Source organism: Papaver somniferum, chromosome 3 (genome assembly GCF_003573695.1).
Source record: "Papaver somniferum cultivar HN1 chromosome 3, ASM357369v1, whole genome shotgun sequence".
Lineage (NCBI taxonomy): Eukaryota > Viridiplantae > Streptophyta > Magnoliopsida > Ranunculales > Papaveraceae > Papaver > Papaver somniferum.
Window position 1 is genome coordinate 63,082,701 of NC_039360.1, and position 72,089 is coordinate 63,154,789.

Consider the following 72,089-nt stretch of genomic DNA (forward strand, 5'->3'; position numbering starts at 1 on the left):
AGAAAAAGTCATAAAGGAGAAAAACTATTTGCAAACATAAACAGTTACAGAAAAATAACAGAAATATTTCATCATAACCCTCCTGAAGATTATGATTTTTGTTTAAGAGGTATAGACAAAAATCATCAAAACAGAATTATAGAATGTAATTGTTCCAATCCAATACTGGACTGGGTGACTTCTTATGAGGGGATGAAGTATTTCTTATTTCTTGTTTTTGTCTTGTTTTTAAGAAAGAAGAGTTGTGTAATCATTCTTTCTTCCTTTAAACACAGTTTTGAATACCTTGATTGTTGATTTTCGCAAACTATGCAATCTTTTAGAAATCTCCTTCACAAGGAACGAAGGTTTGGTATGAGATTCCATTTTCTTCTTCTGCAAACAACGTTTGTCAGAGGAGAGCTTCTCCTTTTTCTTAGTGCTAACTGTTTTAAGATGATACTGATATTCATATGAGGAAATCACAAGATTAGGTACGTTCTTGTGGATTTCCGTACAATCCTTATCGTCAGAATGACTTAAGAACGATATAGAATCAGGAGAATTTGCTGACACTTTTTAAGAGGAAAAGTCGAAGGAGTTCGACATGTCTTATGAGAATCACGATTGCAACTGACCACTTCCAATTTTAACTTAAACAATTGGTATTCCAGATCTTCAATCTTTTTAATTAAAACTCCCTTTTCTGGAGAATTAGGATTGTTTATCATAGTATGATCAGGACTATTAGGAGGACAAACGTGATTATCAGCAAAAAAAAATTAAGATAACCATTACAGATATTATCCTCAGGACATTAGTCAAGAGTACTCATCCATGCTTTGGTTATCTCATTCATCTCCGTATCAGGACTCTTACAAGTATCATGAACACTTCTATAGCACTTGAAGCTAGTTCCACCAACATAGTTTCTCTGAACCTTTTTATTGATTGACTGAGCCTTCTTTTGAGACTTTCTTTTACTCTATCTAAGAGTCTTCTTAAGCTGTTATATAAACAGTGACAGAGTCGAAGTAAAGCAATTCTCATCCATTTTATCACTCAATTTAAAACGTTGAGTCTTACTATCAGATGAAGCAACATGGTTGCTATACATGTGATGTTTCTCTCTTTGTTCAAGTTTGAGATCGAAAATTTTTAGCTTTCCAACAAGGGAATTCTGGAAAGTGAATCAAGGTTGTTCACCTCAACGATGGCATGTTTCTTAGAATCGTATCTAGATGACAACGATCGGAGAATTTTCATCACAATGTCCTTTTCAGGAATGGTCTTACCCAATGCAAAAGATGCATTAACAATTTCAGACACTTTGTGATTAAACTCATCAAATGTTTCTTCATCTACCATACGAAGGTTTTCCCAGTCAGAATTTAGGTTTTGAAGCCTAACTTCTTTCTCACTGGTATTTCCTTCAAATACGGTTTCTAAAATATCCCAGGCTTCTGTAGACATAGTGCACGTAGTCACATGCTGCTGAAGATCTGGGGTAATGGCATGTATGATAGCATTTAAGCCGTCAGAATTTTTCTTTGCAGCAAAGATTTCTTCTGGACTATTTCTATCAATATCCTTAGGTATAGATACACCGCCTTCTGTATTAACAGAGGATAATAACCATTAACAACATGTACCCATGTTTGAAAATCACGAGATTGAAGAAAAGCACGCATAGGAATTTTCCACCATAGGTAGTTTGAGCCATCGAAGACTGGTGGTACGTTTATGGAGATAGAATTCCTTTCTATAGAGTCAGACTACTACAAACACAGACTTATAAGGTCTTTAAACGTGTTTTCCTGCTCTGATACCAATTGAAAAAGCGGGGGTCTAACAAGCACACCCAATATTTCGATTAGTAACCAATATGGACTAACTCCAATATAATTTTAAGAGAATCAACTAGATAGTCAGACTCAATCTTAATGAAAGTATATCAAAGAGTTATATCTCTCTTTCTTGATTCAATGCTTACGCAAGCAAATAGAAATCTGCGAGTCTAATTGAATACAAGAGAAATCACTTGAACGGTACCAAAGACCAATGTTCAAGTATCAATCAATTCCAATCAACAACCAAAGGCTGGATTTCCCAATTGATTGATTCAAACGCACAACCTGTGATATTTAAATTATATAACAAAATATAATGCAGAAAAGAAACAACACAGACACCAGAAGTTTTGTTAACGAGGAAACTGCAAATGCAGAAAAACCCCGGGACCTAGTCCAGATTGAACACACAATGTATTAAGCCGCTACAGACACTAGCCGACTACAAATTAACTTCGGTATGGACTGTAGTTGAACCCAAATCAATCTCACACTGATCCAAGGTACAGTTATGCTCCTACGTCTCTGATCCCAGCAGGATGCTACACACTTGATTCCCTTAGCTGATGTCACCCACAACTAAGAGTTGCTACGACCCAAAGTCGAAGACTTTAATAAACAAATATGTATCAAACATAAAAGTCTACGGTAATAGATAAATTTGTCTCCCGCAGAAATACCTACGAGTTTTTGTTCCGCGATTTGATAAATCAAGGTGAACAGGAACCAATTGATTAACCAGACTTATATTCCCAAAGAACAGCTTAGTATTATTAATCACCTCACAATAATCAAATCGTATGATGGCGAAACTAGAAAATGTGGAATCACAAACGATGAGACGAAGATGTTTGTGACTACTTTTATATCTTAACTATCGGAGAAATCAATCTCAAATCAGTCCTTACGATTGTACTTAATACGATAGAAACATTAAGATCAAATCACACAACTACGAGAAAATGGTATCGGTCTGGATTCACAATCCCAATGAAGTCTTCAAGTCGTTAACCTACAGGGTCTCGATAGAAACCTAAGGTTAAAGGAGAATCGACTCTAGCTAATACAACTAGTATCACACAGGAGGTGTGGGGATTAGGTTTCCCAGTTGCTAGAGTTCTCCCTTATATAGTCTTTCAAATCAGGGTTTGCAATCAATGTTAGATTATAACAAAGCATTCAATATTCACCGTTAGACGAAAACCTGATTACATTCAAGCTAATATCTTTCAACCATTAGATCGAAACTTAGCTTGTTACACACAAATGAAATGCACGTTTGTGTAACCGTACCCAAACTTGTACATCTAGTTGGTTCAACAGTAGTTAACCAAATGGTTAGCCATATGAGCACTTTCATATCAACCGTATTCTTCTTTCACACAACTAGTTCAAATGACTCAAATGAACTAGTTAGAGGTTGTTCAATTGCTTAGATCTTTATAATAGACACAATTGAAACAAAAATGATTTGATTCACTCGAATCGATTCATGAACTTTATATCCACGGTTTGCAAACTTGTATTCCTTAGTTTATATAAGTTTAAGTTCACGAATAATTGTTTTTAGAAAATAACCAACTTAAGTACGTGGACTGGTACGAGGACTTAAGTACCCGGAATAAGTTTGTATATAGTTCACAAACTCCAGCAGATTTTCTCAGGAAGAGAACCTCCGACAGTACGCGGACTGGGTTCGCGGACTCTGTTCCGGTTTTCCTGATCAACAAAGTATGCATACATTGGTTCAAGGAATAAGGACTTATACATGTATGAGTTATCACACAATGCTTATATCCAACAATGGTTATATAATCTAAACTCTCATTTCAATCATTGAAACATTCTTAGAGGACGTTATATAGTTGTTGTTCACAAACCATTTTTCGTTAAAGCCATTTTCAAGTGATTGAAACTTAACATGACTTTCGTCACTAGTAAAGATGAACTTGGCCAAAGAGAAAGCTTGCCAACACATATTTCGATAAATAATAAGCGAGATAAACTCGGCTCGAAATAGCAAATGTGTATAATCAAAGTCTATATAGCAAAACGACTTTTGTCTCAAGATAGAAGATAGAGTAGATAGACTTTTGAGTGATAGATAAGTTCAAGTCTCCACATACCTTTTAGTCGATGAAGTTCCACCAGTTCCTTGAGTAGTTCTTCGTATTTGTATGATGATCGCCATGGAGTCTTGAGCTCAACTATACTCTCTATCCTAGTCCGAGACTTAGCTAATAGTAGACTAAAAATAAAGACTTATAGTTTTGATCACTAATTTTGACAAACATGCTTGAGATAGCAACACATGCGAGTTCGACCGAGCAGTGCTCTAACAATAACCTTACATGAAAGAGAACAAACCTCAACAATAACAACAATTATAACTAAAACAGAAATTACAGAACATTATTTTGTAAGTTATTAGTTTAATGCAGTCATTTACAATCACTAACAACAATTACCATAAGTTGTTCATATATAGCCTTACTTCTAAGTAATAAAATCACTTACAATAACATTTATTTGCTGTTAACTTTGGTTGTTTTACACAATTTTATGGGATCAACTCTAAACATTATTCATCAAATATTTTTGTACAATCACACAACTATTTTAGATTACAACTCACACAACACAGAATTATATGGGATCAACTCCTCTTGTTGACCCTATCTATGGTGTAACATTTAGCATCTACATGTACCGAAGAACACACATTCAGAGAATATCATTAACTTCTTGTTTTGCAGAATCATCAGCTTTAAATAAGGACTGTATAATTATCATGCAAATGCTGATGAACACACACACAGAGAGTACAATAATTGGAAACTACTTTTCTTACCTCTATCAACTGCAACTGCAAGTGCAACTTTGAAATCAAATTAACCTAAAATCAAAATCAAACAAAAACAGTTAATACAAAACTAATTATATCCTAAACCAAACATAGTATCTAGTAGCAGTAATCGGCATTAAATCATACATGCAATTTTTTTTTCCAGAAACTGAAAATCAAACTCGAAATCAAAACCTTAAAAAATCACCATCAAAACCAAAATCTTCACCAATAACAGTAAGTAGAAGATGAAAATCGTGTTTACCTCTTTTAATCTTGTGTTTAAATCTTCAAACTTAGTAAACCCTAGTTTTCTATCATTTCTTCTCAGATTTTTTGATTGCTGAAACTAAAAATGATTCTAATGAGATCGGTTACTGAGATCTATATAGATTGACGTTTTTTTTTCAGTTTTGATCGACAGTTTCATTTTGGATTTTTGATTCAAATTTTTTTTCTTCTACAGTTACAGAACGAGAGAGAAGAGAAGAAGGAGAGAGAGATCGTGTGAATGTCTCGTAACGGCTACTGCACTAAATGAGTTGTAAAGTTATAATGTTGGAGTATATACAGGGGCATTATAGTAATCTAACAATCCGAGATTTTTAGGGGAGGGCATTTTTATTTTGGGGGAGGGTATTTTTATTTTGGGGGAGGGTATTTTCGTTGGGCCTCTATTATAGGGGTATTTAATTAATGTACACTCTAATCTAACTTATTATCAAAAAAAATTAAAATAATGTCAATTATAGTATACTGATATTGATAATCAAAATGAAATTATAATTGTTGGACCATATCATAAATATCTAGACTAAAATCCATGAAAATGTAAAAATTTGAGCCCCTAGATCGCTAACTCACACAAGGCACTTTGTGAGTTCGCGGCGAAAAATTCTATCAAATAGTAGGCATGCATGGGTTTAGACTTTAGTGTCTAGAATTTAGATGTTGATGATCCCATAAAAAGGCTTACTTCAAGCCCTCAAAGTCTTGCATACTTTTTTTTGACGCGAAAGAAACAGTTTATTAATGGTTGTGAATCAAAACATTGTTCTTCTCTTCTCAATCCCCTGGATACCCAAAGTTTAGAAATTTTTTGCAATTCCTAGCATGCCTAGCCAACTTACCATCTAGTTTATTTCATAATTTACTACTAAACATGTAACTCCATAAAAGGTTAACTGCGCAAATTTTCTTTAACATCTAATAAGATCGACTGATTCTCCCAACTAGATTTCTTATACCCACTCACTGCCTCAGTTACTAATTGAGCATCCAGTAGAAAACAAACGTATTGCATACCAAGCTCTTCCGCCCAATGCATAGACTGCAGCAGTCCTTCGCACTCTGATAATTGTTAATGTCTCATGATAATCAAGATCAAGAATGAGATGAGACACAGAGATGAAGTAGAAGAATATGATATTGTATTAATGTGTAGGAAAAACGTTAATACCCAATGTATGTGTTCATACAGATTTATTACATATCATTACACCTGTCTAACTCAAATAGGACATAGACAACTGAATGGAGAGCCAATGAAAACAAAGATAAAAGTCAACTGAGACTGACTTGACCTGACTTTAATCAATAATCCTATTTGCCCCCCTCAAACTGATAGAGGCTAACTCTAAGCAGTTTGAAAAACAAAGCACAGCTCAAACATTTTACACAAGAGCAACAACAGACATTGAACATAATAAACTAAAAAGAACTCTGTCTTGCATGATAAGGTAAACTCTCAATAGAAAAGGCAAGATCCAGTGAAGTAGAAAGAGCTGAAAAATCCCCTGAAACAGCATATGAAGAAACTGCAGAACTTGTAGAAGAACTTGCATGTGCAGATAAAGTTGTTGATGTAGTAGTTACCAGCAATTGATGAAGTAAGGAAGTAAAGACTGGAGCATAAAGACCTTTTGTAAACAGATCAGCCAACTGATTTTCAGAAGCAATATGCTGCACTCTTAGAAATCCACTAGTGATCAATTCTCTGACAACATGATAGTGTATTTTTATGTGTTTTGCCCTGGAGTGAGAAACAAGATTAGCAGACAGATATATTACACTTGTAATATCACAATACAGAGTAATTGGTTAAAGTAAAGAAACATGTAGCTCAGAAAATAAAGAGGACAACCATTCCAATTTTGCAGTAGCTACTGACAAGCATTTATATTCTGCTTCAACTGTTGATCTAGACATAGTAGGTTGCTTTTTACTATACTAGGAAATTAAAGAAGTCCCCATAAAAATTGCATAACCACGAGTTGATCTTGCTGTCACAGGATAATTACCCCAGTCTGAATCAGTGTAAGTTGTTATGTCCCCTTTCTCAGAGTGATACCAACACCAATAGTACCCTTCAAGTATCTAAGAATTCTTTTAACTAACAGCAGATGGACATCAGTTGGAGCATGCATAAACTGACCCACATAACTTACCCCAAAATATATATCAGGTCTTGTTAAACACAAGTATTAAGCATTCCAACAATGGTTTTGTATTCAGAAGCATTAGATAATAAAACTCCATCATTTGTAGAAGCCTTTGGACCTTTAGCAACAGGTGTGCTACATGGATTACATTTCAGCATTTTAGCTTTAGTCAATAACTCCAAAGTATACTTCTTTTGAGTTAACATAATACTATCAGTAGACCTACTAGCCTCAAGGCCTAAGAAAAAGTGCAAATCTCCCGAAATTTTCATTGCAAAGGAATTACTTAAAAACTGAATTAAGTGGGTAAGCAAACTATCTTAAGACCCAGTAAGTATGATGTCATCCACATACAATAACAGAACCATCATATCATTACCAGAAGAATAAACAAACATTGAACAGAAACTGCCCTGACAAAACCATATGAAAGTAATGTTGAACTAAACTTTTCAAACTGAGCCCTTGGTGTTTGTTTTAAACCATATAAACTTTTCTTTAAATGGCAAACTTTATTAGGAAATTCAGTACTCACAAAACTTGGTGGCTGCTTCATATATACATCCTCTGTCAAATCCCCATGCAAAAAAGCATTTGAAACATCTAATTGCTTAACTGGCCAACCTCTAGTAACAGCTAAAGTCAAAACAACTCTTACTGTTGTTGCTTTCACTACTGGACTAAAGGTCTCTCCATAATCTACACCATCCTACTGATTGTAACCCAAAGCTACTAGTCTTGACTTTAATCTGTCCATAATACCATCAGACTTCAATTTAACTCTATAAACCCATTTGAACCCAGAATATTCATATGAGGTTCAGGGTCTACATATTCCCATGTTCCATTCCTGATTAATGCATCATTTTCATCCTTCGTAGATACTTGACATCTTGGATCTTGTATGGCAACTTTAAAACTTTTTGGATCAGTAGGAACATTTTTTAAAGAAACAAAAGCAGAAGGAATTTAATGCTTTACAGAGTGGTTTAAAACATGATCAGGAAAATATTTGGGCTTAGTAATACCCCTATGAGATCTAATAACAATAGTGGAAGTCACAGGAGGAACTGAAGAAATTTGTGGAGTAGTATCAATGACAGAGGAAGATAAATTTGAAGTATGGGAATAGTAAAATTCATGTTCAGAGAAAATAACATGCCTAGAGATGTAAGTTCTTTTGGAACAGGATTGTAACACTTATATCCTTTATGTAAAGCACTGTAGCCAGTAAAAATGCATTTAACAGATTTGGGAGATAACTTATCATCTCTAGAATGACCCAAAAAAGGAAAGCAAATACAACCAAGAACTTTGAGAAAATAATACTCTGGCAAATCATTGTATAAAACTTGAAAATGAGATTTATTTTGAAGAATGGGAGTAGGAGATCTGTTTATAAGATATATAGCTGCCAAAAAACCATCATACCAATATTCCTTTGGACAATGAGCATTGAAAAGCAAAGTATTTCCCATTTCAGTTATATGTCTATGTTTTCTTTCAGCCAAACCATTTTGTTCTGGTCTTTTAGGACAAGAAATCCTAATTTGACTACCAGATGACTCTAAAAAACCTTGAAAAGGACCTTTAACCAATTCACTTGCACCATCAGTTTGAAAATCTAAAAATTTTGCTTGAAATAGATTCTCAGTTAAACTTTTAAAATGCTTAAAACATTGCAAAGCCTCAGACTTAAGTTGCATTGGATAAATCCAATGAAATCTACTGAAATCATCAATAAAGAGAATATAATATCTATGATCAGCTAGAAATGAAACAGGAGCAGGACACCACTCATCACAATGAATGAGTGCAAGTGGAGAGGAAGCATGAGAAGAGGATAGTTGAAAAGGAAGTATTTTACTTTTTGAAAATGCGGGGGTACAACAACCACACCCAACAATTCGTTTGCCAATCTGTGAGGACTTACTCCAACACATTTTTTAAAGAGTGAGCTAGACAGTCAGACTCAATCAAGATTAAAGTATATCAAAGAGTTTAATATCTCTAACTCTTATATCAATATGCAATTAGAAAATAGAAATCTGCGAGCCTTATTGAATATAAGAGGAATTACTTGAACGGTACCAAAGACCAATGTTCAAGTGTCAATAATTGTAAATCAACAACCAAAAATTAGATATTATGATTGATTGATTTTAACGCACAACCTGTGATGTTTCAATTATATACCAAAATATAATGCGGAAAAGAGATAACACAGACAGAATTATGTTAACGAGGAAACCGCAAATGCAGAAAAATCTCGGGACCTAGTCCAGATTGAACACCACATTGTATTAAGCCGCTACAGACACTAGCCTACTACCAATTAACTTCGGCTGGACTGTAATTGAACCCTAATCAATCTCACACTGATTCAAGGTACAGTTGCGCTCCTTACGTCTCTGATCCCAGTAGAATACTACACGCTTGATTCCCTTAGCCGATCTCACCCACAACTAAGAGTTGCTACGACCTAAAGTCGAGGACTTGATAGACAAATCTATCTCACACAGAAAAGTCTATAGGATTGAATAAATCTGTCTCCCACAGAAATACCCAAGAGTTTTTGTTCCGTCTTTTGATAAATCAAGGTGGACATCAACCAATTGATAAACCAGACTTATATTCCCGAAGAACAGCCTAGTATTATCAATCACCTCACAATAAACTTAATCGACTAGCGAAACAAGTTTTTGTGGAATCACAAACGATGAGACGAAGTTTGTTTGTAATTACTTTGCTATCTTGCCTATCGGAGATATAAAATCTCGAGCCAATTATTTCAATTGCACTCAACACAATGGAAACAACAAGATCAGATCATGCAACTACAAAGATAATAGTTGGGCCAGGCTTCACAATCTCAATGAAGTCTTCAAGTCGTTAACCTACAGGGTCTCGAGAAGAAACCTAAGGTTAAAGGAGATTCGACTCTAGTTATACAACTAGTAACACACAGGAGGTGTGGGGATTACCTTTCGCAGTTGCTAGAGTTCTCCTTTATATAGTTTTCAAATCAGGGTTTGCAATCCAAGTTACCTTGGTAACAAAGCGTTCAATATTCATCGTTAGATGAACAACCTAGTTCAACTAAGATAATATCTTTCAACCGTTAGATCGAACTTAGCTTGTTACACACAAATCAAATGTACCCTCATTTAGGTTTATGTAGCCGTACCTAAACGTGTACACCGTTGGTTCACAAATAGTTAACCGAGGTTAGTCATATGATTACTCTCATATCAACCTTATTCATCTTAACCATAACAAGTTCAAATGACTCAAATGAAACTAGTTAAGATTTTTTCAATTGTTTAGAAAACAGAATTGAAATCAAATCGGTTTGATTCACTTGAATCAATCATGAACATTGTACCCACGATTTGCAAAGATTGCATTCCTTATGATTTAAATGTTTAAGTTCATGGACTTGACCGATTTGAAAAAGTAACCAGCTTAAGTATGCGTACTTAAGCAACCGGTTTTTGAGTTTGTGAAGTTTCCAAACTCAACAGAAATTTTCGGTTCAAAAACTTCCGCCAGTATGCGTACGGGTACGCATACTTAAGGTGACTGGTTTGTGAGTTTTGCCAAAACTAAACTCAACAGAAATTCTCGTTTTGAGAACTTCCGTTAGTATGCGTACGGGTACGCATATTTAACCTGTCTCCTTCACCAAATCCGTATACACACATATGCATACTCGTGGCTTCCGGTTTATGGACTTATACACTAATGTGCGAACACACTATATATGCTCATATCCAAAGATGGTTACATCATCAACTCTTTATTTCAATCACTGAAATATTCTTCTATAATGTTAATAGTCGTTTTCACACACTATCAACATCAAAGAAATTTTCAAGATATTGAAATAATCATTATTGAAACCTTCGAAGTCTTACACCAAATGATTGTATCACACAAACCATGTAAGATGTAACTCGGCAATTTTCTCATGATATAAGATGAACTTGGTCGAAGCGAAAGCTTACCAACACATACTTCGAGAAATATGTAAGCGAAATATACTCAGCTCGAAATCTCAAATGTGTATAGAGAAAACTATATCGTAACACGACTTATGTCTCAATATAAGAGATAGTAGAAATAGACTTTCCAAGTGATAGATAAGTTCAAGTCTCCACATACCTTTTGTCGAAGAAGTTCCACAAGCACCCCTTACTAGTTCTCCGTCTTCAAGAGATGAACGTCGAGAGATTTAAGCGCAACTACACTATCTATGTCCTAGTCCGAGACATCTACAAATAGGCTAGAAATCAAGACTTATAGTTTTGATCACTTACATTGACAAACATGCTTGAGATAGCAACGCATGCGAGTTTTACCGAGCAATGCTCTAACAATCTCCCCCTTTGTCAATTTTAGTGACAAAACTATCAATACATATGGATTACAAAAAAAGAGAGATAAAAGAATAAGTTTCTTATCCACATGCTTGATCTCCTTCGCATCTTCAACGCGACTCGAAATCTTCGTCACTTCCAAGTACTCAATGATCCTAAAGGTTGTAAGTTTAGCATCACAGTTGTTGAAGATCCGTAGCTATAACAATGAGAAAACAAAATATTCTCGGTCATTGTTATACAGTGTCATAATATTATCACACAACATCAAAGTTCAATTGTATCACAACTTTGACAATAACACTATGGTGATATGCATCACTCCCCCTTAGTCAATACATATCTCAACATGAAAACCACTTCCCCTTACATAATGATCCGTAAAGCATATGTATTTGTAGTGTGAATTACACATTAATTCTCCCCCTTTTTGTCAACAAAATTGGCAAAGGTACGAAAATTAGTGGGATACTAATGAAATTTCCACGGAGATACATCATGACCAAAGGTGTATTAACATACCAACAAATTTAGATGCAATCATAAAGACGAAACTAAATGCATTCATCAAGGAGTTAATGAAGATACAAGATAACCCCTAAAAATTCCACAGCCGCACTCCCCACAAAGATTTGGCAATTAAGCACAAGTTCATAATGAACTCTCCCCCATAAAATGTCATTCGCAAAGGAATAACAAAGGCGACCTTACTTTCACAAGAAAATAAGGATTTCTTTTTGGACAAACAAATCACATGAAAACATGAATTTGTATCCACAAAAATTAATTGAAATAACCACAAGGGAACCCATAGTTAGTTCAATCAAAAAAATAACAACCCAATTAACCACAAGAGAACCCATGATTAATTCAATTGGAATACACAATCAAATTAATCACAAAAAAATGATCAATTTAATTGGTCATGCTCGATATAAGCGAACTTACGGAGAAACAACTAAAAAACCAAAAGAGAATGATTAATTTAGTTGATCATGTTCGACATAGGGAACCACACGGAGCAACAACTAAGTTAATCATAAGAAAATAATCGGATCATTCGATTGTGCTCAACATAAGAAACCTTATGGAACAACACAGTATATGCACAAAGATTGTGGATCGGAGATCGACCAAATACTGCGGAATAGATAAGGATTCATTCTATTTTGCATCACTATTTGCACAATGACATATAATATACTTAATCCTTATAAACAAAAGTTGTATCCTTTCTTTTTATCAAAAACATGACATAAAAGGCTTTAACTTTTGTAATGTCAAAAGTTCATTCTATCTTTCATCAATACATTCACATCGACATAATAGAGATAGCTTTTGAACAAGTAAGGAACAGTCACAGGTTCACGGACGTAAACAACATATCCCATAACAATTTGCAATATACAAAATCATAAAGATTAAAATTGCAAAAATCATCTTCCAAAAAATACTTTAGAATTTAAATAAATAAATCTAAAAACAATGAAGATGAAAATCGTTGGACATAGCTATGTGTACTCACAATAATGGCTATTTCGAACCCTAGTTATTCTTCCAAAATCATAAAAAGAAGATTTATTAGACATTGAGACCTCTGAAGAATTCTTTATCGTCCCCGAACTCCTTGTCGTCAACAGCCATAGGTACATAGGGTTCATGGAGAATGGAGTCAATTCCAACAAACCTTCTAGGCTGATGATGTCGAACCAGTGCCTTCTGAATTTCCAGAGTTCTCATAACAAAAGCCCTTATTTGCTTAATCTCCTTTCTTGCTTCTTTCAACTCTTCAAGAACATCAGAAAACTTCTGAGAATCTGAAGGAACAACTCTTGGCTTCCTCACATTCCTTCTTTTTCTTTTCAAAGTCGAAGGCAACAGAGATTTTTCTTTTTCCTTTATGATTGATGGCTTAACAATCATATTAACATATTTTTCATCAGAACTCATGATTCTTGGAGTCTCCATATGTGTATGGGTTTGTGAGAAGAAATCACTCTATAAACTCAACAAGCGGTCTTAAGATGAAAAGAGTTTCAGAGAAGAAAAAAGGAATATAGGGTTATGGAACCTTTTAACACCGGTTCACGCACGCACGATTCACGACCCTAAAGAGAGTGGAATAGCAGAGAATAACCCTCTTTTGATAAACAGGGAGGTTCCTTCCAATATCAATTAGATATGAAAGACTTCCAAACCATACAACAAATCTAAGAAAAACAAAACAAAAAGATTTTTTTTCTTTTCTTTTTAAGCCTAAGGTGTGCAAGTTCTTGTCTCTTTTAATCAGGCACATGAGACAAGATGCATAAAAACAACACAATCAAGTTGCGCTGTGGTGAACAACAATTTGTCCACCATGACCCTTTTGAAAGGAATTCATAGATACCTGTCTATCAAAGTGTTTAGACCATACTCTTTTCTCTACTGGTCTTGACCTATCTTTGGAAACCAACTTCTTTGAAGAGGATAAAATCTTACATACCTCAGCGGTTTTTTAAACAAGTTTGAGCTTGTTTGCTAGGAAATTTGCTCTTCTTTAAAGTCTCTTGACATGTATCATCTTGTGTTTATCCTTGAAACTCTTTGAAAGTTCATGACCTTAAGTGAAAAATAAGAACATGTCAATGGATATGCTGATTCGAACTCCCGAAATGTGCAAGCTTCTAGGAACAGAGTGGATCCTAAAAAATCAGACATAGAGTTTCCAACAGAAAGGTTAATTTCTTCTTCCAGATTGGTTGTGTTTCTTTCTAAAAGAATATCAAGATTGATGTATGTATTGCTACAGTTATCAAAATCGATATCTTCACAAAGAAGTGCACCACTTGATTTTTCGTCTTTATTGGAATCAAGTGATCAAACATTTCATCAAGAGTTGCAGCAAGACCTTTGTTTCCAGTGTATTTTCTACGATTTGGGCACTCATTTGAAAAATGACCAAAACCTTTACACTTAAAGCACTGTGGAATATCCTCGTCATCAGCCTCGCCGACATCCCTGTTTCTTGGGGGAACGCGATTGTGAGGTTTAACTGACGACCTAGGTTTGTCTCTTGAATACCGTCTACTTCTCTTCAATAGAAGATCCCTAAACTTCCTTGTGATCATAGAGACTGATTTTTCAAGATCTTCATCTGATGAAACAATCTCAGAAAGATCATCCTCAGAGACATAAACACTTTTACTTTTGTCAAGTAATTTAGTGTTCTTTTGTGCTTTAAAGGCAACATCCTTTCTGATTTTGAATGTGTGCTCATGATCAAAAATCTTTAGCTTTCCAACCAACGTGTTTCTGGAAAGAGCATCAAGGTTATTTCCTTAAACCATGGCATGCTTCTTAAAATCGTATCTAAATGGCAGCGATCTGAGAATTTTCATCACAATGTCCTTTTCAGGAATAGTTTTACCCGATGCAAAAGATGCATTAACAATTTCAGACATTTTGTGATTAAACTCATCAAATGAATCTTCATCTGCCATACGAAGGTTTTCCCAATCGGAAATAAGGTTTTGAAGCCTAGCTTCTTTTTCACTGGTATTTCCTTCGAATACGGTTTCTAAGATATCCCAAGCATCTTTAGACCTAGTGCACGTAGTCATATGGTGCTGAAGATCTGGGGTAATGGCATGTATGATGGCATTCAAACCGTCGGAGTTTTGCTTTGCAGCAAGTATCTCGGCAGTATTGTATTCACCAATGTTCTTTGGAACGTTCACATTCCCCACTGCCACAACGGGAGCATCATAGCCATTAACTACATAAACTCATGATTGAAAATCACGCGCTTGAAGAAAGGCACGCATATCAATTTTCCACCATAAGTAATTAGAGTCATCGAAGACTGGTGGTACGTTTATAGAGATAGCACCTTTGTCCATATCAGATCGCTACAAACACAGACTTATGAGGTCTTTAATGTGTTTGCCTGCTCTGATACCAATTGAAAATTTGGGGGTACAACAACCACACCCAACAATTCTTTTGGAAATCTGAGAGGACTTATTCCAATACACTTTCTAGAGGATCAACTAGACAGTCAGACTCAATCTAGATTAGAGTATATCAAAGAGTTTAATATCTCTAACTCTTAGCTCAATCTGCAATAAGCAAATAGAAATCTGCGAGCCTGATTGAATATAAGAGGAATTACTTGAACGGTACCAAAGACCAATGTTCAAGTGTCAATCAATGTAAATCAACAACCAAAGGTTGGATATTCTAATTGATTGATCTTAACGCACAACCTGTGATATTTCAATTATATACCAAAATATAATGCGGAAAAGAAATAAGACAAACACCGGAATTTTGTTAACGATGAAACCAAAAATGCAGAAAAACCCCGGGACCTAGTCCAGATTGAACACCACACTGTATTAAGCCATTACAGACACTAGCCTACTACCAATTAACTTCAGACTGGACTGTAGTTGAACCCTAATCAATCTCACACTGATTCAAGGTACAGTTGCGCTCCTTACGTCTCTGATCCCAGTAGAATACTACACGCTTGATTCCCTTAGCCGATCTCACCCACAACTAAGAGTTGCTACGACCTAAAGTCGAAGACTTGATAGACAAAACTGTCTCACACGGAAAAGTCTATAGGATTGAATAAATTTGTCCCCGACAGAAATACCCAAGAGTTTTTGTTCCGTCTTTTGATAAATCAAGGTGAACATGAACCAATTGATAAACCAGACTTATATTCCCGAAGAACAGCCTAGTATTATGAATCACCTCACAATAAACTTAATCGACTAGCGAAACAAGTTATTGTGGAATCACAAACGATGAGACGAAGTTTGTTTGTAATTACTTTGCTATCTTTCCTATCGGAGATATAAAATCTCGAGCCAATTATTTCAATTGCACTCAACACAATGGAAACAACAAGATCAGATCATGCAACTATAAAGATAATAGTTGGGTTTGGCTTCACATCCCAATGAAGTCTTCAAGTCATTAACCTACAGGGTCTCGAGAAGAAACCTAAGGTTAAAGGATAATCGACTCTAGTTATGCAACTAGTAACACACATGAGGTGTGGGGATTACCCCAGTTGCTATAGTTCTTCTTTATATAATTTTCAAATCAGGGTTTGCAATCCAAGTTACCTTGGTAACAAAGCATGCATTATTCACCGTTAGATGAAAAACCTGATTCAACCAAGATAATATCTTTCAACCGCTAGATCGAACTTAGCTTGTTACACACCAATGAAATGTACCCTCATTTAGGTTTATGTATCCGTACCTAAACGTGTACACCATGTTGGTTCACAAATAGTTAACCGACGTTAGCCATATGATTACTCTTATATCAACCTTATTCATCTTAACCATAACTAGTTCAAATGACTCAAATGAAACTAGTTAAGAGTTGTTCAATTGTTTAGAAAACACAATTGCAATCAAATCAGTTTGATTCACTTGAATCAATCATGAACATTATAGCCATGATTTGCAAAGATTGCATTCCTTTATTATTTAAATATTTAAGTTCATGGACTTGACGGATTTGACAAAGTAACCAGCTTAAGTATGCGTACGAGTATGCTACTTAATCAACCGAATTTTGAGTTTGTGATGTTTCCAAACTCAGCAGAAATTTTCGGTTCAAAAACTTCCGCCATTATGCGTACGGGTACGCATACTTAAGGTGACTGGTTTGTGAGTTTTGGAAAAACCAAACTAAGCAGAAATTCTCGGTTTGAGAACTTCAGCCAATATTCGTGCGAGTACGCATACTTAACCTGTCTCCTTCACCAAATCCGTACACACACATATGCATACTCTTGGCTTCCGGTTTATGGACTTATACACTAATGTACAAACACATTATATATGCTTATATTCAAAGATGGTTACATCATCAACTCTTTATTTCAATCATTGAAACATTCTTCTATAATGTCAATAGCCGTTTTCACACACTATTAGCGTCAAAGCAATTTTCAAGATATTGAAATAATCATTATTGAAACCTTCCAAGTCTTACACCAAATGATTGTATCACACAAACCATGTACGATGTTACTCGGCAATTTTCTCATGATATAAGATGAACTTGGTCAAAGAGAAAGCTTACCAACACATACTTCGAGAATATGTAAGCGAGATATACTCAGCTCGAAATCTCAAATATGTATAGAGGTAACACGACTTATGTCTCAATATAGGAGATAGTAGAAATAGACTTTCCAAGTGATAGATAAGTTCAAGTCTCCACATACCTTTTGTCGAAGAAGTTCCACAAGCTCCCCTTAGTAGTTCTTCGTCTTCAAGAGATGAACGTCAAGAGATTTAAGCTCAACTACACTATCTATGTCCTAGTCCGAGACATCTACAAATAGGCTAGAAATCAAGACTTATAGTTTTGATCACTAACATTGACAAACATGCTTGAGATAGCAACGCATGCGAGTTTGACCGAGCAATGCTCTAACACGTTTTGCTAATTGACATGGGTGACAAAGAGTATGAGTATTTTTAGACTGAACTATGATGCTTTTATGATTATGAAGATGTTGAATAATTTTTGAAGAATGATGACCTAATCTATTACGACATAAGTCAGAAGAAGCAACAAGAGAAGAAAAAGCACACTTAAGCATATGTGAAGAAATATGATATATATTATCAACCATCTTTCCTTTAGCTAATAATGCATTATTGTGTAAACTTCTGATCTCATATTCAAAAGGATCCAATGTAATATAACATGCATTTTCTTTTGTGAATCTAGCCACAAATAAAAGATTATGCTTCATAGCCGGAACATGCAACACATTTGCTAACTTAAAACTAGTGGTAGAAGTATGTATATGATAAGTACCAGTAAGAGCAATGGGTAAAGTCTTACCATTTCCAATCATAACTGAGTAATTTCCTTTATAGTTGGAGGCATTTTGAAGCAATGTTCTGTCCGCAGTCATATAAGTTGAAGCACCATTATCAGTGATCCACACTATATTGGATGAAGAAGGATTATCATTTAAAGCAACATTGTTGAGATTCAGACTTGTATAAGCATTGTGAGTAGTACCAGAAGGATAAACATTATCATGTGAGCAAGGTCTTGTTCTTCATAATGTACATAATTGGCTTGAGACTTATACCCATTTGAATTTCCACCACTGGAAGTACTAGTAGTGGATGGAGGATGATATCTGAAGAAACATCTGGTAGCAATATGACCATTCTTCTTGCATATTTGACAGAACATCTTAGTAAAATCCAAATAAGGTCTTCTATCATTATTTGAAGTTGATCCATTCTGTGACTGACCATTGGAGATATTTGAGCTAGACCTATATTGATACCGGTTGTTCTTATAAGGTCCACCATTTCCATTCTTATTATATCCACCATTTTTTCTATTATTATTATAACCAGTAGAACCATTCCTCCATATAAAAGCAGTAGTAGTTTGTTCATCATACATATTTGTATTTTTATGTTGCCTCTCAGACAAAAATTGCTCATGAGATAGTAATCTAGCTTTAATTTCCCCAAAAGTATATGGAGTCTCTCTATTTTGAGAAGAAACCACAAAAACATCATATTCACTACCCAATCCATTTGGCAAGAACATTATTAGATCCTCATCACTCACCTTTTCACCAATTGCTGCTATTATTTTAATCTTCTTAAGATAATCAATAATAGATTGATTTCCCTTTTTAATTCCATTCAATTGTGTCCTCAACAAATTTTTCTTTGCACGAAATTGAGTTCTAAAACTAGTTTCAAGATAATCCCAAATATCCTTTGATGTAGTAAGACCAAGAACATCACCACTAACGGTAGAAGTAAATGTGGCTTTAAGACAGGTTGAGACAAATCTATCTAATCGTCTCCAAGAAACACAATTAGCATTATCTACCTCAACCCCATTAACTGTAATTCTTCCAGGGTTATGATTTCACCATTAACATAACCACACAAATCCGTTGAAACAAGAACTCCCTCGAAATGATCAAGCCATAAAAGATAATTTGAACCATCTAATTTCATTGAAACAAAATTTGATATATTTGTAAAAGGAAGAGTAGGTAAAGAACAGTACCAGCGGAAGTCGACATACTGTTGTTGATTTGAATTGTTGAAAAAGAATCGTGTTGTTGATGATTAGTAGTATTGTTGTTGTTGTTGTTGTTGTTGTTTGTAATATTGTTGTTGCTAGTAAAACCAGATCTGAGTTTTACCATAAATTTTCAGATGAACCCTAATTCAAGATTTGGGGAAAAATTGTTGAATACGTATTACCCAGATGAAAAGAAGCAAAAAATTATTGAGAAAATTGTTGAGTTGTGTGTATTGAAGGATCGGTTCTAGTCTGATACCACGAGAATTGTTAATGTCTCATGATAATCAAGATCAAGAATGAGATGAGACACAAAGATGGAGAAAAAGAAGATGATATTGTATTATTGTGTAGGAAAAACGTTAATACCCAATATCTGTGTTCAGACATATCAACCTTTATACTACAATAGTGTCTGGTGTGTCACCCAGCGGCCAGGATACATCCTTTGTTATCAATCCTTGTTATCGTCCCAGCGGCCAGGATACTCACCTCCCTCTCTCTCCTCTCTCTCCTCTGTCTTACTACTTCTTCTTCCACAAGAAAACCATCAAAAACAACCCTTCTCTGCTCAGATCTAGTCCATTTTTGGACTAGATCTGAGCAGATTTCTTCATTTTTACTTGCTTTCTAGGTTAGTTAGTAGATTTGTTTAGTTTTTATTATGTTTTATACTTATCTACACCGATTTGGTGGTTTTATCTACTTTTTTGAGGTTTATCTTCGCTTTAATGGCGATTTTAGGTTATTGGGTTGGGTTCTAAGATCAATAGTGATGCTCTTTAACGACGAAATCTCCATCTTTGTTGTCTCCGGCGACGAAATCTTCATCGGAATCTTCATCATCAACTTATCTGCGACGAAATCCTCATCGGTGGTCTTTTTGATGACGGAAGCCTCATCACTATTTACAAGAGATTTGAGCAAATCACTCCTATTATGGGAGCATTTCTTTCTAAAGAAGAAAAACAAACTAAATGGTTGGAATTTAATTCCGAGAAAAACCATCCTTCTTTCGATTTAATCGGATCTTATTCATACTTGTATTTGTCTTATTCCGGTAATCCTTCTCTTTCTCTTGTCGAATTTCTCGGTATTGTGCTCTTACGCTTTGCTCTTGTTACTTTGTATTCTCTTATTTTCAATCTTAAACTCATTGTAACCTTAAAATCCCATTAATGAAAAGGTTCTTGGTTTATCAAAAAAAAAAAAAAAAAATCCTTCCTTTCGTCATTAGTGAGTGTTGTCTAGCCATTATTATCGTGGCCCACCAACTCTCTATCTAAATAGCTAAATATCTAGCATTATCTAACGCCCAGTTAGCTTTATATAAACATTGGGCATCTCTTTCAACTTTATGTGGTGTGGGTTGTTCTCTGAAAATAACGCGTCCCATCTAACGCCATGAAAGAACCCCTCTTCACTATAATCAGTAGAGTTCCCATCTCAGAGTAAACCCAGTCCTTCCAACTTCTAGAAAAGATTCGACCTTCTATGTCCTTCAATCCTGTTCACTCTCTTTGGTAATGCCTCCCTATCTAACGCCTCAATATATCCCCTCTTTACTGTAATCAGTAAAGATTACATCTGAGATTCGATCCAATTCTTCCAACTTCTATAAAAGATCCAATCTTCTATGTCCATTAATTCCAGTATTTCAATCACATCTCAGAGTCGGCCGAACTTCCCTTTCAACCAATTTCACGATCTCTGAAATCAGTTACGGTTCTAGGTGTGCCCTAATAATTAGATTTCCCTTGGGATTGATTTATTATTGAAATTACACCAAAAGTAACGCACGTCATGGATTTAATTGCCTGCTGCATCTATAAATTGTCTCCGAAAATCACAGGGAAGCATCAGTCTCACCGGTTCACCATGTAAGTTTTGCCTCTCTCTTCCTCCAGTTTACGGTTTCTATTAAAATTGATTAACAAAAACAAACTTTTATCTTTTTTCATTAGAGTTTCCACTTATACTATTGTAATCTTTTTCGATATCTTGATTAGTATTGCAATTGCTTAAAAACTTGGTGATTGGTGTGATTGACGATACTTCCATGGAATCAATTAGAAACCCGTAGAATAAAACAAAATTGATTAGTCGTCGGGTCTCACTCAGTTATGGTTCTCAGGTTCACAATCATAGTCTTAACATCTCAATTTTTATAATTTTTAGTGTTCATGGGACTTTGTTTTAAATCGATACAGCTTCTCAATTGAAATGTATTATCGTACAATTCTATTTGCATGCACTTAGGTATCAATGTACAGTCAATCTGTTCTAATCACTCATACTATTTGAATTGTAGTCTGATATTTGGTTTAAATGCATGTAGCTTCCCAGACAAAGAGAGAAATAGCATCACAGGTTACCTGCAATATTCAGAAGGTTGGACCCTCAGCCACACAGGACACACTCAAGAGCTTACGATCGCTTGACGAAGGAAAAACAAACATCGTTGCCGTCCGTGTTACCCTGAAATGGGAAGAGTTGGACTTCATGTCAACCAACGACGTTTCCGGCGTTGATATGGTTATTGTTGACGAGCAGGTAACAATCCATACTAAATAAACATCGTGTAGCTGAATATGGTTATTGATATGGGAAGTGTTCACTTTACTATAAAAATACTATGCTCCTAATTGATCATCTCATAGAATTTTATATAAATTGTTTTTGTTGTAGCTTTGTGTCTGTTGTTTAGTCCCCTCCAATTTTTGTATTCATCTGGCCCCCATATTAATCCTGTAGAATATAACCTAAAAAGGACTAAGCTAAGAATTGGGATTTCCTGACACGTTAATTGGTACAGGGGGAAGAGTTACACGCCGTCATACCCAAAAATCTTATTTGGAAGTTTGATAAGCTGATTCGGGAGGGGGGGTTGTACTTGATGCAGAAACTACACTTGACACTGCTAAAACGAAGTTCCGTCCTGCGCACAATGAGAAGCGGGCCTTCTTCCGGACCACCACCTCCATCACTTCTTTGGATGCCTATTCCGTGTACATTATTCCCCAGAAATTCTCATTCACTGAGTTTGAGGACATAGAATCAAACCTCCAAAACATACATCTTACAGGTAAATCGAAACTCAATACTACAGTCGTGTGTTCTTTCTCATTTTAATGCCCATATTTGAACCTAATCACCGTATTAGAAGTTCCACACAACATGATTAGCATGGTCAACAGGACAACTTTATAAATGCCTCAGAGAATCTGCTTCCAAATCAAAGAACAACTTGACATTATTTGTACATGTCTAATGAATTTTACGTAGCCCAACATTTTTCTTTCTGTGATGATGCATTTTTTGATTTCTGACCTTTGCGACCTTTCTGATGCAGATGTGGTGGGTTTCTTAAAAACAGTCACCAACATCCAGGTGCTTCAAAGGTCTGATGGCCAATCAAGCCGAATGCGCGAGATCACAATTGAAAATCTCAGGTGAACGCACTTTGACTTTACAAATAATGAATCCTTTAGTGCCAGTGCATAATCAAATTCTTTTTCCCTGCCACGGGGGCACAACTATGAAAATTGCTCTATGGGGTTCTGCCGCCAACCAAGTAGGGAATGACCCAATTGGTTTCGACTCCATCCCCCGTCCTGTGTTGGTTGCTGTGTGCTCCACTTTTGTTAAGAACTACCAATGTATCCCAAGTAACATGTTAATTAACTAATCCTGTTTACCTACCTCATTTTTAAAAAAAATCTCTAACTCTAAAGCATGCCAATTCAGGTCGAATCACCCTATCTTCAACCAATGCCACCAAAGTCTACGCGGATGCAGACATACCCGAAGTCGTTGAAATGCGAGAAAGGTTATCAAATACCTACTTAATATCGTCTTTGTTTTGTACTGATCCTACTCCGTTATCACTGATTATGTTTGGGCTAATCAGGGACCCCTATGCTAGACCACCCCGCCATATCACAATACCGACTAAGAAAGGAAAATTACCTATACATTTCAATCCTGACAACAGGAAAAAAATATCGCAGCTGCTCACTACCACATGGGATCCTTCTTGCCAGGTAGTTTCCTCATTCCCAGAATATCTAAGTTCAGACAAGAAAATGAGTAAATCAAAAACGGTTCGAACTGTTTCATTTTCTTAATGTCTATATTGTTTTAATCATTAGTTTGTTACGTCTTCATATTAGTAACAACATTTAATCAATTTATGTGACAAGACATCCTGCTCTGTTATATTATTCTTGGATCTGCGTTTTCACACTCTACTCCAGGGCTTTTAATATTGATGTCTTACTGCATAAATGATTAGATTCTCCCAATTCATCGGGAAACTATGCATACACGTCGTATATTAAATTGGGTTATAATAGAAAGCTATATTCACATGTGTTGATACTTATATATACCAATACTTCATCTTCGATTTATGTCTATATATGCAGGACGCTAAAGTCCTCATATGTAACGCCACTGCCACCAATGTGCTGATTGAAAATGGTTGGCACTATCTTGCCTGCCATCCATGTAGCAAGAAGGTTATGGGTGATGATGGAGACCTTTGGTTCACTAAATGTGAAGCCAAAGTTGAAATGCCCATTGCAAGGTAATCACCCGGAACATAATTTTCAATCATTCTGACATGTCGGAAGCTATCTATCACTTAACCAATGCACGGGTCGATGATTCCTTTTTGCATCACAGGTTCATGGTCCGCTTTGAGGTAGAGGACCACAGTCTTTGTAGCTCTGGATAGTGAAGTCCAAAAAATGGTCCGTTCTACCGCAGCTGAGCTCATAGGAGCGTCAGAGGTAATCCTGTGTCTATATTTTTGGTTTGATGATATGTTTTGAGTATGTCATCTTTGCAGCTGAGTTTTGGTCCACCCATGTGTGCATTTATATATCATAAATCCGTTTTTTAAAGAAATTGAAAGAGTTCAGTGCAGAGTTTAGTATAGAAGTTTAATTGATATTTCTTATTTCCTTTTCATCCATCAAACTAATGCTACATTCAACACTTAACATCGCAGGATAATGCTAAAATCTGCGGTAATATCTGTATTCTCGCAGATACTCCAGCGAGCTGTTGATTTCCAAATTACTATCAATTCCTTCAACATGAAACAGAAAGCACCATCTAGCTTCACTGTCACCCGAATTAACCTCACCCACCAGCCTGGCCAAGGTGTTTTTGCGACTGTGAAAGTTGAAGGGGTTTCAAATACTGTTGATGGACCGCACGCAAAGAAACCTCGCCTAAACGAAACAACTGGAATGGAGGATAATAAGGATGAAGCTGCTGAATGAATTGGGCCTTGCTACCGGAGTATAATTGAATAAAACATTACATGAACCTTTACTCAGTATTGTTATTTGTTTTTTGTTTTCTTTGTTTAAACTCCATGTTTCGCATGTTACTTACAATCTTGATAATAGTTATGCTCTATTATCCGGTTCCCCATTTCAACGCTAGGTCTTTTGTTAAAAAAGTTTCAGAACCTTAACTGTCTGCACTGCAAGACGGTACTTTATATGATTGCTTATCCTAATCTCTTGCCCTGCGATATAATTCTGCGATATAATTTGCTTATAGTTTCTTTTCTTATAGTCAGTCACTATCTGCTCCATGTTTTCTACATTTAAAAAACCGAATAAATGACATGAATTGAAAGGAGGTTAGATTACAGGGAAAACTTTTTACAGATTGAAAGGGCTTCGGCACCTGTAATGATGGGTTGAAGTTAATACAGGTGCAACTATGTCCAAAATGTATGTGGTGTTACGCATTGTAAGAACGAATTTGTAGGTGGCCAAACACCTTCATCAAGTTTTATCTTTTCTTCCAAATTTGAACGCCCATGGGGGTGCACCAACCCAATGTTTGGAGATATTGTCTTATTGGTTCACTGGAAAACAATTTTAAACTTTTGCAGTCTTAGATTAAAGAGAGGTGGAAAAGTTGACGATGTAGAACATGCTTTGGCAGGAGAAGATGCCACTCCCAAGTGGAACTGATGCCAAGATAGCAGCCATGCAATCTTTTTATCCTACGTCAATTTACAGAGATATTTTGTCAATAATACTCTCGATATGTGATGACATTGTTCTGGATTCCGGGTATCAGGTTTATAGAAACTGGGCAATGGGATTACCAGGAGGTGTAACTTATTAACCCTCATTTGGTCTATTTTATCGTTTCAGGAACTGGATTAATACAATACATGAGATGATCATCAAGTCCAATATTAAGAAATTAATCATATACTATTACAAGTCATCATATAGCAAATGATGCTACCGTCAGAAACTATTATCGACTACTAAGACGATTGAAAGATTAAACATATTGTCAATTTCATTTGTAACGTAATGTAGTTATTAAATGTGATAAAATGCCATCTCTTCCAACTCACTTGCATGACTCCACCTCATTTTAGTAACTCCCACTATAGTTATAATAATAATTGAAATTTATAGGACCATTCACATTTTGAAACTGAAACATGCACATACATCATGGGCATTGAAAGACTATTCCATTATACACATTACTGTGGAAATTTCTATTTAAGGTTGTGGAGAGATTGAGATATAGCACATATCTTCCAACTTCAGTATGGCAGCACAAATCAACTGCAGGGTAGCAAAATACATGATGTCATATCTCAAGAGCCAATCACCAAGAAGAGCATCACTACAAGGTATAACCAGTGATCAAAAAGATTACATACCAAATCTCTTTTGGTTGCATTTTATATTCAATGAGTAACAATGCACAATGAAGATTTTCACGTGTTTTAATCTGTAGCATTCTAATTTCAATCAATAACAATCACAATTATATTTTTGTAATCTGTAGTAACTAACTCCAAGGAATTGAACAACCACAACATGATGCATAACGATCCGGAATCAAGCAACCGATCCTACATATGAACGCAAACACGGGATGACGATTTCTATGCTGACTGAGAAGAAAGTGAATTCCGACATTGAGGTATGACATGATATATATTTACCTGATGATATTTTCACTACTAAACAACTTCAAATAAATCGACACAATGTAATTACAGGCTGGGGATCCATTAACTACACTGGCTCAGATTACTCACTTCGCAGATGATTGGTTCTGCATGTACTGTACTGAATGCAAAGAGGAATTCGATCATGAAGGGCACCAGAAGCAGTGTCTACAGTGCTTAAAATACACTGGCACAATCCCGATGTAATTTTAATTTTGTGTTTCTTAGTCGACAATCAGTTTAAGCATACGCATAAAAGATACATAATTTCTACAAAAATTGACAACCTGCGCTTGACAATGACGGTTTCTGATGGGACGGAAACAACAGTGTTCCTAGCCAGAGGAATTGCGGCAGAGGAATTGCTAGGCCATTCGGCTGATTCCTTGATGCAACTAAATGAGGTAAAAAAGTTTTGATTTTGAAAATATGTATAATATGGAACTTAAAATTTACGATACCTTTAATTTGGAATAGGACAAGGGAGTTCAACATGTGTTCGAGGTTCTTTATCGGGTCCTTCATCGCCTGATTGTCTTCCAGGTGGAGTTACCAATATATGGGGGTGACAAGCGGGATAAGACTTTTGAGATGATTACAAGTGCATGATAAAACATCAAATTTTGCTGACTTGAAGATGATTATTTATAAAATCAATATGTTTAGCGAATACCTATTTCTTGATTTGAAATAATTTGAAATCCTCATGCATAAATTGAATGAATCAATTATAAAACCATTCAGACTTTTTCACAAACAAGTTATGCGCTATAAAAGAACTCAAGAGAATATACGAATTTCATTGATTAACTCACATTCAAAAATAAAATGTGAATGGGCCACCGAGTGTCGTCAGATGCTCACTTGCAGATATTTGGACAACAACAGAAAGATACCTTTGGACACCGGCGAATGGAACACCAACACCACAACGTAAATAGGCAGAGGGTAGAAATGGATCCGATCAAATTCAGGAACCTAATAAAAACTGATGGATGTGAAAACAATAAAATTAACACCTCCACCACATCACCAACAATGGCCAGGACTATGAATTCTCAATATCAAACCATGAAATTTGCATTACAAACCGCTCTCAATTGGTCCAGAATTGGCTTCTCCTTAATTGAACAGCTGAACATATAATGTTAAAGAAATCGGACAGGGAATATACGAGCAATTGAAAAGGATGGAAAGTAGACAGAGTTGAGCTCTTTCCCCATTCATTTAGCTCTTTCCCGATTAACATAGGAGATTAAATCGGGCATACTAGCTAACGACCCAGAATATAACCGTGTGATATAGCCCGTGCCGGTACGGCACGGGTGATTCCCTAGTTTATTACATATCATTAGGCTAACCCTTATGGGCTAGATTGAGCTGCTAAATTGGCCAAAAAGTGTTGCAAATCAAAAAATAAGTGTGGGAAAAAAGTTAACACATGTACCTGCTACTTCTCTCTCCTAGTATTTGCTCGCAGTTCAACTAGCAGCTAGTTTCAAAAGTTGAACCGTTCAGCTCAAAAAGTAACCAGAACGCTGAACCATTCAGCGCTGGGAGAAAATTTTCTGATCTAACGACTGAGATTTAAAGCGCTGAACCAAACAGCACTCAGCGCTGAACCGTTCAGCGCTAGATGGTGGTCCCGCTGACGTGGTCTTCTAATCTAGCTGTTAGATTAGCCATCTCATAGGACTTAGGAGGTTGCCTAGCTGACGTGGATGGCCAATCTAGCTGCTAGATTAGAAGACCATAGGGGTTAGCCTTACACATGTCTGACTCAGAAAGGACATAGACAACTGAATGGAGAGCCAATGAAAACAAAGAAAAAAGTCAACTGAGACTGACTTGACCTGACTTTAATCAATAATCCTATCACACTCCGCTAGCTCTGCAGTCAGGTATCTGTCTGCATAAACACACTTTGTTTGACCTTAAATTGCAAATGCCCAAAGCGTTTTTTCCCACTTAATTGGACAATTTTTTGGGGGTGTTTTGTGTTTCCTCCCTCTAAAGATTGCTAATTCCTGTGAAATAAAAAGCTATGGAAGAGATATAAAGAACAACTTGTGTACATCTAATTACGAAGAAAACATGTCAAAAGATAGTTTTGTGCCTTATAGGTACTGATATTTGCAATTTTACAACATATCTTTCGTTTGCTTTTGTAGCTGACATTTATTATCTAGTACATAATTCGTCTTCTATGTAAACATTATATGTGCATCTCGCATTTACCGACACAGATTTACCCAACATGGGGACACAAGAATTCTAAAATTACTTCTTGAGCCATGCTGAAGGTAACACATTTTTAAGCTTCCTTTTGAAGAGTAAAAAGATAGCTGGACCCAACATGGGCCAAGTCGTCATAACAGCAATATAAGCAAGTAACCACATTGATGTTTTACTCCGTCGAGAGAGTTGTTGAATGCATCTCTTCAGAGGAGCAGATATATCAAGGAGTTTGGCGTCATGATTGGAAGGTATTTCTTGTTTGCAGGGTTCTGAAGTTTCACATATTGGATCTGCTTTCGTTTCATCTTCTCGGTCACTTTCATGTGTATTTACAACTATCTTCCTTGTTTCTCTTTCAGCAGTCACCTGATTGTCAGACTCATTAACAATTGGACTAGTTGGTTCATTGCCCACTGCAGAAACCATCCCCTCTTCTGTAATAGTCACGTATGGTCCCTGATCAATTGAAGTTTCCGTTGGAGAATGCTGAATAGGGTTCTGTACCTGCAGCAGTAGATAATAGAGGTTAATATTATTTGATAGAGTAACCTGGTTAGACTCCTTTAGCCAGGTACAGAATAGGCTATAGGCAAGAAGGTTGTTGTAGTTGCAAGACAGGATCGAATTTACGTAGTACATATACATCCATCCCCAGTAGTCGAACTCCATAAACTAGACCAATTTACACTTATGATTCCCTATACAAGATTTTTTTTCTTATTAATCCTCTAAGACAGCATGGTAATAAAAATATCATGTACCTTCTTTCGTCTATGCATATAAGGGCTTGTATATAGGACACTTAGGAATTCATCGACAGCCTTTACCCACCTGCAGTGTAGGGCGAACAAAGTTAGATTTAGATATACAACTGAAAAGCAATTGTTAGTAATATAACTAACGACAAGGCAAACTCAAATAAGCCATGCTAACTTTTCCCACAAAAACTGTATACATATATATATATATATATATATATACGTATAGCTGTGCCTACTGTAACTTACCAACAAATAACTTCCCTGCCCATTTTACCAAAGCTTCTAATCCTCAAGAGAAATGCTAACAAGATACTCTTAAAAGGGTAGCATCCATGCTAACCCCTAAAGATTCAAAAATCGTAACTGGTAGCTGATGGTTTAAAGAAATTTTCTTTCCCTTAAGTTACAACCAAAATATATTACTAGAGCCAAAAGATGCACAGATCATGGATTCTCAAATTAAGTATGATAATCTAGGACAAGCGGAACCATGTTTATGGTTCTTCCAAAGCAATATACGACGTACTGTTTAGAAGATCCCTACTAATGGATATTTGCTACGTAGTTAGTTAGTAAAATAAGAATTTTAACTTCTTTCTTGAATAAAAACTGTATATTAGTCCATGATTCAATCGTCCAACCAATTAGCATTTGCTGTTTATGAATTTTCCTTCTACTAAAATGTTATGCTGAAACTGGAATGAACAGTGAAATAGTGAACTATTTAACGGAAGGGAATGATTAAGAACAACAAAAACGAAACTGGGAGAAGACTATAGTCACGTAATTCCCTAATTATGGGAAGTTATATAAACCTTACTTTCTGGATTAAGATTCTATTATTATTCATTTAAGTAAATAAAAGGCCTAAAACACCGGTTACTAAGTAACCTTGACTTTAAGGGGTTAGCACGCAAGTTGCTCTTCTTGGGAGTGCATGCTAGCGTTCCTCCTATCTAGTGCGGCCCCTACACGGCTACAAATTAGGTTGTGCTATAAATACACCATTTTTCAACAAAATTACATAGCTTTAAGAAATCTACGGATTAGGTTTTGTTATAACAAGATGGAATTTCCAATAGTGGGCAGGTTTTTATCAGATAAACAAACATAATTAAAAGGGTTTGGGTTTGCACGCATTTTTACAGCGTGACTGAATTACGTGGAAACAAAATGAGGTCTCAGAAATAGCAAGGAATTGAGAAGAAGACTGCTCAAAAAAAAAAGGTATTGAGAAGATATAATATCATAAAGGTCTTATACCATAGGCGATTTGCAGTTATTCCCTCAAAAAATGCGAGATGCCCTCCACATCGTGTTGCAGCAAAGACAATATTTTTGTTTGCCCTGATTAAAAAAAGCAAATGTCAGATCTGATGCTCAACAATAGATACACAGAACAAAAAGTTCAAGCAAATGTTCAGACGCAAAATGATAGAACTCTACCTGCATTCATCCCAGGGAATGGCTTCCCTTGTACAGACTGGATCATCTAAAGCACTGATGCACAGGAGTGGCACTGATACATTTCCCACAAATGTGGAACTACTACTACGTCGGTAATATGTGTCCACAGTCTAACAAAATAAAGATACCCTTATCAACTCTACTCATTGGGGAATGACGAAGAAATGTGAACTAGCAGTTAGTTGAAATGTAGATACCTCAAATGGTCCAGTTAGGCAAGTGGCGTAGTTATCAAAATCCCGAACTCTTCGTGACTGAAAAACAAGAAGAAATCAGCTTCATAACATCTAACATTTTCGTCCTCTTAGGAATGCAATCTTGACACTCTTCCAAAATACATTAGATCCAATCTGTATGTTCTATCCTTTTTAAGAATCAGAAGCTTTCTCAAATCGTACTAGCTTGTAAGGATGATAGTAGGATACAACTATGGAAACCAACTGCACAAAACTATTATGTGCACAGGTAAGCATGCACTTGTTTAGTGAACAACATGTAAATCCTAGATGATGTGAAGAGTAACAAACCTTTTGAATGCCTTCCCAATCAGCAAGCCGTGAGTACATGGTCTGGTGTCTGCACGTACAAAGACTAATATTATTGTACAAGAAGCACCACAGAAATCATGACGAGGTAAGATGAAGATTTTCAGTTACATCTTACAGTTACAATCATTGTCACATAAAGAACAAAATAAAATAACACAGTGTTAAGTTGTTAACCAAGTCCCTGGTTGGATGGAAAGGAAATTGTGTATCCAGCTTCTCAAGTAACAAGGTGAACTTACAGTTTTGCATAACCTTGAAGCCCAATTGTCAGAACTCGGTCATAGAGTCTTTGCACAAGTTTGCGTGTTATGAACCTGTCACCAATCTATAAATACATTGATAAGACAATAACATTGTAATTTCTGAACGGGGCTGCATCAAGTAGACAGATGCAAAGAAGCAAAAGAATTAGGATCTAAAATGTTAAACAAATCAGGTCTCGAAATCCTAATATAAGAATTAGTATTAAAAATTAACATATATATTTCGAATACGCGTCTCAGCGACTCCAGCCATCTAAAATAGAACTAACACAGGGAAATTTATAGTTGAGGGAGAGCTTCTCATGAAACTTGACGAAGCTCGTGCTTTTTCATTACTAGTAAATAGGGAAACAAACGTTATTAAAGTTCTATACTTTTTCGTCAATTAACTTCAACGATGCATTTATAGCGGTCAAGGGAAAAATTGGAAAGTAATGGTACTGAAAAAACACTTTTCTAACTAATTTATTCAATGTTGAGAAAATTACAAGTTATATACGCAAGTTTAACAGAATAAAGACTGAATACCAACCAAGAGGTCCCATGGAGAGCAAATAGCTACAGCCCCAGCAAAATAAGTATTATCTCCATCCTCTCCAAGATATTTAACCTGAAATCCGTCATCCAGTTAAGAATTTAAAATGCTTAAGCATCTCTCCTGATCATTACAAGTTGGTTATTTGCAAACATGGTTTGAAAAATCTGATCTTCTAGAATCTAACAGAAAATAAACAATAAGAAGAACTTCAATTATGCGATACAAAGGCTTTGGGAACACTAACGTCTTGCTTTATGCATAATTCCATTTTAAGATTCCATATAACTACCAACAAACAGCTTTGCGACAGATCCATGTATGCTTGCTCGAGTACGGAAAGTCTGCCTCAGTGGTCAACTCAAAACAGGCAAAGTCCTGACCCCGCATTTGAAAATTTATGGCATGTCTCGATAAAAGGTCAATTTAATAGAAATATGTTATGTAGATTCACACATATATATACAAATGAAGTATCAGCCGGAAACCAAATATTAGCTTCACTTTTACATGTCAACAAGTAGATATGAGAAAACTAAAAGAGAGCTTAAGATACATTTAAGAGAACCATTACCGGACTTTGGTTGACTAACAGACTAGCTACCTAATTGATGCATGTTCAGGCAAGGTTCCTCCAGTGGTAACACTCTAAAAGCTTAAAACTTGATATTGATTATCTGAATATGCTCAAAATCTTCATTTATAAAAGCACTCGAAGTACCCCTTGTTCTTGGATATCCAGAAGTTTCTGGACCAACAGTGTTCCTAATGGTTAATTAGTAATAACTTTTCCCGTGCATGTTTGATGAATTATGAATCTTTCATGCTTGTATCATCGTTATTCTAAAGGGAGGAATGAACCTCTACTTCGAAGGAGTAACGGAGGTTATGATCTATGATACACCTCAGGCATCTCAAACCATTTTAAACTTCTGTTAATGAAAATAATTGATTGGAAAGGCAGAAAGAACACAAACATCATTAGTGACCATTACCAGAACATTGGCGCCGATGCTTGTTCCAACAGCAAATAGAGTAGCCTGAGGATACTCTTGATGAAGATGGTCAACAACTCTCCGTAGATCATCCGTCCATCCAGCGTTGTAAAAACAATCAGACTGTCAAAAGAGATATTTCATATTGTTGATTAACAAGAAATGAGATGAAGACATATATAACTCACTTTATGAACGTAAGAGCATTTGATCGATTGACGATTAACAAAAAACAGAACGGAGAGTGAAGAGACCAAAGTATGACCAGCGGGACTCCTCTCTCTTCCATGTTACTTGAAATATGATCAACTCAATTCATACTATCTAAAACTAATGATGCCCCATTTCATGTTTACCGGTTACTTTGATGTTTTACATGATTAACCACATATACAGATAGTAATTGCAGAAATTTTTCGTAATTGGTCACACATCTCCCCATTTGGTATTGATAAGAGACCAAATTTTAAAACTCCGTATCTATAAACTATGGAGTAAAGTGTTGAAGACATGCGGAATATGGCTACCGCAGATATATGGGCAGACCGAAAGATCACCCCAAATTACAAATCAAAGTGCTTGCACTAGTAACTAATATTTGATATTTGATAAGACCTTACCAACTTCAAAATGACATTTCGCAATGATGGTTGACAGGGTGCAAAAAAGAAAAACCTAAACTTCTTTTCAGGTGGGAAGTACATATCAGTAAACAACATTTTAAACAATGTCAATCCTAAGACAGAGCATGGATCATATGGTCAAACTGCATTAAGGACCGTTGTCTTAGAAGGAAGGATAAGTGCTTGTATTTCAACAACATGTGGTGGTTTACCAGTTCTTCTATAGCCACTAATAATTCTAATAGTGAAACAGCAATCTGCTTCAGAATAAAATAGAATTTGTTTCTTAGTTAAGTGACCTTTACATGGATAAAAATGAACAAAACTCAAAACATTGCATATATGCAGAACTTACAGTTATTGAGATTCCACCAAGTCCCCTATGGTTGCTGACAACAACATTCCAGCCACTTTTCGCAATCTTGAAGACTATATGCTTTATATACTGCAATAACACAATGGAACAAGCAACTCTGAGAATTAACTTGTACCTCAGCACACATTGATTATTAGTCTGTTACAATGTGGTTTGCTGATACAAAAAATAATGAATTGAGGGCAGCAATGAATACTACTATCAAGTAGAAAGCCTCAAATTCGTATTCACATACTTGCATTAACGATAAAATGTTTGTTTATGCCTTGACCTACCAACTAGAGAAGTTATTGTTGTCTGTAGTAGGCCCTGTGATGCCCGAGTGAATATACTAAACCTAGTAACCTATTCCATTAGGAAATCTTAGAAACAGAGATGTATTTTGGTCTTTTGTTTTTTCTTCTTAAGCAGATACCAAGTCTCTAACCAGTAAAATAACAACCAAACCAAAGAAAGGTATATAGTGTGATGCTCAATGTTTCATAGTGGAGGAATTCCATATGACGCCCGCTTTCTTACATAGGCTTGAGCAGGAAGATACATCGAAATTTCGATTAATTTAGTTCCTTCTATATTTCTGTTCTTTCTTTCCACTATAAGTGATGAGTTGCTTAATTTATGGTTTTCTGTAGCCATTTCCAGTTTGTTGGTACTGGTTTTGGTCGCTAATCAGCAAAAGTTGGTTGTTGATCAAGGGAAAAAATGGCTCAAATCTGGATTTGGAACAAACCTGTGATTAGAAAAATTAGTCATTTTACGATTCAAGTAACTAACTTGAATCGTATTCTAATGTACATTTATTAAATGTTGATATATCCAAAAAGTGGAGAATTAAAACAAAAATTTATCTAATCCTGCATCATGAATCATGATAAAGTCAAATTTAACATGCCACGGCTTTACTGCTCAAAGAATTGCCTGTAAAATGCCACATTATTTGGGAAATTAAAGAAGAAGCTACTGGAGCTCTGAATCTGTTAAAGAGAGCATATTGGACAAGATAAAACTTACAGCAGAATGGGAATCACTTGTTAAGCCAGGGACTACTACCACAATAGGAGTGGTGTCATCCTTCAAAGGAACATTATTAGTGTGAGAAGCCCCTCCTGATACTGGTGTGCCAAAATTGAACAATTAGAGAAACAGACAGTAAACTTGCTACAATTGTTTGCTTTCTGTAGCTTGGAATCTGTAAGTAAATAGCATATAGGGATAGTGATAATATGGGGCCAACCACTTCTTGATGGCAAAACAGCTGAAGGGAAAATGTTAGATACTGCAACATTTCCAGAGATGCAAGGATGGGATTCATCGATGAGAGACATAAGAACACTAATATGCGGAAATTTCCAGAACACTCATAAAGGAGGACCAAGCAACAAGAAGACAAGTAAGCTATGCCCCGTACATTATTGATGAACTTGATAAACATAAATACTTGAGTAGGCAATAATATTTCAGCATGTTAAATAAGCAGTTCGTAGGTTTCCTAGCCGCTATAACAACCATAGCGCCAATAACATTGAAAAAAAAAGTGGTGGGAAAAGAAAAGACGAAGAAAAGAAGTGACACGTGTTACTTATTCAAGAGGTAGGACACTGATCACCTATAGCATGATAAATATAATCATCTTATAGCATTAAGATGCGGATATGTTACGAACATTATAGGTTTAACATACTCAATTATAAAAATCAAAGTGAACTTCAAAACCATTAATCCAGACAAAAACTAGTAAGATGGTAAAACACCAGTGTATAGTAACAACTACAACACAAGATATCCCGCTCAAATAAAGATAACTTTAATAATTATTTAGAAGTTTAAGAGTTCAAGATTTACCAGCAGATGACATCAACCAATCCAGAGCAATTGTTCCACCATCAGGTGTAAGAAATATTTGCCTGAACAAACAATATTCATCATATAACAATTGCACAAACCAAGTTCAACAAGATACTATGCAGGGAAAAAATGGCAAGGATGATTATAATTACACCAGTGACTTACAAGAGACTACATTGCTATGCATCTTATTGTACGACACAGACATGACCTTCTTAGATATAAATTCATGCTGCGCCAGACTACTGAGACATCAGACAAGTGTCAAGGAGAAATAAAAGAGAAACTCCAAAAAAATTGGGCTTATTCGCATTCTAAAATGTGAAGACTGGAAAATGACATATTGTTAACAGCAATACATTTTATCATTTCCCTAAATATAAATAGTGCAATCAGCCATATCCACCAAAATGAAGTAATGTTGATTGTTAGTTTTTAGTCTTGTGCGAAGGGTGGGTACCCAGCCACCATTACCTGCTTTACAGTTCTAATTTATATATCCCCAATCAAACTAATTACCGAGTGTTTTAGCAATGTCTGATCGTAAAGTGACTAAATTACAGTTTCAACATCCAACTATGTTAACACCAAATATGAGTCAGAACCAGGTTGAGATTAGTGATAAAACAGAAAGCGGATTCATTAATGCATGTCGTCTAAGTAGAAGTTCATTATCTTCTTCTATGTTTTCATCAAATGATAACACCCCGAGACACCAAAACACAACATTCACGAAATTAGAAGTAAATAAATGATCCGGAATACCTCTTGTAGCTGAAAACAGGAGGCCTCCCAAAGAAGTTGAGAAAAGCAGTCTGTATATGCGGACTAGAAAGCCAAGGCGTCACTAAATACCTGCACACTCAATAAATCAGAGTTTCATAAAAACAAACAAATAAATAAATCCATACATTTGGGGGGAAATGGCGCCTCAATTTGAAATTCTCAATTTCAAATTGACTAGGTCGTTAAAATTATTCAAGTAATTGACTAAAATCATTCATAAAACTATTCCAAAATGATAATATAATCAAATAAGCAATTCATAAACTGTTTTGAGAAAATAAAAATTGAGTTGACCTTCCATGAAGAGTCTGGCACTTAGAAGCAACACCCTCGTAAATCTCAGAGCAGGAATTATAGGTCAAAGAAATCGAGTCCCCTCTAAATCCATGTAACAAATCTTGGAAGAAATGGATCTCCAGAAAATTATAAAGAAAAATGAAGAAAATAAATAAAACAGCGTAGAGATAATGTGAAATGGGTATGAGTAATGCTGCTTTGTAGAGAAGTTCGTACGGAGATGAATTGGAATTCGAAGATTCCATGATGCTAAATCGAGGATGTTGGAAGCCCTAATTTGTGTTTTTGGGGAAATAGTGTTTGAATAGGTTTTTGGGTGATAAATGGTTGAGGAAACGACATAGACGTTGCATCATTTCAAGAGTTTTTTTTCCTTTTTTGTTATTTTTCTTTTTTTCTAACACGACAATCAACTTCTTGTTTTGCTTGTGTGAGAGAAAAAGATACTGCGGTGTAAGTTTGCCGGGAGGACATCAAAAGTTTTCGATTCGTCTTATCTGGTAGGTCGGTAGAAGTGTCGGGTGTGCGAGGAGGTTAAACTGGAAAAAAAAACGATTTAGTCCAAAAACGCGTCAAAATTTTTGGATTAGCCCATCCCAAATTAATTAGGTACAATTTAGTCTAAAAATTATTTAAAATATAAAAAATACACATATAAGATATAACCTTCTTGATTTACAATTTAATCCAAATATTTAAAGTTTAGTCCCAAAACTCATGATTTTTTGCAGTGGAAATGTAGGGGAAAATATAGAGGCGGGGAAGAGAAGGATTTCTATTGATTAGCCTATTACATAGGTAAAGTATCCTTTATATACATGTAAAAAGAGAAACCCTTAGGCTTCTAGTTGGGTCACACACCCATGGGTTGTAGGCCCTATAACACTCCCCCTTGTGTGGTCCAGTAGAACTCTGTTTGTAGTGCTTCACGTATAGTGCTTTAAATGTAGGTCTTCATATGTCGTCCTCTTCTTGATGACTTGTGCCAAAGTCAATCGCCTCATTAAAACTTTGACAAGGAAAAACCTGTTAGAGTACTGCTCGGTCGAACTCGCAAGCGTTGCTATCTCAAACTTGTTTGTCAAGTTTAGTTGCCAAAACTATAAGCCTTGATTTCTAGTCTACTTATAGCTAAGTCTCGGATTAGGATAGTAAATGTAGTTGAGCTTTAGACTTCACGGCGTTCATCGAATGAAGACGAAGAACTACTTAAGGGAACTTGCGGAACTTCATCAACAAAAGGTATATGGAGACTTGAACTCATCTATCACTCAAAAAGTCGTATTGCTATATAGACTTCAATTGTACACATTTGGTATTTCGAGCCGAGTTTATCTCACTTATCTATTTCTCGAAATATGTGTTGGTAAGCTTTCGCTTTAACCAAGTTCATCTTTTATTCTTGACGAAAGTCAAAAGATGATCATGTGAAAATCGCCTTGTAACATCTTACATTTTTTGTGTGAGAAAATCATTGATGTAGACTCGGAATGTTTCGTATTGATCATTCGATCACTTGAAAATTGCTTTGAAGCTAATAGTTTGTATGAGACAGCTATTTTCGTCTTCCAAGAATGTTTCAATGATTGAAATGAGGGTTTAGAATATGTAACCATGATTGGATATAAACACGGTGTGTATTCACATTTGTGTAAAGTCCAAAACAGGGAACCATGGTATGCGTACACGTACGCGTACTGGTTGGTTATTGGTAGTCCGGAACTAAGTATGCGTACCCGTACGCGTACTGACGGAAGTTCAAGTTCCGCAAATTCTGGTTTTCTGTAGGAAATAAATTCACTGTAGAAGTCGTCGAACGATTTACTCCATTGACGGTAGAAAGAAGAAAATTATGAAGATGTGAGATTTTTTTCTTTCTAGCAAAACAAAGAAGAACATAGTGATTTTTTTTCCCAAAGAAGGAACAACATCGTGGATTAGAAACATAATTTCCTCGACTCATAACTTTTTCCGGCACATGCAAGTTTTGCAAGTGATTCACAGTGAGTAATTCCTTTGAGGGAATTTTCTTTATGCTAGGTAAAGACTTGTGAGTATCAGAAGAAGGTGCAGAGGATGACTTACTCATCAAAACAGAGTTTTCCTTTTTCAAGATGTTACACTGTTCTTGGGCATATCGAAGAGATGAAACAAGTTTCTCTTTCTCAACATGATATCTGTTTATTTCTGATGAATGAGTCTTGATTAAACGTTCTTCTCTAATTGAGTTCTCTCTAACTGTATCTTCAAGTATACTAATCTTTTCACGATGTAGAGTAGTTTCTTAAACCAATTTTTCGATATTGTTAGAGAGAGATGAAAAGGCTAGGGTACCCAAATATGCCTCAAGCTAAAACTTTTCCTATCTATAAGTCCTTTCGCCGAAAGTGATTGTCTATGGACTGAGTCGAAAAAATGCGACAAACCGGTTCAAACTTCGTGTGATCGTCTATGGATACGAGATCGATACAATACAACAACGAAGTATGTTTACTTGATAAAAAGGTTCGGACTTAACCAAACACAATAGGATTGCTTATCAAGTAAATAGGAATTAACGTTTGTGTAATTTACTTTAATTATAATAAAACAATTATAATGCGGAAATATAAAGTAAATGACACAACAAGATTTTGTTAACGAGAAACCACAAATGCAGAAAAACCCCGGGACCTTGTCCAGAATTGAATACTCTCAGGATTAAGCCGCTACACAAAATTACACCAACTTCGTATAGTTGAGACCAAGCAACTAAACCTATAGTTCACCTAGTTCCGTATGTATTCCCACGCCTCCAACTTATGAATAAGTCACCCACTTGGAAAAATTCCTTTGGTTCGTATTCCAAACAGTAAAGGAACAACAAATTTGTTTGGTATCAACTCTCTTCAACCAAGTGATGTGAGTTCGACAAAGGCTCTTTTGTTTATCTCCGATAAACTCCTTCGTCAGGTTCTTAGATCTATCTTATGTTCAAATACCAAAGGTAATTGTTAAGATTTTGCAATCAATACTTTTAATCACAAAGAATTGTATTGATGCCGATCTATACAAATAATCAATCCAATCTACCACAAGGATAAACCTATTATAGTTCGATCCTCTTATACCGAAACAAGTATTGTGCACACCAAAGATTATGAACCCCAAATCAGAAATCTTCAATATCTTCTTTGTCTTCAAATCTTTTTAGATCTTCAATAAACACCTGCACACAACAACTTGAATCTCTTGTGATCAATCACGCACAGAACGGAGTCTGTTAACAATGGATTATCACAAGATCGTCTTTAGCACTAACAACAGTTTAAAGATTCCTGTCGAAACTTCGATCTAGTTTGAGTAAATCTTATATCAAAAGAGAAGATTCACAAGCATAAACAAACTAGGTGCAATCAAAGTTCAACCACCGTTAGTCAATCAAATCAATCGAAAACACAAGATAAACCGCAAATATCTAGTTTCCCACCAACGGTACTAATAGAGCTTCTCAATCCCAAAGAATACTTTAAACTGAGCGGCCGTAAGAGATTTCGCCTAATTAGGTTACTCTCCTCTCCCAATATGTGGCTTCACCAGTAACAACACAACCGAGGAAGTTTGATGTCACGAAGGATGAGTTTGCTAGAAATGCAAACTTCAAGTATTTATAGACAAGGAAGTTTGGATACCAAGGAATTTCCAAAACCGAAAATATTCTCAAGATATTCATTAAAGCACAAATTCGGTTTCCATAATTCCTGGAAATGCTCTGTCCAAAATAATAACCGAAAATCTCTTTGGAAAAATTAACATTACTAATTCTTGTTTTCCTAAAATAAAATTAACAACCTTAATTAAAATATTCTTAACTTAACTATGTTTCGATCCTGGGATTTTCTTCCTTTATCTATTAAGGAATAACTTTGAACAATTAAAGATAAACATTATACTACGTGTTCAAAGTATGTCGACATCCTTACTTTGTAAGTCCTTTTTCATACTTACAACCTCGAAACCGATTTTCCACACTTCCAAACAAGTTTAGAATTGGTTCATCTGAATTTCAAGAACTATGTGATTGATCAAGAACACTCAATAACAAATCATGGGCTTAACGGTTCTACCAAAACAAGTTTCGGTTCTACCTCCATGTGAGTATTGTGCATAGTCACACTAGCTTTCCAAAATTCGGTTGACTAGGTACTAGGATGGGTTCCCCACATATATATGGTATCTGACTTATATGTGTTGCACGTGTCCATAGGATCGGTTCTCCTTTATGCTACAAACTTACTGCACCTCATACATGGATCGACTCCCCTTTGTGATGTGTTGCACCTCTTACTAGGATCGGTTCCCCTTTACCCAGATTCGGTCATACACAAATCACAAACTCGATCATACCATCTCAGGTGATTACTTAAGATCGGTTTCACTAATAAAAGTCATACCAATACATAAGTCAGGCCTTTGTGAATAGTTTTACCAAGAACACAAACAAGTCATGAGCGGTTATACTAAATCACACATATTGGATGTTCACAAGATATGCAATGAATAGCAATCCCAATAACGCCTGGCGATTTCCTTTTCGATTCATAAATAAGTTTATGAACTTACTTCCTTAAAACACATGTAAAAACATTGTTTCCTAGGATGAAATCCTCACCTCATACCCATACATAATCACAATAGCATTTAAACGATTATGTCGATGTCTTATCTACAAAGTTTAATGGTTAAGCAATAAACCTCGTATTATTCCTTAATACTATGTCTATCTAGAGTGTTCATGCTTCACAGTTTTTTTTTCAATATGCACGACTTGAAAGATACGTTAGGGAATGAAACAGTTCAAGTCAAATATCACTAACCTCAAGTGGAAGGATGATGTTGTCGTTGTAGCTTCTTACTTCTTCACTTCTTCAAGTCTTCGCAATACTTGTAATGTCTCATATCCCTATACTTTCAAGCTAACCTATACGAAGTTGACTCCAGTACATAATCAACGACTCTTAAATGAGTTTTGGTTCACTAAAATATGACAACCAAACTTGACATACCAACACTTGGTGGGTTCAACCGAGCTATGCTCTAACAATCTCCCCATTTGTCAATTTTAGTGACAAAACTCTTACAATCATATGGATAAACAAATTACAAGAATTCATTACACATACGCTTGACTCTTGAATTCAACAACACAATAACCTGCATACATTCAATCCTTAAATGCCGCTGTTGACATTATAATAACAATGTTAATACTCCCCCTAAAGGTGAGATAGGTATATTTCATCAATCACACGCCTTTGTTATATCAATTGATATGATATGCTACTCCACCTTAGTCTATGCTTTCACTCTTTCGTTAGATAAACGTTTAAGAACAACTGTCCTTTTCTTTAGTGATACCAATCAATATAAAATCAATGCCAGTATCACTTGTTTACTCCATATATTTCTCCCCCTTTTTGTCACAAAATGACAAAGAACGGAAAAATAAAGGACAACACGAAAAGAATCTTACAAATTTCAAAATAGACTTGCAAACCTATAGAGTTAAGCACGAGGGTTCCACACACCATTTTTGATAACCAATATCAAAACCGAAACTACAAAGTAATTTTTTTTGATATGTTATCAAGGAAATAATTGTCCGAAGTTATTTTCCCAATTTAGTTTAGCAAACCCAAAAACAACTAAGCACCTTAGTCCCTTTGCTAAACCGATTGTACAAATACAATCGCTTCATTCGATAAGACCAAAATAAAGATAACTCTATTTTTCTCATCAGGTTCTAATTATCCATATAACTTAGACCTTAAGTTTTAAACAAGACAAGTACTAGGTTAGTTAACTAGCATTTCTTGTTAAGGCATTCGATTAGACTTGAATAACCGAAACCTCCACTTTGATAAGTCTAACTAAGATAAACTTAGCTTCTCTTATCCGGAATCGAATTGGATTAAACAATCCATCCCGTAAACCTTTTATTTCGTTAAGCCATAAATAATTCATACAAACCAAAATAAATCAACTTGCATAATTATTCACCTCAACCGGAAGCAATTGTATCAACATAAGCATTAAAGCACCGTAATTGCACCGAAATTTTGTAAGCCTAAGCAATTGATACCACACAATAAAGTAAGATAACAATAGTTTTTCTTAACCATAACCAATTGAATCACACACATCCATACACACATTATGGAATAAAACATCAATTGTACCGAAATTTTGTTAAGCAAAAGCAAAATATATATGAAATAAAATCAGGCTTTTCTTAAACAGGAAAACAATTAACTAACAAAATTGTTACCTCAAATTTCGCATCCGCTTCTCTAATATGTTTGCATCTTCTTCCAGGGAGAATTGATATCGAAATATCATTACGTTGTCATCCTTATGCAAAACAAAATAATAACAACAACCAACCTTTACCAGAGAAAGGTTGAAAACAGGTTTTTAACTATTGCAAGCAAAATTTGAAAACCACCGAAACACATATGCTTTTATGCTAAACCAAAACCGATTCAACATATTGTGACTTTTTCACATATTGTTTCTACCAGAACCCCTCATGATCCTTTGATAAAGCCTACCAACATGGGCTAGAACTTAATCCTGCTAAATCAAAAAGTCACCCAAACCATAAGGGTTCACAACATTATGAGATTGAATATCAAGGTAATAAAACCGAAATCAAACATCCCATAAACATCCATAGCAATAATAAAGCATTCAAGCATAGGCTATGTAAATCAAAACCATCACAAGAAAAATTATAAAACAAATAATTTTTTTCATAATAGTTTTATTCATAATTGACTCAATACAATCATTGAAAGAAATGAAAAATTGATGTCTATTTTCTTAGATTAAGTATTACAGCATATAACTTAATCTCTAGTGGTGCTCTTGTTCACTGAGGTTTCTTCAGTGTTCAAACTTTTAAATCATGTCTCAAGAGACATGTCAGCAACCACTTCCTGTTTTTCAAGTTCTTCAACTAGAACCTCGAGTTCAGCAAGAACTCCTCTTGTTTGAATAACTTTTTCTTTGAGCCTGTCTCGATGCTGAACGGCCATAAAGAGATTGGTTCTCTGTTCTTCAGTTAAATCATCCTCACTACCTTCATAAGATGAAAGCATTGTATTACAGGGTTGTGATATCGTAGGAGCATAATCGCACCTATTTATAGTCCCTTGTTTTTCCTTTTTCAAGGTAACAACTCAAAATAGGAAAGTTTTTCTGCACAAGAACCGAAACAAAAACCTAGCCTAAACTTACAAAGCTACTACCGAAAGTTCTGAGAAGTCATAGAGTTAAGGTTAACTCCCCTCTTCTTTCTTTTAGAGTTTAGCAAATCATTGAAATATGCGTTCACATACTGGATATCTCTAGATCCTTTTTAAATCTAAGCACTAGACTTTCATAGTCATCTTTGTTTAAGATTAAAACAGGATTGTTTTTCTTAGAATCTATTTTTAGATAACTTCCTTTTGGATACCTTCTCAGATTTTGGTATCAACTTGTAGGTGGATTTTGAATGAAGGTTCTTCATTTCTTGTGCCATAGCACCATTCCATCTTGAAACATCAGATCTCATATCCCCTTTGATAAAGGTATCACCTCTTCTATTATTTTTCCTTTTATAAAAGTTTCTTTTAGGATATGATTTTGAATTTTTGTAAAAATTCGTATGTCTCACATGACAGTGATGATCTGAGAGGTTTTTGGAGATGACACAGTTCAATTCGTTAGATACAAAGGATAGAGCGTTTTGCATCTTCCGAATTTTGCAATCCCTTTGCATATGACCTTTATCTCTACAATAATAACAATGCTTATTGAAAGGAATAAAGTTTTTAGTTTTACCTTTATGAGATGTTCGGCTACTATGTTGGTCCTTGGTCGGAGTCTCATTCTGACTGCTCTTAGATATGGTTTCTGTTGGAGTCTCAATTGAGCACTTGGGTGTCTCAGGCATACAAGCTTGTTCAGGTGGATTTTCAGGGGTGAATGAGCTAACAGTATTTACGAATTTTACTTCCTTGTTGATTGATAACATATCAATTCCATCATATCCTAATCCACATTTGTCGCCATGACATCTTCCCGCATCCAACATGGAAGATAAATTGATTGTGCCATTATCGAGTCTTCTTAGCTTTACAGCTTCCTCTTCTAAGACCTTAATTCTTTCAAGGGCTTCAGTTAGTTGATCCTCAAGAGGACTTTTAATGGGGAAATCTTACTCATGTTGTTTGTTACCCGTTGATTGTTGAGAATTAAACTTTGCTTCTAACTCAACAAGTTTCTTATTCAACAAGTAATGCTTCCTATTGAGATTATCAAACTCAAGAGTTTTTGAGTGTAGACTTTCTTTATAGTATTTAAGTAGATATCTGGTATTCTGACATCCATAGAAGAAACCAGAAAATATTTTTCTTAGTTTTCTATTTTCTCTACTGAGAGGAGCAAGGAGTCCAATTACATCTGAGGAAGACAGTTTTTTTGTGGAGATTGCTCCTAGTACTGCAGAAATTCAGATAGATCATCTTCAACATCTTGATCAATTTCTGAGTCACCATCTTCAGAAATCTGATCAAGTTGCTTTTGTAGGCAAGTTTTCCAATCACTAGAGTCCACATTATAGGAGTCAACTTGTTCAGTGGGTTCACAGAAGATGTTATCTTCAAGTGCAGATTTTTCATCTTGACTTACGTTAACTGAATCACTCATTAGATTCATTCTTATAGGTTGGGTCCGTACCAAACACAAATTGTTAGATCTTTTCGTGTTTGCCCGCTCTGATACCAATTGAAAATGCGAGGGTACCCAAATATGGCTCAAGCTAAAACTTTTTCAACCTATAAGTCCTTTCTCTGAAAGTGATTGTCTATGGACTGAGTCGAGACAATGCAACAAATCGGTTCACATTTTGTGTGATCGTCTATGGATACGAGATCGAGACAATACAACAAAGAAGTATGTTTACTTGATAACAAGGTCCGAACTTAACCAAACACAATAGGATTATTTATCAAGTAAATATGAATTAACGTTTGTGTAATTTACTTTAATTATAATAAAACAATTATAATGCGGAAATATAAAGTAAATGACACAACAAGATTTTGTTAACGAGGAAACCGCAAATGCAGAAAAACGCAGGGACCTTGTCCAGAATTGAATACTCTCAGGATTAAGCCGCTACACAAAATTACACCAACTTCGTATAGTTGAGACCAAGCAACTAAACCTATAGTTCACCTAGTTCCGTATGTATTCCCACGCCTCCAACTTATGAATAAGTCACGTACTTGGAACAATTCCTTTGGTTCGTATTCCAAACAATAAAGGAACAAAAAATTTGTTTGGTATCAACTCTCTTCAACCAAGTGATGTGAGTTCGACAAAGGTTCTTCTGTTTATCTCAAATAAACTCCTTTCATCAAGTTCTTAGATCTATCTTATGTTGAACTACCAAAGGTAATTGTTAAGATTTTGCAATCAATACTTTTAATCACAAAGAATTGTATTGATGCCGATCTACACAACTAATCAATCTAATCTATCACAAGGATAAACCGATTATAGTTCGATCCTCTTATACCGAAACAAGTATTGTGCACACCAAAGATTATGAACCCCAAATCAGAAATCTTCAGTATCTTCTTTGTCTTCAAATCTTTTTAGATCTTCAATAAACACCTGCACACAACAACTTGAATCTCTTGTGATCAATCACACACAGAACGGAGTCTGTTAACAATGGATTATCACAAGATCGTCTTTAGCACTAACAACAGTTTAAAGATTCCTGTCGAAACTTCGATCTAGTTTGAGTGAATCTTATATCAAAAGAGAAGATTCACAAGCATAAACAAACTAGGTGCAATCAAAGTTCAACCACCGTTAGTCAATCAAATCAATCGAAAACACAAGATAAACCGCAAATATCTAGTTTCCCACCAACGGTACTAATAGATCTTCTCAATCCCAAAGAATACTTTAAACTGAGCGGCCGTAAGAGATTTTGCCTAATTAGGTTACTCTCCTCTCCCAATATGTGGCTTCACCAGTAACAACACAACCGAGGAAGTTTGATGTCACGAAGGATGAGTTTGCTAGAAATGCAAACTTCAATTATTTATAGACAAGGAAGTTTGGACACCAAGGAATTTCCAAAACCGAAAATATTCTCAAGATATTCATTAAAGCACAAATTCGGTTTCCATAATTCCTGGAAATGCTCTGTCCAAAATAATAACCGAAAATCTCTTTGGAAAAATCAACATTACTAATTCTTGTTTTCCTAAAATAAAATTAACAACCTTAATTAAAAGATTCTTAACTTAATTATGTTTCGATCCTGGGATTTTCTTCCTTTATCTATTAAGGAATAACTTTGAACAATTAAAGATAAACATTAGAGTACGTGTTCAAAGTATGTCGACATCCTTACTTTGTAAGTCCTCTTTCATACTTACAACCTCGAAACCGATTTGCCACACTTTCAAACAAGTTTAGAATTGGTTCATCTGACTTTCAAGAACTATGTGATTGATCAAGAACACTCAATCACAAATCATGGGTTTAACGGTTCTACCAAAGCAAGTTTCGGTTCTACCTCCATGTGAGTACTGTGCATAGTCACACTAGCTTTCCAAATTTCGGTTGATTATGTACTAGGATCGGTTCCCCACATATATATGGTATCTAACTTATATGTGTTGCACATGTCCATAGGATCAGTTCCCCTTTGCCTAAAAACGTGTTGCACATGTCTATAGGATCGGTTCCCCTTTATGCTACAAACTTGATGCACCTCATACATGGATCGATTCCCCTTTGTGATGCGTTGTACCTCTTACTATGATCGGTTCCCCTTTACCCAGATTCGGTCATACACAAATCACAAACTCGATCATACCATCTCAGGTGATTACTTAAGATCGGTTTCACTAATAAAAGTCATACCAATACATAAGTCAGGCCTTTGTGAATAGTTTTACCAAGAACACAAACAAGTCATGAGTGGTTATACTAAATCACACATATTGGATGTTCACAAGATATGCAATGAATAACAATCCCAGTAACGCCTGGCGATTTCCTTTTTGATTCATAAATAAGTTTATGAAATTATTTCCTTAAAACACATGTAAAAATATTGTTTCCTAGGATGAAATCCTCACCTCATACCCATACATAATCATAATAGCATTTAAACGATTATGTCGATGTCTTATCTATAAATTTTAATGGTTAAGCAATAAAGCTCGTATTGTATTCCTTAATACTATGTCTATCTAGAGTGTTCATGCTTCGCAGTTTTGTTTTCAATATGCACAACTTGAAAGATACGTTAGGGAATGAAACAGTTCAAGTCAAATATCACTAACCTCAAGTGGAAGGATGATGTTGTCGTTGTAGCTTCTTACTTCTTCACTTCTTCAAGTCTTTGCAATACTTGTAATGTCTCATATCCTAATACTTTCAAGCTAACCTATACGGAGTTGACTCTATTACATAATCAAGTGACTCTTAAATGAGTTTTGATTCACTAAATTATGACAACCAAACTTGACATACCAACGCTTGGTGGGTTCAACCGATCTACGCTCTAACAAGAGATTCAATAAAGCAATAGATTTTACATTCTCTTTCAAGTGATTTCTCGAATTTGTCAATGAGCTGATCATTCTTTTCTTCAAGAGTCTTGATTTTAGAATCTTGAAATTCAATGATATCAGCAGATTTTTTTAATGATATGGTGAGTTCCATTTCTGACTCTGACACGATGTCGAATTTTTTGTCTTTCCCACGGAATTTGGAAGAATCTGCTAAGGAGTTATCCTTTGAGAAAAACAAAGATTTTTGGCATGATCAGAAACTTTGAAAGACATCCCTGTGTACGTAATTTGTGAGATACTTTGTATGTCCACAGAAATCAGATTGCTACAAACACAGATTTATGAGGTCTTAAATGTGTTTGCCTGCTCTGGTACCAATTGAAAAAATGGGGGTCTAACAACCACACCAAATATTTCGTTTGGCAATCTGAATAGACAAACTCCAATATACTTTCAAGAGAACCAACTAGACAGTTAGACTCAATCTAGAGAAAAGTATATCAAAGAGTTTTATATCTTTATCTCTCAATTCAATCTGCAATCAGCAAATAGGAATTTGCGAGCCCGATTGAATATAAAAGAAATAGCTTGAACGGTAACAAAGACCAATGTTCAAGGATCAATCAATTTCAATCAACAACCAAAGGTTGGATTTACCAATTGACCGATTCAACGCACAACCTGTGATATTTCAATTATATAACAAAACATAATGCGGAAAAGAAATAACACAGACACCGTAATTTTGTTAACGAGGAAAACCGAAATGCAGAAAAATCCCGGGACCTAGTCCAGATTTGAACACCACACTGTATTAAGCCGCTATAGACACTAGCATACTACCAATGAAATTTGGACTGGACTGTAGTTGAACCCTAATCAATCTCACACTGATTCAAGGTACAGTTGCGCTCCTTACGTCTCTAATCCCGGCACGATACTACGCACTTGATTCCCTTAGCTGATCTCACCCACAACCAAGAGTTGCTACGATCCAAAATCGGAGACTTGATAAACAAATTTGTCTCACACAGAAAAGTCTGTAAGAATAGATAAATCTGTCTCCCACAGAAATACCTACGAGTTTTGCTCCGTCTTTTTATAAATCAAGGTGAACGGGAACCACTTGATATACCGGACTTATATTCCCGAAGAACGGCCTAGAAATATCAATCACCTCACAATAATCTTAATCGTATGATAGCGAAACAAGATATTGTGGAATCACAAACGATGAGACGAAGATGCTTGTGACTACTTTTTATCTTGCCTATCGGAAATTAAATCTCGAGCCAATATTAGAGAAGATAGTACTCAAACACGATAGAAACAGCAAGATCAGATCACGCAACTACAGAGAAAATAGTTGGGTCTGTCTTCATAATCCCAATGAAGTCTTTAAGTCGTTAACTGATGAGTGCCAAATAATGTATATATTTATCCCTTTTTGTTGGCATTTAACTCATCTTTTGTGCATTAATTCTACATTTTATCCCATATTCTGTATTTTCATTGTTTTCAAGAATAAATATTTTTCTTACTTAATTTTGCATTTTTAGGTAATAAACGAAGTTCGGATGAGTCGCGGAGCGAAAAGAGAAGAAAAGTAGTGAAAAGCCGGGAAGAATTACGCAAGGAAGCCGCAAAGAATGGAGCGCACGTCCAAAAAGCTAGGAATGGGCTCAAGGAGGAAGAATTGTTCTTAAAGAAGATATGGGCTTGGCATACCCAAGGCCCAAAACCCTTACCCAAACCCATTTTCTACATCCATACCCGCGTCCATTCCCGACCGTCAGATTGGATCGCATATGCATCCTACGGTCGCTTCTTTTCCTGCGCATCAAACCTCGATACTTCCGCTTAACACTACAACACCTAACTCCATCTGGTGCCGTTAATTTCGTTATACTTCAGAATCCAACGGTTTCTCCACATACGCTTCCATATAGCCGTTGGATCAATCCTCCTTCTTTACATCCAACGCTCATCGCCGCTGATCATCAACTCCGATGTACCTGCTCCACAGCGAAATATCCTATACCCTAAAGCCCATCGAGAGTTTTCTCATTCACTTCTTCTTCTCTTCCCTTCTTCTTCCCCCTTCCTGTCCGTGTACAGACACCATGTCCGCCACCACCACTGCCGTACCACCAAACGCCACTCCTTCACACCGTACACCACCACCAACTCCACTATAATCATTCCCCCCATCTTCTAGCCATCTATCCTACCAATTTCTTTTCTTTTCTTTCTCAGAAAACCCTAGGAAAGAAATTGGTACAATAGCTAGGGCTAGAGAAGAAATAGAAGCATGGGAATGGAACAGAGGACCAAGGAGAAGAATGGGTCGAAGAAAAACTCGTCAAATCACATCAATATGGGTAAGAATTACCAAACCCTAAATTTTCTGATTTGGGGGAATTTATTAAAGAACCCTAATTTTGTAATTTGGGGGAAAACCCAAATTGGGTCTGTGGGTATAAATAGAAGGGACTGTAGTGTTGTTGGGTATGCCTGGATTAGCCAGTGTGTCCAGAACTGTGAGTTCTGTAAACAAATTCCATTTTTTGCTCTTGTTTTATCCATTGTTAACTGTTACTGTGAGGTTATTGTTGTTGTTTTCTTTTAATTTCAGTTTTACCATGTTTTAGTTTGTCACCTTGCTGAGGCTCATATGAAGCTTTAGTGGACTGTTAAGTAGTGGAATGTTAGGTTAGAAGCCTTAGTTCACTGAATTGATTGAGCAATGGGAGAAATCAGTGCTCACTAGTGCTTGTGATTGATTATACTGTCAAAAGACAGTCAATACTAGGAGCACATCAGTTGAGCAAGCTGATTATCTTGCTATTCCCTTTTTGTATGCTTAGGATCTTAAGTTGGCCTTAACTGTCACTTAGTTCCATTAGGGACTCAACCTAGAATTACATTATCTGGATAGGTCACAAGGGTGGATTCAAAGCCTTAGCTTAACCCACAATTTGTTTTCACTGTCACTTGCAACTCTAATTCTGTTATTCTTATTGCTCAGTTGAGTCTTCCTTGCTGCTTTGTTTAGTTTTTGTGCAATCTACAGCCTGTTGTGCACTGAAATCAGTGCACAAACTCTCCCCTGCCCTTGGCTTAGGCCTTGGTTCCATTGTTCTTGTTTAGTTTCATTGTTCTGTCACCTGTTTTGTGTTTTGTATTTGTATCTGTTTTCTTGTGTTTATTGTTTTATCATCCATTGTCTCATTATTTCACTACCATCTTCATTGCTTTGTAAATATCACAGCTTCACTGCCACTATTTGCTCTTTCTTCTCATTTGTTTCTCATGTTCTTGTTACTGCATTCATTACCTTGTTTTACAAAAGCCCATTGTAATCTGTTTAAAGCTCAAAAGCCTAGTTCACTGCCAGGCTCAAAAACCCAAGCCCAGTTCACAATTGAACTGTTGAGCCCAAGTTCACAGTTCATTCCAAAATCATTCAAAGGCCCAAGGCCTAAAGCACTTCATCATTACAAACAAACCCATTACGCCCAAGTTACTCAAAGGGTATTCAAAGCTCAACAGTTCCAAAGGGTATTCATAACCCATTGGTACCACAACCCTTTGATACCTAAAGCCCAATAGCAATTTTAGAGCCCAAAATAGCTAGAAACTCCAAACACACCCAGTCTCTGTGGATCGACCCGTACTTGCACGAGCTACAACTGACGACCGTGCACTTGCGGTATTACTGTAGGCCCGCGTTTCATTTCGCTTCAATTTTATACGCTTTCCCGGACCCACCATTAACCTACAGGGTTTCGTGAAAAACCAAAGGTTAAAGGAGAATCGACTCTAGCTTATGCAACTAGTATCACACAGGAGGTGTGGGGATTAGGTTTCCCAGTTGCGAGAGTTCCCCTTTATATAGTTTTCAAATCAGGGTTTGCAATCTAAGTTACCTTGGTAACAAAGCATTCAATATTCACCGTTAGATGAAAACCTGATTAGACTTAAGATAATATCTTTCAACCGTTAGATCGAATTTAGCTTGTTATACACAAATGAAATGTACCCTCATTTAGGTTTATGTAGTCGTACCTAAACGTGTACACCATGTTGGCTCAACCGTAGTTAACCGAGGTTAGCTATACGAACACTCTCATATCAACCTTATTCATCTTAACCATAACTAGTTCAAATGACTCAAATGAAACTATTTAAAGAGTTGTTCAATTGCTATATTCTCATAGAAGTATACAAGAACACAATTGAAGCAAAATCGGTTTGATTCACTCGAATCAATTCATGAACTTTATAGCCACGGTTTGCAAAGAATGCATTCCTTAATATATAAATGTATTAGTTCATGAGCCAACCGATTTTAGAACTTTAACCACTCAAGTATGCATACGGTTACGCATACCTAAGCAGCCGACCTGGGTTTGGGTTCGCCAGTATGCGAACGGGTACGCATACTTAGTACACTTCCAAATCCCATCAGAAATTCTCGGACCTATACCTTACACAAGTATGCGTACCGGTATGTGTACTTGGTACACGGAATTTCACAACTTCAAGTACGCATACGGGTATGCATACTTTATTTCCGGTCATGGATCACATACATGCAAGAATGCACATTATGTTTATAATCGGATGATGGTTATGTTAGAGGTTCAAATGCAGGGGAAAGAAATCAGGTGGAGTGAATTTACTGGCATTATAGGGAAGAAATTGTGTTGTTAAATCGATGGTTCCTGACAGGGAAGATGGCTTGAACCGCTGAGCAAGGATGGCGAGAATTCAGAAGATTAGAACCTCAGGAAGATGGGTTTTCGAATTTGTAGAATTTGGGTTGGTTTTGAGCCTGTTTTCTGTAGCCGTAACAGTCGAGAAATGAAGCTGTTGCTGTCCAGTTTTGTGGGAGTATTCCAAGGGCTTTTGACTGATTTTTGAAGACAAGATGGAGTGGAGGTATGTTTACAAATCTATTTCAGTTTATGATGATTTCAAGCTATAAATCAGTGAGAAGAAGATGGAGCTGGTGGTACGAGTTAACAGTCAGGGAATGAGATTAATAAGACGTACAACTGTGAAGCTAAGAAGGCTGCTGCTGTGATTGATTTGTGACAGTATATGGCGCAGGTTGATGAAGATTTGAAGTCCTTGATGGAATTGAAGAGATGGGTTTGAGTTAGTTTGCATTGTGCAGGGACTTGGAGAGGATATGAAGATGACTCTCGATGCACAGACGCACCATTAGTTCTGCTCATATGATGTTCACAAAATTGTCTGAAAGAAGAGCAAGAGATGATGAAGATGCTGTTAAATCAATGAGTTTTGGCGGCTGACATGAACAAAGAAGGGAATTGCTGCTAGTAAATGTGTTGTTGAACTGAAGTGAGTGCTGCTACTGAGTTTGAGATGCTGGTGCCAGGGATTGGCAGGATGTGGATGCCAAAAACTGTTGCTGCTGCAACTATGGGAGACACTGAGAAAGGCCAAGAGAAGCAACACAGAGCTTGAGTATGAATGGTGATGTGCATTGTGAAAGAAGTTTGAGCCGAGAGAATGGGATTGCAATGGTGAGTGTTGCTTGTAATTTCAGCCGAGAAATAATGAGTTAGTACTTGACCTGTTGCTGGTGTTATGGGTGAGTTCTGCTGGGATATGGAGGAGATGCAAATGGGTTTTCAAACCTGAAATCTGTAGTCGAGAACTGCAGTTCTGCTTGCTTGTGTGCAGTGGCAAGTCAGTGGTTCGATGGCTGAGTACAACAGTGTTTGGCAAGCTGCTTGGAGAGAATTTAGAAGCCGACAAGGATATCAATTGTTTCAGTTTTGGGAGGAGTTCCCTACCGAGAAGTCAGCTAATGAAAAGAGTTTACTGCCATTGGTTTACACCAATGAATGGCTGATATTTGAATGCGTTTTAGAGTGGTATTGAATAAGGAAACTTGGGTACTTCCCAATACGTTTTTACAGGAGAAGAAGTTATAAGAGGAGACGCATAATACAGAGGAAATAAACCTCTTTTTCACCAGTCCAGCGCCTGCAACTTGCTAGAGAGAATTCCTGAAAGAGAACCTGAAGCTGTAGACTCACCTTTCAGTGCTTTGCTGCCAGGATTTTATCTCAACTGTTTTCTTTTCTGAACTCTTTTGAGCCATGTGTTTTACTATTAAGAACATGACCAGCTAATAGCTTTATTGATTAGGGAGGATTTCAAAACTCCTGGAACATGTTTTATTAATCAAGTTTATACAAGTTATTCTTCCGATAATATCTTTTGTTGATTGTCTTTTACCGATGTTATGACCATGAGAAGTATGCTTGGTATCGAAGTGAGCAATTAGGTATTTTGTATGCAACTCTAATGCTAGTATTGAAAACTTTAATCCGTAATTGTTAGAGTGATCTTTACATAAGTAGCGGTGCACTATTTGTCGCAAAGGGATTTTGTACGCAATAGTGTGTAAAAGATAACCCTAGGTTAACGTGTCGAGCTTACGAACATGTGGCTAGGAGCAACTTGATTCACAAATTTATCAATTGATTGAATTACACTTAGAGAGCTTATTTTAGGTGGTTCATTTAATTAGAATCCGCTAGAGAACTTATTCTATGCGGTGATTTAAGGAATCCAAAGATTTGTTGAGCTTATAACTTGTCTAAAAGTTGTTAACAATCGAAATCAATTGGGAGTAGAACTTGTATGATTAATAATATCTTGTTTGGTAGTGGCGAATGAATCTCTAGTCAATCTCATCTCATAATTTGAATTACAATCTTTGCAATTTTCAGAATTTGTGTCTTTCAACAACATCAATTTGTCTAACATAATAACTTAAAACTCACACCTCCCTGTGGATACGAACTCGACTTGCCTCACTACTTCTTTATAGAATTGTGTAGCATAAGAGAATTATTATTGATAGGTTGACAACCTCATCAAAATTGGCGCCGCTGACGGGGAGGCAGTGGTAGTATTAAGTTGTTATTTTTCTTTTTAGCTGTTCTTTTTGGTTTTAGTTTCACTTTTAGATTACTAATACTATTTTTGAAAATCCTATTTTCAGGTACTATATCTTTGGTGAATGCTTAACGGGGGCCGACCAAGTCCTATTGGTATTCGTCTTCGATCCGGCACTCAACTAAAGGACTTGTTTCGAGCGTTAACACTCCGCTTCCTCCTTTAACATCAAGCGAATTCGCAGATTCGGACGTAGAGGAAGAACAAGTAGTTATGGCAACACTCAAAGATCTTGCATCACCACAATTGAACACTCAACCCTTGTGTATTCAATTGGACGAATAAATTGAGTTGAAACCTACTTTGCTCAACTCATTGCCTAAGTTCCATGGTTTTGCGGGGGAAGATCCAAACCGTCATCTTCAAGAATTCCACATGGAACTTGTAAGTGTGAAACCAAAGGACGTTGAAACCGATAAAGCTATGCTTAGACCATTCCCATTTTCTCTTATGGATATGGCCAAGGAGTGGTTTTACAGTCTCCCAGCAGGTAGTATTACTACATGGACCGGTATGAAGAAACTCTTTCTTGAGAAGTACTTTCCCGCATCCAAGGTAGCAAAAATCAGAAAAGAGATAATTCCCATTTTCTCTTATGGATATGGCCAAGGAGTGGTTTTACAGTCTCCCAGCAGGTAGTATTACTACATGGACCGGTATGAAGAAACTCTTTCTTGAGAAGTACTTTCCCGCATCCAAGGTAGCAAAAATCAGAAAAGAGATATGTGGCATTGTTCAAATGGCAGGTGAGACTTTGTATGAGTATTGGGAGCGATACAAGAGACTATGTCAAAGTTGTCCACATCACCAAATCACGGAGCAAATTATCATCCAATATTTCTATGAAGGACTCTTATTAAATGATAGGACAATGATTGATGCTGCAAGTGGTGGAGCTTTAGTTGACAAGACACACGCACAAGCAAGAGCTTTGATTGAGAATATGGCATCTAATTCGCAGCAATTCTTCACCCGAGAAGAACACTTGTCAAGAAGGTTAATGAGGTTGGTGAAGTTTCTCATATGGAACAAAGGATGTGTAATATGGAGAGGATGATGCAAAAAAAATTTGCGGTGATTGTTCCATCGTATGAGGGCAATATGGAGCACGCAAATGCTATGTTCGAAAATCAGCAAAGGCCAACGTATGATCTGTACTCAAATACATACAATCCGGGTTGGCGAGATCATCCAAATTTCAGTTACGCCAACAAGCAAGCTGCAGCAAATCCTACTTTCAATCAACAAGGAGGATACCAATCCATGCAAAGACCACAACAAGAAACTCAAGGCACAAGTGTGGATGAGAAATTCACTCTTATGATGCAAGGGATGCAAGAGATTTCGAAGTCAATGCAAGGGTTCAACCAATTCCAGCAGAAATACGAGATGGCTATGAGAGATGTGCAAAACCAAGTTAGTCAATTGGCTAATGATATAAATCTACTCAAAGCACAAGGGTCTGGAAAGCTTCCTTCGCAACCGTTGAACCATAAAGAGAATGTCAATGCTATTGAGATAAGAAGTGGGAAGCAAGTTAAGTAACCGGCAACATCACCGGAAACTAATGGACCTATTTTAGACCAAGAAGAAGGCGAAACAGCCCCTAACAAGGCTGATTTGGTAACAAATTCTCACTCTAAACCTCTTGTTTCTACTAATGTCGCTCCACCTTTTCCTAGTAGGTTTTCAAAGTCAAAGAAGGAGACGCTATACAAAGAGATTTACGAGATATTCAAGAACATCCAAGTGAACATACTACTCCTTGACGCGATAAGGCAAGTTCCTCGCTACGCAAAGTTCTTAAAGGAGTTGTGCACTAACAAACACAAATTGACCGGTAATGAGGTAATGAGTGTGGGGGAAAACGCTACGGCGTATCTTTTAAAGAAACTCCCACCTAAATTAAAATATCCGGGTAGTTTCACTGTACCTTGCACAATTGGTAAGACAAGGTTTACAAAAGCTTTGCTAGATTTAGGTGCATCTATTAATGTTATGCCTGCTTCAATTTATGAATCCTTAAATCTTGGTCCTCTCAAAAGTACCGGCGTAGTTATAGAACTTGCCGATAGATCTAATGTTTACCCGAAAGGGGTTGTTGAGGATGTTTTAGTGCAGGTTAATGAGCTTATATTTCCGGTGGACTTCTATGTTCTTGATATGAATGATGAAAATTTATCCTCGTCTACACCTTTGTTGTTGGGTAGACCGTTTATGAGAACTTCAAGAACTAAGATTGATGTCTACGAAGGCACTTTGACAATGGAATTTGATGGGGAGATCATACACTTCAACATCTTTGAGGCGATGAGGTACCCGAGTGACGTGTATTCCTGTTTTGCTGTTGAGGAGGTTGACGCTGGCTAAGGATGCGTGCAACTAGTAAGTCGGGCTGACGACTTTAAACCAAGCGCTTAGTGGGAGGCAGCCCACTTGTATCGTATTTCTTACCTTTCATTTTTATTTTTTTAGTTTTTCTTGTGTTTTATTATGCTTGCATCATATTAGGAATTCCCTATCTTGAATCATACATTAGAGTCCATTTTCCATTGAGGACAATGTCATGTTTAAGTGTGGGGGAAGGGTTCAATATAAAAAAATTGATGTTGGCAAAACTCCGACTTTTAGAGATTTTTGAAAAATTTAGAATGAACACTAGCCTTTCTAAGTAGATGGAATTTTTTCTTGACGATGAGGTATATATATTAGCTGAGTCGGGATTAGATGCCAACTAAATAGCTTGTTTAGTGTTTATTCTCTATTTTTTAAAAGTAGCTATGAGTTGGAGTATAGGTTTTGTGGGTAGGCCTCACGTAAACCCTCACGAGACTATAACTCGTCCACTAGGGACGCTTAATGGTTCAAAGGTTTGTTACATTCCGCTAAAAGTGACCGTAGCATCGACGAAACGGAGTTGTTGTATATCAGGTTTGTTTAGTTTGATCGAGGACTAGCAAAGATGAAGTGTGGGGGAATTTGATAGGTGTCTAAAACAATCAAAAGAAGATGGAGCTGGTGGTACGAGTTAACAGTCAGGGAATGAGATTAATAAGACGTACAACTGTGAAGCTAAAAAGGATGTTGTTGTGATTGATTTGTGACAGTATATGGCGCAGGTTGATGAAGATTTGAAGTCCTTGATGGAATTGGAGAGATGGGTTTGAGTTAGTTTGCATTGTGCAGGGACTTGGATAGGATATGAAGATGATTCTCGATGCACAGATGCACCATCAGTTCTGCTCATATGATGTTAGCAAAATTGTTTGAAAGAAGAGCAAGAGATGATGAAGATGATGTTGAATCAATGAATTTTAGTGGCTGACATGAACAAAGAAGGGAATTTCTGCTAGTAAATGCGTTGTTGAACTGAAGTGGTTGCTGCTACTGAGTTTGAGATGCTGGTGCCAGGGATTGGCAGGATGTGGATGCCAAAAACTGTTGCTGCTGCAACTATGGGAGACACTGAGAAAGGCCAAGAGAAGCAACACAGAGCTTGAGTATGAATGGTGATGTGCATTGTGAAAGAAGTTTGAGCCGAGAGAATGGGATTTCAATGGTGAGTGTTGCTTGTAATTTCAGCTGAGAAACAATGAGTTAGTACTTGACTTGTTGCTGGTGTTATGGGTGAGTTCTGCTGGGATATGGAGGAGATTCAAATGGGGTTTCAAACCTGAAATCTGTAGCAGAGAAATGCAGTTCTGCTTTGGTTGTGTGCAGTGGCAAGTCAGTGGTTCGATGGCTGAGTGCAACAGTGTTTGGCAAGTTGCTTGGAGAGAATTTAGAAGCCGACAAGGATATCAATTGTTTCAGTTTTGGGAGGAGTTCCCTACCGAGAAGTCAGCTAATGAAAAGAGTTTACTGCCATTGGTTTACACCAATGAATGGCTGATATTTGAATGCGTTTTAGAGTGGTATTGAATAAGGAAACTTGGGTACTTCCCAATACGTTTTTACAGGAGAAGAAGTTATAAGAGGAGACGCATAATACAGAGGAAATAAACCTCTTTTTCACCAGTCCAGCGCCTGCAACTTGCTAGAGAGAATTCCTGAAAGAGAACCTGAAGCTGTAGAGTACCTTGCAGTGCTTTGCTGCTAGGATTTTTATCTCAACTGTTTGCTTTTCTGAAATCTTTTAAGCCATGTGTTTTACTATTAAGAACATGACTAGCTAATAGCTTTATTGATTAGGGAGGATTTCAAAACTCCTCGAACATGTTTTATCAATCAAGTTTATACAAGATAATATGTTTTGTTGATTGTCTTTTACCGATCTTATGACCATGAGAAGTATGCTTGGTATCTAAGTGCGCAATTAGGTATTTTGTATGCACCTCTGATGAGCACGAAAAAGCGACACATTTTCACCCATAAATACATTAGCTGGGACTCATTTTATCACTAATAAACTTGTTTGTATGTGTTTTTGTGAAATAAGCTCTTATGGAGAAAGTTGCTCGAAAAGTGGTTTTTGGACCCCGGAGGACACGTGTTATTCGGACTCTCACTGTTGGCTAAGGGGAACCTCAATTACTGTTAGCACCCCAGAGCATCCCATCTGTTAAAGGCGCCCACGATTTGGTTAAGGGCACTTCATCTTCAACATTTCAAATTCGGTTTTGGCGGGAAAACTGGCAGCAAAATTAGGGCTTCGGTTTTGGAGGTGTTTGGGTGAGACTAAATGGCTAAATCAAATGGGTTTGTTCCTAGTACCCAAACAGAGCTGGTATGGGTCTCTGTTTCGATTTAAATTGGCTAGAATCATGGATCTGAAGCATCATAGTTTTGGCGGGAAAATGGGTTTTAATGGAACATAATTAGGGTTGATGTTTTGAAGTTGCTGTACTGAGACTCAATCGCTGAAATTTCATGGGACGTCTTGATTAAGCTTTACAGGAATGGTATGATCATTATTTTGGATTAGAATTGGCTGGAACTTCAATTTGAATCACACAGGGAGTTACGGGTTTATTTTTAAAATCCGAGAGCTTATGTGAAGAATTACAGGGAGTTTTGGCGAGATTAAATCGCTGGGGTTGACTTGGAATATCCTGTTTTGACTAAACAGGAGTTGTAATGGTGTTCGAATTGAAAATATTGGGCTGTCCACGCGGCTTGAAGTAAAACATGGAAGATATTGTTTTCTCGAGGATACATCGACTATACTTATCAGTCAAGATATTTTTGGAGGATTTCGTGCGTTGTAATTAGTCACACTCAATCAAGATACGTGAAGCTTCGTGTTTGGAGTGTGTAGTCTGTCAACAAACATGAGAATGAGATAAAAAAAAAGGGAACTATTCCCGTGAAGAATAATGAAATTTATTGAGAGATATTGTGGAGTAATTACGAAGATTTTGAAGTACTGTGAGTATAAATAGAGTTTCCTGGGAGCAGAGAAGATCATCAATAGTTTGGGGCAGAGACTGAGTGTAAAATAGGAGGTTGCAGAGTGAATCATCACCTGCAGGAAGAATAAGCCACGAAGAAAATAAGACTGCAAACTGCAGTCGTTATTTCTAGTGTCTTATTTTTCCAACATCCTAGCGTCTTAAATTTTGTAACAGTCTATTGTAACAAGTAGCTTCAGTTTGCAACAAATATTGTAACAGTGATTTCTGTAACGCCTATACAGCGTTGCAGATTCATTGTTTTATTAATAAAAACACCATTTGAGCTATAAATCATATTTTTTGAGTGTGTTTTTATCATGAGAAGCTAGACCCCAACACTGGGTCGACGGAGGAAGCCAGACTTCATACATGGGTGAATTTGTTTTAGTTTCTATTTGACTTTTGCACTTAATTAAAATAGAATTATGATTTGAAAAAATTAGTTATTATTTTATTAGATGGGTCATGCTTGCTTAGATGTTTGATGTCCCATGCTTACGATTTATAACTAATGTTTGGAGAATCTACCTTGTCAAGAATAAGAGTCGATGTTGTTTTATTTGTCGAGCGATAATTGTTTGAGAACGAATAATTGAACCTATTGATATGAGTTTGGCCGAATCCTAGACCCAGTAACTCTCTATTTTATTCCTTTAAAATTAATCTTAACAAGTCTTAGAGTTCGAATCCTATTTACTAAAAAAACAACGACAAATTAAAAAGTTCATCAAACTCTAATGCTAGTATTGAAAACTTTAATCCGTAACTGTTAGAGTGATCTTTACATAAGTAGCGGTGCACTATTCGTCGCAAAGGGATTTTGTATGCAATAGTGTGTAAAAGATAACCCTAGGTTAATGTGTCGAACTTACGAACATGTGGCTAGGAGCAACTTGATTCACAAATTTATGAATTGATTGAATTACACCTAGAGAGCTTATTTTAGGTGGTTCATTTGATTAGAATCCGCTAGAGAACTTATTCTATGCTGTGATTTAAGGAATCCAAAGATTATTTGAGCTTATAACTTGTCTAAAATTTGTTAACAATCGAAATCAATTGGGAGTAGAACTTGTATGATTAATAATATCTTGTTTGATAGTGGCGAATGAATCTCTAGTCAATCTCATCTCATAATTTGAATTACAATCTTTGCAATTTTCAGAATTTGTGTCTTTCAACAACATCAATTTGTCTTACATAATAACTTAAAACTCACACCTCCCTGTGGATACGAACTCGACTTGCCTCACTACTTCTTTATTGAATTGTGTAGCATAAGAGAATTATTATTGATAGGTTGACAACCTCATCAGTAAGCGAGTTAAACTCTGCTCGGAATCTCAAATGTGTATAATAGAAAACTATATCGTAACACGACTTATGTCTCAATATAGGAGATAGAGTAGAAATAGACTTTCCAAGTGATAGATGAGTTTCAGTCTCCACATACCTTTTGTTGATGAAGTCCTTAGTAGTTGTTCGTCTTCAATTGATGAACGTCGTGAAGTCTAATGCTCAACTACAAAATCTATCCTAGTCCGAGACATCTATAAGTATACTAGAAATCAAGACTTATAGTTTTGATCAGTAACATTGACAAACAAGCTTGAGATAGCAACGGTTGCGAGTTCTTCCGAGCTGTGCTCTAACACTTATGATATAAGGTCACTCAAACTAGATCAACATTTGACTTGTGATCATCCATTGTTAACAGACTCTGTTCTGTGTGTGATCGATCATAAGTCAAGAATCAAGTTTGTTATTGTGCAGGTACAAAAGACTTTTGAAAATTGAAGACAAGAAGATTTTTCTTATTGGTTTTGTATCTTCGTGATTTGCTTCGTGCACAAACTTGATCGGATGAAGCCCGATTAGATCTAGTTTATCTTTTCATAGACTTATTATTGACCAATCGTATTTAGATCAACAAGCTATCATTTGGTGGTACTCTTCAGTATCCGAATATGGTAGTTTTGTTTGAATCGTCTGGTTAACTTGTTTAGTCCATATCTTGGAAGATCTAAAACCCAACAAAGGAGTTAGATTAATTTTAAACAGAGAAGCCTTTGTTACACTCAACTATAATGTCTCTGATTGATTTCTTGAGATAAGAAGAGTGTTTTTTTTTTTGACTTAAAAGGTTGATTTCATTGATCATGAAAACAAAATGAAAAATGTACAAGAGAAAGGACGCCTAAGCGAGTCTAAGAGGAAGGAAGTTGCCGACCAAAACCAAGAGAAAACAACAAAAGCACCAAAAGCGCAGCAGCAAATAAAAACAAAAAGAGTTAACAAGGGAATACGATTATATAAATTAAACCAATATCTATTTTTTTGTTCTTTTAATCGTTTGTATCGTGTTGTTGGCGGCGTAGGAAAGGTGTTAAAATTGATTTTAAAAGATATGTTTTCAAAATCCTAAACCCTTTATATAACAAATTTTGCCATTAGGGCCATTCTGTTTCCTTTTTGATTCGAGAAAAAAAACCCTGTTAAAAGAACGAAAAAGAAGACCTATTACCCTGACTAAAGGATGAACAATGACATAACTAGCAGAAATGGTCATGTAATCGAGATATCTATGTATTGATTGTATGATATTATAATGGAGCAAAACTTCTCTTTATACAAGCGATATTAGCCTAGAAAGCTAACAAGTATATTACATAATATGTTGTATACAGGTATTGATGGTGGTTTTTAACTTAGGGTTAAAATCGTAAATCCTTGCATCTGACGTCACTCTGCAAGGAAACGGTGCCGTGAGTGCTAACCTCTCCACCAGCATATTTATTGAGCCATTCAATATATTTACATGAAATTTATCTAGACTGGCGAATGCAGCAACCATCCCAAACACACTGTAAATTTCGGCACCTCGCCAATACAAGACTCACTGAGTACTTTCCTGTGCTATGTTCCCCGACAGAACCCTTAATATCGGTATGGAATGACGGATTTGTGTTCACTCGCAGCGGAGTAGCATGAACCTCCAAGTACCAAAGTTAAGGCCATCGCACAAAATGCTCAGATGGAAAGCACACTGCATTCTGTAGATAAGGATTTTTGTGGCAGCATACGAAATCCAGCCAATTATTGTGGTAACTCAAAAAAAACTCATAAACCCGACTAATTTGAAAAATTAGGGTTTCGCGCCCCACGCAGTACACTAGACCCCGTTGGTCGAAAAATTATGCTTAGCCAAACTAGGTGATTAAATCCGCCACAACACACTGGAAGTGTGGCCACGCCCTAGCTTGCCGGCCCCACTTCCCATCGACCAATCATGTCGCTTTAAATCCTCCAGAAGTGTAGCTACGCCCATGCCTGGCCGGCCCTCTTACATTAAGCAATCAGGTTACTTTTAAAATCGCCACAGTGTTGAAAATAAGGAAACTGCGCCAGATGGCCGCAAAGCCAATTGGTTTCCCAAAAACGCTCCAGCATGCCAAGCAGCATGCCAAACATGCCAAACGCACATACCAGGCACACATGCCAGATGCACATGCCAAACACGCCAAACATGGCCACTCACCCCATGCGACGTGCCATATAAGCTAATTAGGATTTCGACAAGCCAAACCCTAATTTAGGCAAGATTTCCACACCAACGTGCCAAAATTTCAGTGCTATGGCTACGCGCGCAACCGCGCCGAAGGCATGCACGAGCCATGCCAGCCATGCCGCAATGCCAATAGCGCAAGTTAAAGGCGCCACTGCCAATTAAAGGTATCCATGATCGACGACTACCTTTCCTCCGAGATGCAGTCTCAGCCATCCAAGTTCGCCACCAAACTAACAGGCTTGTGACAACTTTTTAGCGACCATGCCCCCAAAACCCTAAACTTTGGCCGCGTCATCGTACCCTAAATTGCCACGGCGCCTAATTTTGGCCACAGTGCCAAACTCTAAATTGGCCACGGCGCCAAGCCCTAGCCTTGGCCATGCCGCCAAGCCTTAACTTTAGTCACGGAGCCAAATCTTAAACTTTTTCCATGCTACAACGCCACGGCCACTGGCATGCCACCATGCCACAGCTACTAGCATGTCGCCATTCCACGGCCACTGGCATGCCGCCATGCCACGGCCACCGGCATTCCACCATGCCACAGCTACTAGCATACCGCTATGTCACGACTACTAGCATGTCGCTATGCCACGGGCACTGGCATGCCACCATGCCACAACTACTAGCATTCCGCTATGCCACGACCACTGGCATGCCACCATGCCACGACTACTAGCATGTCGCTTTGCCACGGCCACTGGCATGCCACCATGCCACAACTACTAGCATGTCGCTATGCCACGACCACTGGAATGTCGCTATGCCACAGCCACTAGCATGTCGTTGTGCTATGGCTCCACCAGGCGCTACTATGCCAATGGTGCCACTTCGCTATACAACAAGATGCGGCCACAATCAATGGTCACTCTTCCTCATGATATGTAATCTCAGCCATCAAAATTCGCCACCGAGCCGTTCAACTCGTGACAAGTTTTAGACGACTAGCCAAAATGAGCCTAGCATCACATATGTTATTTACCTACGGCAAGCCTCTCATTTTTAACTTGCCACACGTAGCAAAGTGCTACATGTTTTCCACGAAAACACTCGAGACATCAAAATATGTTACAAACTGGGGAATACTCATCAGGGTATTGGTATGGCGGTTTACCACGTGCGGCGTGCAATACGCCCGTTACAGAAGTGTCATAAAGCGGGGCGGTTAGTAATGGAAAGAAGTAATGGTGTAAAAGTATCCTTCATTATGGAAACATAAATTCCAGGCGTTACCCGTTACTCGCTTCTTCCACCACTTAATCGTTTCCACTTCCCACGAGACCAGGGCACGTTTTATTGCGACTTGTATAAATAAATCTCACTTATTTTCCACCAAACAACAAGTTTTGGTCAAGAGAACCATACCATATCCAGAAATCATCTGATAGCTTTTATTCAGCTAGACAATTCAACTTTCTGATACAAGTCACAAAACACCCACACTTCCAGAATCAACTATTCCGGTTTCAACACTTTATTCGCTTCCCTCCCTAAGACCAGCCCTTCTCCTTCACTTTGTCACCGAAGCAAGCCTGGAACGACCATTTCTTGGTTTAGGCCAGGATTGTACAGATTGATCTCTCGAATCAAAAGTAATCCCGTGCAGTATATTGTTTAGGGTTTAGACTCATTTCTCACCCACACACACGAAATTACCGAAAACAAGAGAAACTGTTTTCACCCATAAACAACAGGGAAACTAATATATACTAGAGACATGCAGTATACTCTAGAAGAAAGAATGATAGATGCGTAGAGATATGCAATATACTCTACTATAAAATGACAACATCATACATTTTGAGTTTGGATATTAGGAACTGAAGACGATTAGAGGTCGTGAATAAATCTGCTATTTGTAACTCAGAAGTGGCAAATTGTAGTCCAATAGTCTGTTGCTTGTAATGACGTCTCAAAAAGTGGAAATCAATTTCAATGTGTTTCGCGCGTTCATGAAAAAATCATTGTGTGTAATGTGAATAATAGCCTTGTTATCACAAAATAAAGGAGGGCTTTGAGTAAATAGTAGAGTCATAAGCATTTTGAGTAAATCCATATAGAAACTAAGTTTGTTATGAATCTTATAAATTGTTTTTAAAATTTTCACTTCACTGAGAAATTTCGTCGAACATTTGTCAGAATTTTTTTTTGAAGTCATAATAAGATGTGTTTTCTCTCAAAGAAATCCTAAAAACAAAGAAATCCCATTAAATTAAGTTAATGAGCGAATTATCATTCGATATTAGTTGACTCACATTACATACGAGACTTTGATTAGGTGCCTATAGAACTGAAATTTTATAGTAATAAGTCATCAAGTCGGGACCTATCAATAGACCATCATTAAGTTTCAGAAAACCAATATGATTGAGATGCTTTCTTCTATTGACAAAGGTGCGGTAGAAGTTAGTACTTCTGTCAAAGATATGTGTTCAACTTTAGACTTCTGAGCATACAACTCTTTTTGGTGGTTTTTTCCAAATATATTTCAGCTTACCTAATGCCTCAAGATTCTGAGTCGTGTCCAACGGACTATTCAGAGCCTGAAGTTAATTACCAAGAGTTTTGACCTTACGGTCTATGTTACCAAAATGAGAATTGTTCCATCTCTTATGGTCATATTTAATATTTTTGAGCTTGTTAACAAGATGGTAGGCTAGTAATCCTTGAATTTCACTGGAATAAGCGTTTGTAATAACCTCAGGAGAGGAAGGATCACAAAACCAATATTTGAAGCATTTGTATGGCATTTCACCTTGATGAGAAAAATGATTACTCACCAGGATAGATAAAAGGTATGAGCCAACGACGTCGATATAAAAAAGCTTTGGAGTTTGCATAATGATTAAGCCCACAATGGAATCAAGTGGCTTCCCTCATACTTTCTTTCCAGCAGCTCATATTCCATCGCATCGGAAATGATTTAGCGACCCCTATCTAAACTAATTGGGTACTACATTTTGAAAATTTTGATCCTCCAACCTTTGCCCCTGATGCACTGCTGCTCCGGAATCGGCTGAACACATATTCCTTCGTTACGGCTTGGAACACCCTTCTAACCCGCCTTTCAATCAATCCGAACACCAACCACATTTCCCCGTTCTCTTTAAATCCTCAAATAACCATTATGTAGCTCTTGCAAAGAACAACACCAAAATCTTCGATTACGACCTATTGTTTTTTCTTCTGATATCTATGGACAGACAGAAATGAGCTCATATCATGACAAAACCAAGCAACGCATGGGGACAGCTTATTGAAGGCCTTAAAAGCGGCAACATGAAATCTGAAAAGTGCAAAATGGATCACACCACCGGTTCTCCACCAATCAGTACCCCGGATATGGAAAGTAATATCAGAACAAAAACAATCATCTCAGTGGCCTGGTTCATTTTGGAAAGGGACTGCATAAAAATCAACCGCATATGTGCCAGCCATGGGGCATCCGAGAATTGTCGGTGCAGGTTTCATTTGCAGTGATTCAGACGCGAAAACTGTGATACTTTTGTGCAACCATTGGGAATAATCACTGCATTAATGGCCGAGGCTTGGCCCAGAGTGATGGCATCCAAAATAGAGATGGAACATCAACAACCAAAAGTTCTCTTTGAGACAGATTCTGAAAATCTCATGCACTTCAACTGAGCCACCATGATACATATCAGAAATGATTATTGAAATAAAGCAGAGAATGTGTCAAATCCCATGTCCCCTATCCGGTACAATGATAGAGAAGGTAACCAAGTAGTGGGCGGACTAGCATATGCAGCAGATGGAAGTCAATCATGAAACTTTTCAACAACAATTTGAGACCATGTAATTTCACCATTTTTTAACCAAAATTTACTAAAAGGGTATTCTGAAAACATTTTAAACATGGAATCAAATGTATCAAACCATGTTCAGTCATTCTTTTTAATTATTCTAAAGAAAATTATAGTATTTAGTGGTACTTATACTTGGTCGAGGCAGAAATATTTTTTACTAGAAGAATGAAAAGCATTTAAAAATTAAAAATAAAATAAATTTGAATGACTTTTGCGGTGATTGTTTAATATCGTTGATGGTTGAAGGAATAAAGATTTATTTTCAAAAGCTTCGACCTTCCTTATATAAAATTTCGCCGATGATGGCTATTGTATTTGTTTTAACAATTTCTTCATAGGAAATTTATTTTATTAAAAGAAAACAGAATTTTAAAACCTGGACTGAGTAGATGAACAGTAAAATGCACCGTCTGCGTCTGAAACTTCGGGCAGACATTTCTTTAGGCTGAATCTAGGAAGAACCATCAGTAGACTACTCCTAAATTTTTTTCTCTCTAGAGCGATATCAGTTTTAGCTCCGGTAAAAAAACTGGCCAACTCCGACGAGCTCAAATCCGCTCCACAAAACATGCATATCTGAGCTCCTTTTTGCTTTCCCTTTCCAAATCTAGACTTCGCTTTTAGGTTTCCCATTTCGTGTTCTAGTTTTAGCGCAATTTTCATTTTTCAAGGGGTTGTGTTGTCTTTCTTCCTGCTATTTAATGGCTTCTTTGTTGTTTTTTCTGTGTTTTACACTCCTTATCTGCACTTTTATGGTGTTTATTCATCACCTATTTTGGTTAGATTTAAGTGGGATTATGATAGTTGACGATTTTAATTTCAGACAAGCTTTGGATACTTGTGAAGAACAAGATCAAGGAAGTATGATTATGGGGTCATCACCAAAGAATTGGGCAAATTACTCCTTGCTTGTGGGAGCTCATCTTTCTCAAGAAAAAATCTTAACAAAATGGTTGGAAACTACTCCAAAGTTATCTTCCTCTCTTTGAATTGCACAGCATTGGTGCTTTCTTGGTTCTCCGATCTTTTTCTTCTCAGGTTTTTAGTTGGTACTACTTGCTGTAATTTGTTATGAATGATACTAACTCACTTCTAATAAATCAAATTTTGTGAATAAATGAAAATTGGTGGTGTTTAGCAGGAAAAAAATAAATAAATGGAAAACCGGCCATAATAAATATGGACCTAATCAACAAAGAACTATTGATGTATACGGAGATGTGTACTAAATGAGCACCACAGTGACTATGAGGTCACACAAAACTGGACACCAAATATCCTCATCAAACTAGAACGATAAAAAACAATACCCAAAAGGCACCATCCACCACAGACAGACCCCTCCTGGTTAATAATGTATATTTCCACTTTCACACATCCCCATCCATATATATTTGAGTAACAGCAGCAGCACCAACCAAAACGACAAAACTTACTCAGTATAAAAAGTTGCAGTTTCTTTAATAATTAGCTAACACAACAAAACAAGAAATAAATAAATAGTCTCTTTCCGTTTCCTTTCTGCAAATTAAGAGTGTGTGCATATCCAAGCTTCAAGCAATAACTCAATCAGATTATTACAAGTTCCAACATCAACATCCCTCCCACCCTCCTCCGCCACCCTACCCACACACTCTCTGTCTCTCTGGTCCTTTTCTCTGCACACAAAAAAGCTAAACATTTTCTACATTTAATAGCCCTTCTTTCTCTTCCTTTTCATCACCACCACCACCACCACCACCATGACAAGTACCATTCATACTCGTTATTTCAACAGATGTGAGCTTCCTAGCTCTCAACGCTTCAGCTTCCCAATCAGTTCTCAACAGAATCACATATAAGACGGAAACAACACAAGCAGCCTGTGCAGATAATAATCCATACCAAAGTCCACTGAACCCTACATTCAACCAGAATGCTAAACCAACAGCAACTGGTGTGCCAATACAGTAGAAAGAACCCAGGTTAATCCTAGCGCCAACTGCAGGTTTTGCAGCTCCACGCAGTACACCACAACCGGTTGTTTGTGGGCAGTTTCCTAACTCGCAGAGCCCCATTATAGGCATTACCGCTGCCACCAGTACGCCAACTAGTTCATCTTTAGTGAAGAATCCTGCCCATCTTTCTCTTAATATTGCTGTCCATGTCACGTTCATGATCCCTATGATAAAAGCACACCCTAATGCTACCAGAGCTGCTAGTTTCGCCTTGTAGGGCTTTCCTGCCCCCAGCTCATTCCCTACCTGCAGCAGCATCAACCAAAAAAATAAATATGTGGCCCTTGTTGATCAAATTCTGCATCATGTTTCGCACCAGATATAAAAATCCTAGTGTCTAGTGCTATATGCAAACTAGACATTGGTAAAGGCACACAGAAAAGAATTGCTTTCTCCAAGTACCATCTGGATCATAAAAAATAGATATCAATTACTTTAAAGTACCATATGGATTATCAAAATGCTGATACCTAAGAAATGGTGAAGATAACTTAGATAAGTACAAGTTTTTTTAGACCCACCAACAAAAATTTGGATTAAACAAAATCAAATTAAGGAAATAAACTTTGTTAATGAAATTTGTACTTACCCTGGTAGAAACACAAGCAGCTAAACCCATAGGAACAGTGTACATCAAGCTAGTAGTCTGAATGAGAATAGCAGTGGCAGCAACAGCAATAGTAGGATTAGGCAAATACCCAGCCAAGACAATCATAATCTCATACCACCACCACTCAAGACAAATCCCTAAACAGCTTGGTATAGCTAATCTCAACAATGGACCTAACCCACTAATCACATTCTTAACCCCGAATGTCCATTTTAATTTGCATCTTCCTGATACGTAAATATATCCAGACATCAAAATCACCATATTCAAATTTGTTAACACTGATGCCATTGCTACACCAGGTACTCCTAATTTCATTACCATCACTAACAACATGTTTAATGGGACATGAAACAAAACAGCTAGAACTGAACAATACATCATCGGTTTAGTAATCCCTTGTGATCTTAGATAAACTCGCAGCGGTTGTAATAATGTGTTTGTTAACAAATCAGGGAGTGAGTAGAGACAATATGTTGCAGCCATTGAGGTTATTGATGCATCCTGGCCTAAGAAAATCATGATAGATTGAAGATTTACCCATAATATACTTATGGGTATACTTGCTGTTAGTAAGATTAGGATTGTTTGTTGCAAAGAGAGTGATAATAAATCCCAATTTTTAGACCCAAAAGCTTGACTGCAAACTGGTTCTAAACCTGAAGCTAATCCAACTAAAACAGAGTACCCTGTTATATTTGTAAAGCCTATTGATAAAGCTCCACCAGCTAGCT

The 72,089-nt window shown here is 36.7% G+C and overlaps 2 protein-coding genes and 2 long non-coding RNA genes across 6 annotated transcripts in view; 1 reads left to right on the forward strand and 3 right to left on the reverse strand.

The window, feature by feature from the left end:
• Positions 1 to 20,930: 20,930 nt before the first annotated feature.
• On the forward strand, positions 20,931 to 25,138 carry LOC113356320. 2 transcript variants are annotated; one of them, XR_003362941.1, is made up of 9 exons: positions 20,931 to 21,465; positions 21,924 to 22,138; positions 22,401 to 22,670; positions 22,938 to 23,037; positions 23,333 to 23,414; positions 23,496 to 23,628; positions 24,013 to 24,173; positions 24,272 to 24,378; positions 24,600 to 25,138. It is a non-coding gene; the product is annotated as an uncharacterized LOC113356320 (long non-coding RNA). The 2 variants fall into 2 exon arrangements; XR_003362940.1 differs by having other exon boundaries at positions 23,333 to 23,628.
• A 658-nt stretch (positions 25,139 to 25,796) lies between these two features.
• On the reverse strand, positions 25,797 to 27,831 carry LOC113361307. 2 transcript variants are annotated; one of them, XR_003365060.1, is made up of 2 exons: positions 27,410 to 27,831; positions 25,797 to 26,202 (listed from the first exon to the last, which is right to left on the reverse strand). It is a non-coding gene; the product is annotated as an uncharacterized LOC113361307 (long non-coding RNA). The 2 variants fall into 2 exon arrangements; XR_003365059.1 differs by having other exon boundaries at positions 27,056 to 27,831.
• An 821-nt stretch (positions 27,832 to 28,652) lies between these two features.
• LOC113356321 (embryogenesis-associated protein EMB8-like) lies at positions 28,653 to 37,786 on the reverse strand. The gene is made up of 14 exons (XM_026599435.1): positions 37,326 to 37,786; positions 37,011 to 37,100; positions 36,243 to 36,304; positions 35,412 to 35,512; positions 34,380 to 34,469; positions 33,402 to 33,524; positions 32,404 to 32,481; positions 31,848 to 31,933; positions 31,588 to 31,636; positions 31,258 to 31,314; positions 31,040 to 31,170; positions 30,857 to 30,940; positions 29,594 to 29,663; positions 28,653 to 29,336 (listed from the first exon to the last, which is right to left on the reverse strand). Exons 1-14 carry the CDS (start codon positions 37,571 to 37,573, stop codon positions 28,875 to 28,877), a joined length of 1,731 nt encoding a protein of 576 aa, XP_026455220.1. The 5' UTR covers positions 37,574 to 37,786; the 3' UTR covers positions 28,653 to 28,874.
• A 32,402-nt stretch (positions 37,787 to 70,188) lies between these two features.
• The window catches only part of LOC113356322 (protein DETOXIFICATION 54-like), a 2,329-nt gene continuing 428 nt past the window's right edge, over positions 70,189 to 72,089 (reverse strand). Inside the window, exons 2-3 of the mRNA XM_026599436.1 lie at positions 71,335 to 72,089; positions 70,189 to 70,991 (exon numbers count right to left, since the gene is read on the reverse strand). The exon at positions 71,335 to 72,089 is cut by the window's right edge and continues 118 nt beyond it. Coding sequence (XP_026455221.1) covers positions 70,422 to 70,991; positions 71,335 to 72,089 — 1,325 coding nt within the window. The 3' untranslated portion in view covers positions 70,189 to 70,421. The remainder of the gene's footprint in view (positions 70,992 to 71,334) is intronic.

Coding starts and splice junctions, on each gene's coding strand:
- LOC113356321 (XM_026599435.1), bottom strand. CDS start 37,573: ATGGAATCTTCGAATTCCAATTCATCTCCGTACGAACTTCTCTACAAA. Junction 36,305..37,010: donor CCTGTTTTCAGCTACAAGAG/GTATTCCGGATC, acceptor TTGTTTGTTCAG/GCAAATATTTCTTACACCTG. Junction 30,941..31,039: donor ATTCCCTGGGATGAATGCAG/GTAGAGTTCTAT, acceptor TTTTTTAATCAG/GGCAAACAAAAATATTGTCT.